This window comes from Vulpes vulpes, chromosome 10 (assembly GCF_048418805.1).
Source record: "Vulpes vulpes isolate BD-2025 chromosome 10, VulVul3, whole genome shotgun sequence".
Taxonomy (NCBI): domain Eukaryota; kingdom Metazoa; phylum Chordata; class Mammalia; order Carnivora; family Canidae; genus Vulpes; species Vulpes vulpes.
In genome coordinates, this window is record NC_132789.1 from 51,345,701 (window position 1) to 51,417,789 (window position 72,089).

Consider the following 72,089-nt stretch of genomic DNA (forward strand, 5'->3'; position numbering starts at 1 on the left):
GACTGGGTGGCGGGCACTGAGGGAGGCACTTGACGGGATGAGCCCTGGGTGTTATTCTGTATGTTGGCAAATTGATCACCAATAAAAAATAAATTTATTATTAAAAAAAAAAACAGAGGTGTAGAATTTAAAGTACAGGAGGAGAAAAATCAAGTGGCCCAAATGGTCAGTTATCAAAATCAACCAAAATCCTTCCAGCCCTCGGGAAAGGGAGAGGAGATCTAGAGCAAGCAGCTTGGTTTTAAAACTCTTGACATGATCCAAGAGTTGCACACATCAATTTTGCTCATATCCCATTGGCCTAAACAAACTAAGTCACACAGCCACACCTAACAGCAAGAAAATCTGAGAAATATAGTCTTATTGGGATAGGGTTGAGAATTTTTAACTGCGGTTTTCCTGTCTCTCCTCCATCATTAAGTCTTTAGAACTTAATGAGTTCTAAAGAACTTGTCTTTCAGTTCATAGAACCCTAGAATGCAAGAAGTCCCATCGAGGCCCGATGAAGAGAAATGAGCATTACTCAGAGATTTTAAATGCCCTGCAAAATAGGAATTTTATTGTCATCCTCACAGAGGGAGTAGATGCAGTCTGTATTGGAGAAGAAAATAAACCAAAGGGATAGACTGGCACAGGGAGGGGCGATATTTTTGTTCTTTCCTTTGGGGGTTTGTTGGTTACTATAGCTAGCTTGAACCTAACTAGTGTATTCCTTTATTCATTTACTTTTTTTTAAAAAAAGATTTTATTTATTTATTCATGAGAAACACAGAGAAAGAGGCAGAGACACAGGCAGAGCGAGAAGCAGTCTCCTCACAGGGAGCCTGACTGATGTGGGACTGAATCCCCAGACCCCAAGATTATGACCTGAGCTGAAGGCAGATGCTCAACCCCTCAGCCACCCAGGCGTCCTTATTCACTTACTTGTTAACTGTTTGAGGTCCCCTCTTGAATATAAGCTTCAAGAGGTCAGTCTTTGTCTGTTTATTCCTTACACCTGCTGCACAGGTGTTCCAAAAGTATCTATCTATGAGTGAAGAAGTGCAGATGGAATTATATCCCCTGTAGTGGGCAGGAGCTTTGCAAAGCCACACAAACATGGCTGATACCGACGTCATGATTGACCCAGAGCTGCAACATTTATTTTCTCTGAACATAAATAACTGTTGTCTAGGCAGTTGGTATAACAGCTGTGGCTAGAGGTCAGCTTGTGATCATAGTTCATTTGCTCACTCATCTGTCCATGAATTCATTCACTCATTAAACAGATATATCTGGAACGCCTACCATGTAGTAGGATATATGGAACAACCCAGTCAACCTGTGGGTACAGGTGGGGCCAATCTCCAGTCAGGCAGGTATAGCTCCGTAGTCCACAAACGAATGTCACTTATCTCAGGTGAGAAAAAGAGAGCGAGCCTGGGTGGTTCAGCACAACCATTCTGAGCTAGAAGGTGCACCTCGGAGCATCCCATATAACAATGGGTTATTGTGGGGGAGGAGTCAGGAAAAGGTCAGTGTCCTTATTAGATATTTCAAAGATTGCCAAGGAAGCCATACTGTCCCATTCAGGGGAGATACTTTGTTTTCTAAACGAATTTGCAGGGCTGAGGTCTATGTTATCACAAGTCCTCCAGAGATCAGAGAAAGAGAGCTCTGGACCCTTTTCTTCTGTGTTTACAGTTATTCTCAAGGAAGACTCTGGTTTCTGGAGTGTTGACTAAACTTGCATTCTGGCTTCCCCAAATACCACAGGAATCCCTACCTGAAGTGGTCTTGGATGCCAGAAGAAGAAGGCTTATAACATTTTGGGTTATTTTGTTCATTTCCAGGCATCGTGCTTTAAGAGAGATGTTGTCAAACTGGTTTGAGTTTGGATATGAGGATAGTGATGTGTTGAGGAAAAGTAGGCAGAGCTAGGGTCTGGATCTGGATCGCCATGCAAGGGGGATCAGATGAGCTGCTTCAAAGACTAGCCAGCAACTGCGTCATTGGCTGAGACCTGAGGGTGAGTGTAGTTCAGGCCTCCTCTTTGAGGAAAAAAGGACAATCAGGAGTTGGAGAGATAACCCAAAATGTATATATTGAGTCCAGAAACCAGAAGTGGAATTATAAATGAGAGAATCGAGATGCCAGAGCCTAAATAGGTACCAGACTGGAGTAGGGACAGAAGAAGGTTAATTCCAGGATGACTGCCATGAACACCATCAGTTCTCTGCAGCTCGACTCCATGGTGGTGGATGTTAGTGCAAAGGCGCATCTGATTTGCTAAAACTATAGAGCTGAAACACTGAGGACCTGGGAAGTCATGAGAACTAACTACTTAATGAATTGCCAAAGCGCCAGAGTTCTAGGTCTGCTACTCACTGACTGAGAGACCTTGGATGTGCCACTTGATCTTGCTGAACCTCCTTTTCCTCATTGGAACTGGGTTTGATAACATTCCATGCATATGTCACAAAGGGTGTGGTATAGATCTAATTACGTAATGGTGATAAAAGGACTGTGAAAACTATAAATTGATAAAGAAATTTTGAGCTGTATCAATGAGTGAATGTTATAAGAAAGAAGGCTTTGGTTCAGTATCCTGAAACACTGTTGTCAATGATAGCTGCCGGGGGATGCAATGACATGTCTCCTGAACTAATGGGTACCTTCATTACTAGATACAGCCACCTGCTAAGGTTCCTAAGGATATGAAGTCAGAGGAAGGGCTATCAGCTGGGTCCAGGCATAGGCTTGTGGAGTCCACCAAAGTCATGAAATCACAGACAAACCCTGCTGGTGCTTGGGGTACATATGCATTTCTGGAGATGATCCACAATTTTCTTTAGATTTGTAAAAAAGGCCAATGACTCCCAAAAGGTAAAGAATAAAAACATAATACTTGATATTACTTACAGCTCTGTTGAGTGTATTTTCCTTTGTAGACCTTAAGATTGGTGTTGAAGAAAGCAAGCACTTTTTTTTTTTTTTGCTTCTGTGTCATCTTCCAGTTGAGGGGACAAGAAAAGAGAGTCACAGTATTTCATCGGGGCTATGTAGCTCCTTCAAGATACTTGCCCACCCCATCCATTCCCGGCTTGAGAATATTTATAAATTTACCTGTATGGCCTATTGAATGCTGACTCTTGATTACTGTACTCTAAATGCTGTGACACCTTCATGGTTGGCACGATCCCTGATATCATTTCTATTTTAAAGGACCTGTTCTGACAAACATTATATGGTCTCATTCATTTGGGGAATATAAAAAATAGTGAAAGGGAATAAAGGGGAAAGGAGAAAAAATCAGTGGAAATATCAGAAAGGGAGACAGAACATGAAAGACTCCTAACTCTGGGAAACGAACTAAGGGTGGTGGAAGGGGAGGTGAGAGGGGGGGTGGGGGTGACTGGGTGACGGACACTGAGGGAGGCACTTGACGGGATGAGCACTGGGTGTTATTCTTTTTTTTTATTAAAGATTTATTTATTTATGATAGAGAGAGAGAGAGGCAGAGACACAGGAGAAGGGAGAAGCAGGCTCCACGCAGGGAGCCCCACGTGGGACTCGATCCCAGGACTCCAGGATCGCGCCCAGGGCCAAAGGCAGGCGCTAAACCGCTGAGCCACCCAGGGATCCCCTGGGTGTTATTCTATATGTTGGCAAATTGAACACCAATAAAAAATAAATTTATAAAAAAAAATAAAGGACCTGTTCTGGTCCGTGCTTAAATGATAGGCTGTTGCTGGCAGAGGTGACTCGGTGTCCTTTCAGCATCCCTCTTCTACTTCTACACAAATGGACGATTTAGCTGAGCACATGGTTGCCAGCTAAAGACCACCAGTTTCCTGTTCAGCTATAGGTGGGACTGGATTTTCCACAGAGCTGTGAGCAGAGTGATGAGTACAACTTGCAGCTAATATCCTAAAAAAGGAAATATTCCTGCCCTCCCATCCCCTTTCATCTCCTCCCTCTTGCTTTAAGGTAGGAGCTAGCAACTACCTTAGATCATTCATTGAAAGCCGAGTATTGAAGATGGAGGACAAGATATAAATAGTCTGGGTACCTGATGACCATGTAGTGCAAACTACCCTACTAGTTCTGGACCACCTACCTCCTCAAGCCTTTCATATGAGAGAAAAACACATTTTTTTTTCTTGTTTAAGCTCCTCTATTTGGGGATATTTTTGTTATGGTAAACTGTTACGGATGTGACCAGGACTTTATTTTCATTTCTATCCATCTAGAGGGGGGAGGAGGGCGGGTGTTGGAGGGGAATGGCATCTAGAGAGTCAAGATTAATATGCTTGTATTTGGCAAGGATGATAAACTTCTACTGTTTGTTTCAGAGCTATCAAAATAAATCTTTTAATTTGAGTATAGCTGACACACAAGGTTGCATTGGTTTCAGGTGTACAACATAGTGATTATATTGTACTATGCTCACCCCAAGTGTAACAACTACCTGTCACCATACAATGCTATTACAATATCATTGCCTATATTTGCTATGCTGTGCCTTTTATTCTCATGGTTTATTTGTTCTGTAACTCCCAGTGTTTCAAGGCTATTTTAAATTGTCCAGTGACTTGCCAAAATTTTGCCACTACGGGGCATCTGAGAAAGAATAGGAGTAGCTTCTAGACTTTGAGGTCTCAACTTACCTGTTCCTTTCTTAGAGAGGATTTTCTAGACAACCCGATCTAAAGCAAGTTCCCCTTCTTACTGTCTAGTACTGAAGGAACTAGTGCTTTCATGACACTTAGTGAAATCTGAAATTATTTGTCTGTTATCCATCTTAAGGATGCTTTAGGATACAAGCTCCATGAGGGCAAGGGTCATGTCTCTTCATTCACTGAATGCTTATCACAACAATATCTGGCATGTAGTGGACACACGAAAATCAAATCAGTAATGAATCTGGAAATAATAAAAACTATTATTTATTATTTGGTAATTATTAAAAAATTCCCACTCAGGCTTCACAAGCATTGTTGGCACCAGGAAACTATGTAGACTAGATAATATTCCAAATGAAGATTTTCTTATCCAAGACTTAACTCTCAGAAACCACAAAGTTTATTTATCTTCTTTTATGAAAATTTAGAAATTCTGTATGCTAACATTTAGCATACAGTTTTATAAAAGTAAAAAAAAATGGGAAAAATTATAAAGTTACAATCAAGGACTATTATCCACAATATTAAAGACCTCAAATAGAACTACATAGGAAAATAAGCATAAATGATGTATGAGTCACAGACAACAAAATAAAGATAAATACAAATGGCAAATAAGCATGTTTTTAAACTACAAATAAATTAAATATCCAATAATAAGAAAATAGCTCAATAAATTATAATACATCCACACTATAGAATATTATGAATCCATGATTAGGAATAAGATGCATTTTTTATTAATTGAAAAAAGCAAGAATAATACGGATATGATCCCACCTATAAGAATTCACACATACATACATATGTATATTTGAAATGTATAGGAAAAATTCTGAAAGAATGCACACCAAACTCTTCTGTTTTTAGGAAAATGAGTAAGATTGGTCAGGGCAGAGAGGTATAGAGTGTGTAAAGTGGGATTTTTACTTTTTACTCTACATGCTTTTGAATGTTGTAAATCTTTTACTGTGAGTATACACACACCTATTACTTGTGTAATTCCAAAAACTATTTTAAAAAGCAACAGAAAATATATGGAAGTCACTGAGCAAAATTCTTGGTATATAGCATTAATAGCAGCCAGAATCAAACAGGAATGATTGGAAAATCTCCCCAAATCATACAGAAATTGATCTAGGTGACACAGCGTATCACCTAGAAACGTTTCTGGATAATGTGCAGTTACACAGAGTTGCACAGATAATGTGCAGTTACATCCCACCTACCCCAACCCTCCCATCATATTTTGACTCCTCTTCATTTTCTTGCTCCAGTAGCTGTATTTAACTTTAAAACTAGATATACACACATATATATGTATATATAGTTTGGATATGTATACAATCATTGTACCCTGGGCTAGAAACATTAGGGGAGTTTCTTCAGGTGCAAGTGGACCCCGTTCTTGGGTTTGAGGACAATCTGGTGCAAGAAGACAAGAGGTCTGGTGGGGTCTGGAGACACCTTGAAGTGGAGCAGAATCAAGGCAATGGCCACCTTTAGCTTGACCATGGCAAAATGCTGTCCGATACAGTTCCTGCAGACACCAAGGGAAAGAAAGAGATACTTGAAGAAATGGTAGTTGTTTCTGACTCTTTCATAAGATGCTAGGATAATGAATCTGCCATTCACAGTAAAGCAGCATTGTCACACTAAATGCCATGGAAACTTTTGAACTTCTATTGTTCCCTGCTAGAAAGTGAACTGAAAGGCTGTAATGTGATCATGGCCTTTCGAAACATGGTGGCACTTGGAGTTGCATATAGAATTGTTTCTCCTGTGAGGACGCAGTGTAAAACATGGAGACTATAGTGGCTAACACTGTATTGTGCAACTGAAATTTGCTAATAAGATGGAGCGCAAATGTCCTCAGACACATACATGAAAAGATAAATTGGTGAGATGGAGGATGTGGTAATTAACAGGAGGGAGAAGAACCCTTTCACAATGTACGCAGATAGCAAATCACCATGATGTATGTTTCAAATATCTTACAATTGCATGTGTCAAAGATACCTCAATAAATCTGAACTTAAGAAAAAAAAAGGAATTATTTCTCCTTCATTGGAGGTGGGCTGCATGGCTTATGAGCAAGTTTGCATCACGGGATAACTGTCTGAGGCATAGCTGAATAGGATGTGACAGAGAAGGGCTTTGTCCTTTGTGGAACTAACTGGTCTTTTCGGGGGCTCAAAGAGGTACCAAGATCTACCTCATAATCTGGTGAGAAGATGGGGTTCCATGGAGCTGAGGTACCAAAGGGAGAGTGCTGTTTCCAAGTAAACATTTCTGTGCATTTTCAGCAACTTCAAATTGTCCTTACCTTGGTCCAGCCGAGAATGGTAAGAAGGAGTGGGTGTGTCTCTGATCAGAATTCTCCTGAGAAAACCTCAAGGGGTCAAAGACCTGAAATGACAGGGCAACGCCACCACCATCCCCAGTGAGCACACTTCTTAAGCTACTATTTAGCACTGATTGAGAAACATACGATGAGCTACGTATGTAATTCCAATGTTCTGGTAGCCACATTCTTAAAAGGTGAAAGTAATTTTGATAATATAATTTATTTTGCAGAAAATATTATCATTCTAACATGTCTCAATTTAACTGATCATTAAGCCAATAGTCCACTTTTTTTGTACTGTGTCTTCAAAATCCAGTGTGTATTTTACATTTCGAACATACCTTATTTCTGAGTAGCCACATTTCAAGTGCTCAGTAACCACATGTGACAAATAGCTACCACACTTGGCAGTGCGACTCTAGACCTGCAGCCCTTGTCTGGCCTCCCAGTGGACTAGTCTGCTACCCAGACTAAGTATGGAGAAAGCAGAAATGGTAGGGCCAGTGTTATTATTTTCACTTTGGAGGTAAGAATGCATCCATTTAATTTACCCAAAGAAAATGAAAACACTAATTAGAAAAGACATATGCATCCCTATGTTTATTGCAGCATTTCTTATAATAGCTAAGATTAAGGAAGCAACCTAAGTGTCCTTCAATAAATGAATGGATAAGGAAAATGTGGTGGATTAAATGGAATATTACACAGCCATAAAAAGGATGAGATGGTGCCATTTGAGACAACATGGATGGACCTAGAGGGTATTATGCTAAGTGAAATAAGTCAAGATTGAGAAAGACAATTACTATGATTCCACTCATAAGTGAAATCTAAACAAAACAAAACAAAACCAACCAAGTACATAAACAAACAAAAAGCAGAATTAAACCTTTATATACAGAGAAAAAACTGATGGTTGTGGGGGTTTTGGACAAAGTAGGTGAAGGGGAGAAGGAGATACAGGCTTCCAGTTATGGAATGAATAAGTCACAGGAGTAAACGGCACAGCATAGGGAATAATCAGTAATATTGTTCTAGTGGTGTAACAGGACAGATGGTGGCTACTTGTAGGGAGCATCGTGAATCAACTTGTCAAATCACTAAGTTGTGCACTTAAAACTAATGTAACATTGTGTGTCAACTCTACTCAATAAAATTAACTTGAACTTAAAAAAAAAAGAATGCTCTCACTTAGAAGTCTAGCCAAAATGATTATGCAATCAACTGTTAATGAGACTTGCAGTCCACCTCCCATTACACGTAAGAGGTCTTCAACCCTAGCCACTTATGTGAAAACAAGTGTCTGTAGGTGTTGTGAGTGTTCAGAGTTCAAGACGGTTGAATCAAGCACTATGGTTAGCTGTGTGTCTTCTTTTTGCCTCTCCAGATCTTTCTCCTCCCTTTCCTGCCCTGCTCTGGGCTCCAAGAAGCTGACCCACATGGTTTGCTCTTGGGTTTGGCTGATAAAAGACATTGATTGGCAATCTAGAGGGTGGACAGAGAGAGCTTTTGGATTATTTATTCCCTACACCCCACTCTACCAAGCTGCCTCCGGCTGGCTGCTCTACTGAAGGCCCAACTCCTGCCCAGGACTCTTCCCAGCACGACAGTCACTCTGGGCTTCGAAAGTCTCTCTCCCCTCTGGCCCAGAGGTGGGAAGCACTTCAGCATTTGTGCACTCCGTGTTGCTTTTCTAAACTCTACCAACGCCTTTGTAAATAGTTCCTTTATGAAATTCTCCTCTAAGTGCCCAACTTGAGGGTGTCATCAGTTTTCTGCCAGAATTCTGATTCTTTTTTATTTTTATTTATATTTATTTATTTATTTATGATAGTCACACAGAAAGAGAGAGAGAGGCAGAGACACAGGCAGAGGGAGAAGCAGGCTCCATGCACCGGGAGCCCGATGTGGGATTCGATCCCGGGTCCCCAGGATCGCACCCTGGGCCAAAGGCAGGCGCCAAACCGCTGCGCCACCCAGGGTTCCCCAGAATTCTGATTCTTACATCCAGCAGAAGAGTGAGTTGCCTGCATGGCAAAATGAATAGCCTGCAGTCCTGCAGATGGCTAAGTGAGTGCTTGGTGGAGCTCACTGAGTAAATGACTGCAGCACAGACTGCAACTTAGAGCAGACTGTGTGGTATTTTGTCAATCCATTCATTCAAAGCAAACACACAGTAGGAATAGGGGAACAGGACAGTTTTCTTTTAGGGGGAAAACTTTAACATTTTTGGTCTTTCTGTTTATTTGCTTTGTGCCATTTGCCACTTCCACATCGTGCTAACAAAAAGTGAGTTGTACTGCATTAGTTCTTTGAAGGATTTATAAGTAAACAATCATACCTTTGGGTTTTCCCAGATGGCAGAGTTATGGTGAAGGCCCCAAATACTGAGAACCACAGTTATTCCTGAGAAAGAAAAGAAAGAAAAAAGATTGCAGCAGATAGATCAAGTTGTGGGCTACTGTTATACTGCTCTTCTTGAAGGGAATGAGGTTGTTCCTGGCAGAGCTCTGTGTGCTGTAGCTGATGTCAGCAGTTAAGAACTCATGGAAAGTTGAGGCTTGGGTGACACCTTGGTTTTCTTTCTTTTTTTCTGACACCTTGGTTTTCAAAGCAATGACTTATTTATAATATCTGATTCTACCTTAAGGAGCTGTTGGTTTCATGTCAAAATGATATCTGTTAATGGACTGTACCCACCCACCAGAGACCATTTGGGTCCAGGGGAACAGAGCCATAATTCCATCATGCAGGTCCAATGATAAGTTTCTGTTGGTTCTTTTTTTTTTTTTTTAAGACACATTTATTCAGCGTCATGATCAGACTGTTACATTTAGCAATCAAGAGCATGGGTGCAAAAAAAAAAAAAAACTACATTAAAACACTTTGTTGGAATGCTTTACACTTTCCACAGAACAGAAACTAAAATAACCTGTTATACAATTAGTCACAAATACAGTCCTCGAGTTATTTGCCCATTCACATGAGTATGGTCTAAAACATGTCTTCTCTGTAGCAGCTAGGCCCTGTCACCACAGTGCTTGGCTGAGTTCACAAATCAGCTGTAACTCGTAGTTTCCCTGTCACTTCTCTGGCTCTCCTCTCCTGCTAAGTTTTGTTTCCTGGCAGTGATTAAAACCTTCTGCCACTGCCATAGCTGCTGCTGCTGCTGGAACTGCCATAGCCACCTTGGTTTCATGGTTTGACAAAGTATTGGCCTCCACCACTGTAGGGACCAGAGCTTCTGCCTCCAAAATTTCCTCCTTTCATGGGTCTAAAATTTGAGGATTGGTTCTTGTAATTGCCAAAGTCATTATAGCTTCCTCCACCTCTAAAGTAACTTCCATCATTACCAAATCCGTTCTAGCCACCCCCACTGCCACCATATCCACCACCACCTCGACTGCCACCAAAGCCACCTTGACCACTGAAGACCACTGAAGTTCCCTCCATGACCAAAGTTGTCATTCCCATCAAAATCCTCCACGACCACCAACAAAGTTTCCAAACCACTTCGTCCTCTTTGGCTGGATGAAGCACTAGCCGTCTCTTGCTTCAATAGGGCTTTCCTTACTTCACAGTTGTGGTCAGTCACAGTATGGTATTTTTGAATGACAATCTTGTCTACAGAGTCATGGTCATCAAATGTCACAAAAGCAAAACCTCTCTTTTTGCCACTGCCTCGGTCAGTCATGATCTCAATCACTTCAATTTTCCCATTCTGTTCAAAATAATCTCTTAGATGATGTTCTTCAGTGTCTTCTTTAATGCCACCAACAAAAGTCTTTTTCATAGTTAAGTGGGCACCAGGTCTTTGAGAATCTTCTCGTGAGACAGCCCTCTTTGGTTCCACAACTCTTCGATCCACCTTGTGTGGCCTTGCATTTGTGGCTGCATCCACCTCCTCCATGGTGGCATATGTGACGAACCCAAAGCCTCTGGAGCACTTGGTGTTTGGGTCTCTCATTACCACACAGTCCGTAAGGGCTCCCCATTGCTCAGGATGGCTCCTCAGACTCTCATTGGTTGTTTTGAAGCTCAAGCCTCTGATGAAGAGCTTCCGCAGCTGCTCAGGCTCTTTGGAAGACTCTGACTTAAACATGACGGCAGTGGGAGGGGAGACTTTAACGATGCTTACTCGGTGGCATCTAGGGGCCTTTCTGTTGGTTCTATTCATAAACGGAGGGGAGGAAATTTTGGCAAATATCCAAGTGGTTTGGGGATTAAAAAAAAGAGGAGAGAGATTTTGAGGATTATTTGATTACCATGAAAATTCTGGATCTGTCAACAAAGTCCCAGTGACAGGCCATTGGTAATTGCTACAAGCAATCCTGCCAGCTTGTTTCCAAGGACAAGAGTTAACAGGATACCCAAGCAGAGAGGTGAAGGGTGTATCCCATGACACCCTATGCTTCCCCCTTGCCCTGCTCAGAAACCTGTGCTCTGAAGAGCACTAGGTTCCAGTGTGGGGCCTCTGTGCAAGTTCTAGTTCTGCCAATCTGCACATTGGGATCGCTAGTGGGGTTTTTGGCTACACCAAGAGTATATGAAAGTGCTTTGTAAACCGAGAAGCACTATATAAGTGTCTGTTAAGATTATGTTCTGAGGGTGGGAAAATGAGCTAATGCTCTTGAAGGCTCTATGTAAACTATTACGTGCTGCACAGTTATAAGAATGATAGTATTACGATGATGAAGCCAAAGACCCTACCTTGGGTCTTCTAGATAAAGATAATGATGTTCATCTCCCATTAATGTGGGAAACAAAGGCAGAAGAAAAATTATTGAATTTCCTTGCTACCTACCGCCTTTTGACAAGTCCTTGAAACAGGCAGAGTGACATTCCTCTAGGAATGAGTCTAGGGGACTCTGAGTCTAGGGGACTCAGCTGTCTTAATGTTGACACTTTGCTAAGGGCAAAAGGCAATCACAGCCCAACCTTCAGGATCCTGTGAGTCTACTTCAACATACAAAAATTCCTTTAGAAATTTCCTTTATAACTAAACCCCCAACACATGTGTTGGCGATCATCCCCCAAGCATATGGCCCATTGATATACATCTGAAGGGAATCATGACTGAGGTTTTATTAGATAGTAATACACGACCTTTTCCTAATAATAGCTAGTCCCCTCAAGGTCCTGGAAACATTTTTTTCCAAAATTCCTTAGAGACTTACACTATCCCTAGCCCTCTCCCAACTTGAAGATATATAATCACCACCCCTCACAACCCCATTATAGCTCTTTCTGCCCATCATGGGTCCTGTCCATGTGCTTTAATAAAACTACCTTTTTGCACCAAAAGCTCAAGAATTCTTTCTTGGCTGTTGGCTTCGAACCCTAATGTCTTTTCCTACATCATCATGAAGTCTCACCCAGGTCTCAAACTAAGCTAAACAAGGATTATCTTAGAAGCAATGTCCTGCTAAGTGAAGAAACCCTGGGTTGGGATTCTGGCCACCTGGGTTCTGGGCACAGCTTCGCTGCAAATGGCTGTGTGCCTTTGGGAAAGTCTGGAAACCACATCTGATGAAGGAATTACCCACTGAGTTCTTATTAGGCACCCAACCCTAAGCCAGATGTTCTTTTGACTTCTCTAAGAGTCAAAAGAGAAAAAAAGCCAGTCTTTGTCACTGTGGTTGTCAGGATCCCCTGGTCTCTAGGACCTGCTTAGGAAAAGAATGCAAAGACCTGCAGGCAAGGAGCATCCATCTGGGAAGGTAATGGGCTTGCTGAGCTCTCTGGAAATGGATGGGATTGGAGGCGCCAGTCGGAGTGACTCCTTGATGCACATGGTGGTATATGACATCTCACCCAGCTGGTCCCTGTAAGGACAAGGGAAGGAGGGGCAGGAACTCAGACTCCATATCCAGTTGGTAAATATTAATGTTTTTTCCTCTTCATTATTTATTCTTGGTAAATATTATCTCTAGGTTAAAGTTATTTTGCAATTGATTTATGTAACAGAATGCTAAAATGAGACTCTTTCTGCCTGAGGGTCAGCTGAAGTTCCAGAGGAAGAGGAACCAAACAAGTGTCAGATATCCTCATTATAAAGTGAGATGCTAATCTACTGGTAAAAGATTTGCTAGGGAGGTTTCGGAAACCAGTTTTGCAACTCTTAGTCACCATATAAATCAAGAATGTAGAAAGTATGACTAAGGACTGAAGAGAGAGGGCTTCAGAGTTTTGAGAGAGGAAAAAATTCTTTAAAGATAATGTTGGAATGGCACAATGCTGCGGAATGCAGGAGGGCCCCCTCAAGCGTGTTAGGCAAAGGGGGGCTTCTTGGGTCACTTCTTGGTCACTTAGATGATCTGACATGTGTGCCTTGGGGTTTGAGGAGCAGAGGACTGAGAGGAAAATCTGTGACTCAGAACAAACAGGGAGTTGGGGGAGAGCAACAGAGACAAATAGGTAAGGAGTGCTCCAGTGTGTTCTATGGGCCAATGAACCAGCAAGAGGGAGAGCTTCGGAACCGTCTTGAAAGGAACTCTGAGGACAAGAATTCCCTTGTCTCATGAATTACCATGGCAAAGCTCCAGTGAGGGAATCTCCAAGATTCTCCTTGAAACTCAGATACGCCTACTGAGAGTAAAAGGAAGCACTGAATAGCCACCAAGCTCAGAAGGCAAGATCTTCATAGTACCAACCCGTTTCCCCTCGTTTCTCCTGGGACCACTTCTAAAAGTTTCAGAAACAGCAGCTAATGGGTTGGTGAGGAACCTGTCAGTAAAAAGAAGCCAATCAAGACCCCACCCACCACTGGCTTTCAGACCCAAAGAAATGCTCAGCTGGGATGGAGGGATATGCTCCAGATGGATACGAATTTGTATTTTTTGTTATTCCACTGGACTAGACAGCTTAATTACTGAAATGAGACTGCTCTTGTGACTTAAATGGATAGGAACTCTATGAGATTCACTCAGAATTTCACGTCAGAGATGAAAGAACTTGCCCCACACAAGTGTGAAGTATCAGAGGGAGAAGAATAAAAATTTTCATTTTCATCCTAGCCAGTCATAAGATGACTGCATATATTCAGTCTATTTGCCTTATTGTATTTCTATTTGCTTTTCTGATTACTTATTTTGAATGCAGGCTCTGGCCATTTGGCAGTGCAGATTTTCATTTTGAGCTCTTTCCTCCTCAAGCCCAGAATAAAAAGGGTAATTCTGCTTAGCCTGGCATTTTGCATATTTTAGAAACACAATATAGTCCATCTTAGCCCTGGTGCAAGAAGAGAGAAATTTTAACCCAATGCAGAAATGGCTGACGAGGAGCCAAAGGGATGTTGAACAACTTGCCAGCTTTTTCGGAAATTGCTCTTTGCAGTGTGGTTTTATTATCTGTCTAAAAGAATTATAAGTTTTCAGCATGCCATGTACAAATTTCATTAAATGTAAGTATAGGGCCATAGTATGGAATAAAAACATATTTTTCTTTATATTTTCATTTCTTTCATTAAAATGAATGGTAGTTAACAGATCCTTAGGACTTTGTTTTCTTACCTGGCCAAGATTTCTTTATTGTTTTCACATTTCACATAGGCCAAAAAAGAATAAGAAAGGCCAATATTGGGGTTGTATATATATCCACCCTAAACAGGTTAAGATATCCAATTAATGTTAAAGAATGAATAAAAAATGACTAATCGACATTATTTTGTGCTATACAGATTAAACCTTCAATTAATTTATTTTTTATTTTTTCTAAAGATTTTATTTATTTATTCATGAGTGACACACAAAAAGAGAGAGGCAGAGACACAGACAGAGGGAGAAGCAGGCTCCATGCAGGGAGCCTGACGTGGGACTCGATCCCAGATCTCCAGGATCATGCCCTAGGCCGAAGGCTGCGCTAAACCGCTAAGCCACTGGGGCTGCCCATAAACCTTTAATTTATGGTAGGAAATAACTACTGTTTCCTTATAAAAAGTAAGATCTCTACCATAGCTATATAAATCTAAATTTCCCCTTACAAAAGTTCTTACTGAGCTGACCTTTGCATTTGAAATGCAGTGTTTCCCCCCTAGTGCTAGGGTTGGATGACTCTTAGCATTTCCATCTTTCTGCCCTTTTGACTAGCAAAGCAATAATAAGTGAGATATCTAGCTAGGGTGAAGAATGTGTTTTTTTTAAATAAATTAATTTTTTATTGGTGTTCAATTTACCAACATACAGAATAACACCCAGTGCTCAGAATGTGGTTTAAATCAAGATGTGCTTGTTCGTTTTTCTTTCAGACAGCATGTCTTAGGGGTAAATCCATAACCTGGGCATCACTGAACAGTCAGATAAGCTCAAAGTCTTGCAAATGGTGTTGACATTTCTATCTAGCTAATCCATCCTATAAGAGGCAGCTTGGGTGTCAGATCTCCCAGAGAGTCCTCTTGAGTCCCCTCTTGAGTACCAGGTTAGGTGACTGTCTTCTAAGTCTCCGTAGTCGCCAGCACATCTCTCTCTTGCTATCCTTAGCAGATTATATAGCAATTATCCATACAGAAGCCTGTCTCCTCTCCTTGGGTATGAGCTCATTGAGGACAGGACCCACACCAAATCTTGCACATTTCTTAAGTGCCTCAGTACTGAGAATGTTTGTACTCAGTCCATAATCACTAGATTCAACTACAGTGTATATGATTTAGTACTGTGTTCAAAGTCTAAGCTAGTTCTGAGGAGTGAAAAGGAGATGGGAGGGAATGACTACAGTGGGGCTTAAATGATACGGATGCTTGCTGGGATCTCAGAGAGGAGACACACTTGAGCTCTACCATTTAAGCTCTCAGTGCAAGTCTAGGGATCAAGTCCCTATTTCCAGTGCACTGAGCCAGGTGAAAGAAAGAAATGGGACGTTACACACCACTGATTAGAAAAACAAAGAAACAGATAATTGTGGATGGATGAACTTCTTTTGCAAAGATATAATGATAATTTTGATCTCTCTAGAAAAAGAATAGTAGTCTACTTTTCTGTTTCTATAGGCACGTATCTTGAAGCGCAGTGGTGACTAAGGTACCAGAGGAGAAAATAAAGCAAAACCCATGAAGAGGAAGAAGGATGAAATGTTTAAGAATGCAGATCTTACCATGTGATAGAAGACCTGTCCCTCAGGATGCCCCTGATCTCCTGCCGGCATCTCTCCTGATGCTCAGGGTTCAGAGCCAGGTGGTAGAGGAGCCAGGAAATGCTCCCTGCCATGGTGTCATGCCCTGCCAACATGAATGTGTTCACCTCAGACTGTAGGTCAGTATCTGAGAAACTGTTGCCATTTTCAGCCTGGAAGGTATAGTGGAGATATGTTTATGCAATGTCAATTTATAGATGTCTGCAGCCATAATCAAGATAATGGCTTTAGGGCAAAAAAATTAGAGATTCATATGAGAGTTTCCATTTTAATTCTGTTCAACAAATATATAGTAGGAGCCACACTTTGACAAAGGAGAACCAACATTACATAAGAAATGTAGGCCTTGGGATCCCTGGGTGGCGCAGCGGTTTGGCGCCTGCCTTTGGCCCAGGGCGCGATCCTGGAGACCCGGGATCGAATCCCACGTCAGGCTCCCGGTGCATGGAGCCTGCTTCTCCCTCTGCCTGTGTCTCTGCCTCTCTCTCTCTCTCACACTGTGTGCCTATCATAAATAAATAAAAATTAAAAAAAAAAAAAAAAAAAAAAGAAATGTAGGCCTTGCAAAGAGTTCCTCCAATCATCCTGCCAGATTCATGCAGATTTTCCAGCACCTCCTCCTCATCATTTTACCAACTTACTTTGTGACCCATTTTCCCGTGTTTCCCTAAACTACCATGTATCTTTGCAGTAATCACCAAGTCCTGTCCAATTAGCAAAAAATTTAGTATTATCTGATTCCCTGTAGTGACAGAATTACAGACCTCTATCTTTACCTCAAACTGTATAGAGCTAACCCATCACCTCAAAAGTATTGTTAAATTTAGTTGATCAATTTTGCTCTTGTCTCCCCTCCACTCATCCATCTACCCACACAATTAATTGATACACGAGCTGCCTCAGACATTTAAAAGATTTACCTGGGCAGAAAGGATAATATCCAGATAATCCTGGTCCTTCCGTTTCTGAGTGTTGCCATGCTTCTTCTCATCTTTGAGTAATTTCTTTCTATCCTGGATTACCTTTTCTGGGACAGAATAGCAATTCCCCATTACCAAAGTGACAGCAAAGTTATTTAAGGAAAATAATTACAGAGCAAGCCATGGCTCATAAATAGCTTCAAATCTTAGCTAATTTACTGATCTCAGAATGGGTACTTGTATTTAAGTAGAATTAATTTTTGCGGATGTTTGTTCTCCCTCAAATGACAAACTTTGATCAAAGCTCCAAAGAAACACAATATACCTGAAATAGACTTTGTATAACTAGGTAGGCAATATAATAAAAATGGTTTCAAATGCAGGTGCAAGTCCCAATCATTCTTTTCTTTCTCAGTCTCTTTTTAATGGAAAAGTTATCAAATGAAATGGAAGACAAGCAAAGAAACACCAACATCTGTGTAACTGAAGGGTCTTAAAAGAAAACCCCAGGGATCCTTGAGTGGTGCAGCGGTTTGGCGCCTGCCTTTGGCCCAGGGCGCGATCCTGGAGATCTGGGATCGAATCCCACGTCGGGCTCCCGGTGCATGGAGCCTGCTTCTCCCTCTGACTATGTCTCTGCCTCTCTCTCTCCTCTCTCTGTGTGTGTGACTATCATAAATAAATAAAAAAAATTTTAAAAAAAGAAAACCCCAGAAAAATATGAAACAGAGTATCTAAAACTATAATTTAAGAAAACTTTCTGGAAGTGAGACAAAATTTAAATGTACATATTAAAAGGCCCATCCTATGCCTAGGAAAGTTGGAACAGAATAACCAATACCAATACATATGCTAATAAAACTATTTGACATTAAAGACAGAAAAGAAAATCCTCATAGACTCCAGACAAAAGAGCAAATAACTTTTAAGGGTAAGAAAATTAAGGTAGCATCATATTTTTCAAGAGCAATAAAGAAATCAAAGCAAGATTAGAGCATTTTCAGGGTGCCTAGGTGGCTCAGTCAGTTAAGCATCTGACTCTTGATTTTGGCTCAGGTCTTTATCTCAAGATTGTGAGATCAAGCCCTGCACTGGACAAAAGATCAGAACATTTTAAAGAAATTCAAGGACACAAACTAGGAAGAAAGTATTTCATATCCAGGAAAATTGTCAGTCAAGCAACTATCAAGTCTATAAAAAATAGGTATAAACTTGAATGAACTCAGAAAATATTATGCTCATGAGCCCATCCTGAGGAATCTAGAGTGGATGAGCTTCATCCAACCAAGAAATAAGTAGGAAAACTTCATTAAAGAACTGAGGTGGGCATTTCATAGATCTAATTCTAGATCTCAGACTAAAATAAGGATTGGCACATGGGAAGAAGCATATCACATAAACACTAAAAGTGAAAATAATTCAACTAAAAATAGGAGGAGAAGGGACAGAGAAAGGAGAAAGTAGAATAATCACTAATTGTTGGGAGCCTTGCACATTTTATCTTTTCTCCTTCTGGACCTGAGGCCTTTCCTGCAACCATGTTACACCAGATCCTCAGGCCAAAAAGCACCCGAGCTTGATCCTCCTCTTCATCTTTATTGGAGTGAGAGGTACTGGCGCAGTGTGGATGTCATTTGGGATAGGAAGAATAACCCAGAATCCTGGAACAAACTGGGTCTTCATGATTAATACAAGTTCTGCTCAGTGAATGTACATTACAGCAAACTGAAGAAAGGAGATCCAGACTTCAAATGAAATGTTTCACTATAAAGTTGCTCAGAAAGAAGGCCTTCCAGAAGCCATCCTCATGATTTTCTACTTATCCAGGAAATATTTCCTCTCTAAATGCATGAAATCATGTTGGTGTATTGTGTTAGGGTTTGCACTGATTAATAAGTATCTGAAACTTGGAAAAAAAAGATCACTAATAGACGTATATGTAATAAATGAAAACCAAAGGATATTATTAAATTATTATTAAAAACTGACAAAATATCAAATAACCAGTCACCAAAGGACAAATACTATATGGCTCCTATGGCTCCTCATATATATCTAGAATACCTAGTCAAATTTGTAGAGACAGAAAGTAGAATGGTGGTTTCCAGGGGCCGAGAAAGGAGTATAAAGAGGAATTATCATTTAATATGTATGGAGTTTCAATTTTGCAAGGTAAAATGAGTTTTGGAGATGGATGTTGGTGGTGGTTGCACAATAATGTAAATTTACTTAATAGCACTAAACTTTATACTTCAAAAAGATTAAGATGGTAAATGTTATCTATATCTACCACAGTAAATATGGCAAGCCAGATAGCAAAAGTTTAAATAGGGAAAGGGGAATTAAGGATTTATGAAGGACTAAACACTATGGTAGCCAGAGTAAAAATATAAACCTTCTAAAATATCAAAAGGTATATTTTTAAAAAGCAAAGAAAACATACCACATAGGAAAAGAAACACAGTGTGCTGAATTGAATAATGTAGCCTCTCCCCCCCCGCCCCAACATTCCTGTTTACCCAGAACCAATAAATGGTTATCTGTTATGGAAGTCTTTAGGAAACTAATAAACACAGTAACTATAACATAATACACATAGTAAAACATAATCATATGACAATGTTGAGTCCAAACATATCAGTAATTTCAACAAATAAGAATGGGAACGTCTTGTTTACTAAAATAAAAACATTTTCAAATTGACTCATAAAGCAAAACCCAACTATGTGCTGCCTGTAAGAAAAACACATAAAACAAAGTAATACAAAATGGCTACAAATAAAAGGATGGACAAAAATATACCAGACAAATGAAAATAATAAGAAAATTGGGGGTTGCAATCCTGATATCAAACAAAGTAGAGTTTGAACAAAAACTCTTTAAAGGAGATCAGTTTTTAATGTTAAAAGTCATGGTATCACAGGGTACCTGGCTGGCTCAGTTGCTGGAGCATGTGACTCTTGATCTCAGTTATAAGTTTGAGCCCCACATGGAGTGTAGAGATTACTTAGAATCCTATTTTAAAAAAGGTCATGATATCGCGAGATGAAATACTTAGGAACACATACACGCACCAAATAATAGCAATACCTATTTAAAGCAGAAACTAGAGGAAATGCAGGGAAAAATAGGCAGAATTGCACTGATAATAAGAGTCTTCGACGTAGCATTCCCATTGCAGGACAGGTCAAGTGGACAAAAATAAGATATAGAAGATCCAAACAGAATAATAAGGCAGAGCATATGGGGGAAAAATTTCACATGCCATACCTAATGACAGAGAATTTATCTTCTTCATAAGAGTAAATGTTTTTTTTTTTTTTACAAAAATTGATCATATATTGGACCAAAGAAAACATTACTGAGTTCTATAAAATGGAAATACTACAAATAATGCTTTCTAATTACAATGCAATAAAATTAGAAATTAAAAAAATAAAGAAGCTTTCCATTCAGAAATTTATAAATTTTCTATTAAACATCTTTTGAGTGGAAGGGAAATGCAAACTGAAATTAAAGAATTTCAGAAAAAATAGGGGTGCCTGGGTGGCTCAGTTGGTTATGTCTGCCTGCAGTTCAGGTCATGATCCCAGGGTCCTGGGATCTAGCCCTGCATCAGGCTCTCCACTTGCCCAGAAGTCTGCTTTTCCCTCTCCCTCTGTTTGTGCTCTTTCTCTCTGTGTCAAATAAATAAAATCTTTTAAAAAAAGAATTTATGAAAAAATGATAATAAAAACATTACTTATCAAAATACATGGGATGTATTTAATTGATAAACAAGAGAAAATTCATAGCCTTAAAAGCATAGAGCAATAAGAAATGTAAAAATCCATATTAAAATTCTTATAGAATCTCAAGGGACTGCAAAGAGCCAAAACTATCTTGGGAAAAAAACAAAACTGAAGGACTAACTAAACTATCTAAACTCCTAAAACACAACACCAAGAAACAAACAACTTGATTCAAAAATGGGCAAAGGACTTAAGTGGACATTTTTTCAAAGAAGATATATGAATGGCCAATTAGCACATAAAAGATGTTCAACATCACTGATCATTAGGAAAATGCAAAACAAAACTACAATAAGATACTACCTCATACTTATTAGGATTGCTATTATCAAAAACCCTGGAAAACCAGTGTTGGTAAGAATGTGGAGAAATCAGAACTACTTGTGAACCATTGGTGTGAATGCAAAATGGTACAGCTGCTATGGAAAACAGTATGGCAGGTCCTCAAATAATAAAAAAATAGAATTATCATATGATCCAGCAATTCCATTTCTCGAAAAACTTATGAACACACACACACACACACAAATAGATTAACAAAGCAATTAAAAAATAGTAATAAGAATGAAAGAATTAAATATAGTAGTCCTCTCTTATCTGCAGGAATACATACCACGACTTTCAATGGATGTCTGAAGCCACAGATAGTACCAAACCCTACATAATCTATGTTTTTTCTATACATACATACTCATGATAAAGTTTAATTTATAAATTAGGCACAGTAAGAGATTAACCACAACTAAAAATGAAATAAAATAATTATAAAATATGTTGTAATAAAATTTACGTGACTGTGGTCTCTTGCTTTCTTTCTCAAAATAGCTCATTGTACTATACTTTCACCGTGCTTCTTGTGATGATGTGAGATGATAAAATAGCTACATGATGAGATGAAGTGAGGGGAATGACACAGGCATGGTGACATAGAGTTAGGTTACTACTGACTTTGATGATACATCAAAAGGAGGATCATCTGCTTCCAAACCATGATAATTGAAACCGTGGAAAGCAAAACCATGAATGAGGGAGAACTACTGTAAATATATTAAATCCTAACTTAAAAATTAGAAAAAGAATAACAAAATAAACCAAAAGAGAGTACAAAAAATAATAAAGAAAATAATAAAAATTAGCATGGTAAAGAACAGAAACACAGTAGATCAAATTAATAAATAAAATTTTTTGAGTCTTTCAAAAAATCCATAATAGACATATACTGGCTAATTTAATTGGGAAATGAGGAAGAATGCACAAATATATGAAGTAAGAAAAGACAAAGGGAAAATAACTATTAATACAGATAAATTAAAAATTTTTTTATTCTATTTTATGTATTTTTAAAGATTTTATTTTTAAGTAATCTCTACACTCAACACGGGGCTCAAACTTACAACATTGAGATCAAGAGTTGCATATTCTGTTGACTGAACCAGCCAGGTGTCCCCAGAGAAATTTTTTAAAATCATGAGACTACTGCTTCTATCCAAATAAGTTTTAAAACCTATATGAAATGGAAAATTCAGTGTACCAGAGTTGACTCCAGAGGAGCTAGAAAACTTAGACTAATGTCCATAGAAGAAATAGAGAAGGTCATGAATAAATGATTCCCCACCAGAAAAGTGAAAAATAAAGGACCAAAGAGAAGAAAGAGAGAAAGGAATAGAAATTTTTGAAACAGTAAATGACTGAGAACTTTCCAAAATTAATGATAGACACCAAACCACAGATATAGGAAACTCAGGATACCAAGCAGGAAAACACCAAAATATCTACACGAAAAAATCAAGATGCACGTTTCATTCAAACTACCGAAGATCAAAGACAAAAAGGAAATCTTTTTTTAAATATTTTATTTATTTATTCATGAGAATACACAGGAGAGAGAGAGAGAGAGAGAGAGAGAGAGGGGCAGAGGTAGAAGCAGGCTCCACACAGGGAGCCCAATGTGGGACTGGATCCCGGGACTCCAGGATCACGCCCTGGGCTGAAGGCGGCGCTAAACCGCTGAGCCACCCGGGCTGCCCACAAAAGGGAAGTTTTGAAAGAAACCACAGGAAAAAAAACCTTAACCCATAGAACAGCAGTGACAAAAATTACATTGGACTTCTCTTCAGAAAACAGGCAAAGAAGAGAGTGAAGTAAAATATTTAAAGTGTTAAAAACAAAAAGCAGCCAACCTTGAATTCTTCCAAATTACCCTTAAAAATGAAAGAGAAATAAAGACTTTCTCGGACAAAAATTGAGGAAATTTGTCATCATTAGACATGTTTGCAAGAAATAGTGAAATCCGTTCTTTAGAAAGAGGGAAAATGATATAGGCCTGAAGCTCAGATCTACATAAAGAAAGAACATTAAGGAAGGAATAAATGAAGGTAAAATAAAACCTTTTGTTTTCCTATTTTTTTTGGAGTTTAAAAAAAATTTTTTATTGGTGTTCAATTTGCCAACATATAGAATAACATCCAGTGCTCATCCAGTCAAGTGCCCACCTCAGTGCCCATCACCCAGTCACCCCCACCCCCCTCCCACCTCCCCTTCCACCACCCCTAGTTCGTTTCCCAGAGTTAGGAGTCTCTCATGTTCTGTCTCCCTTTTTGATATTTCCCACTCATTTTTTCTCCTTTCCCCTTTATTCCCTTTCACTATTTTTTATATTCCCCAAATGAATGAGACCATATAGTGTTTTTCCTTCTCCGATTGACTTATTTCACTCAGCATAATACCCTCCAGTTCCATCCACGTCGAAGCAAATGATGGGTATTTGTCGTTTCTAATGGCTGAGTAATATTCCATTGTATACATAAATCACATCTACTTTATCCATTCATCTTTCAATTGTTTTCTTATTTTTAATTGATCCTACAGATAACAATCTGTTCAAAATAATAACAACAACATTCAGTTTATAGCTTATGAAGAAGTAAAATAAATAACAATGTTATAAGGGATAGGAGAAAAATTGGGAATTGCGAATACCCGTTATAAGTTGCTTGCAAGTATTATTTGAAAATGGGCTTGAGTTAGTTGCAAATACACATTATAGGGATGCCTGGGTGGCTCAGTGGTTGAGCATCTGCCTCTGGCTCAAGGAGTGATCCCAGGGTCCTGGGATCAAGTTCCGCATCAGGCTCCTGGCAGAGAGCCTACTTCTCCCTCTGCCTATGTCTCTGCCCCTCTCTGTGTTTAATGAATAAATAAATAAAACCTTTAAAAATACACATAAACTCAAGGACAGCCACTAAACAAGGTAAAAAGGAGTATAATTTATATGTTAAGAGAGGAGAAAAGTGGAATCATATTAAATGTTTAATTAAAACCAGAGAAAGCATAAAAAGAGTGGAAGACTAAAAAGAAAAAACAAAACAGTGAATAGTAAGAAGTAACAATTATGGTAGCTATCAATCCAAATATTCATATTAAGCATCAATGGTTTAAATAAACCAATTAAAAGATGGACTGTCAGAGTGAATTAAAAAACCAACTATATGTTGTCTACAAGAAACCCACTTTAGGTATATAAAGATACGTGTAGATTAAAAGTAAGGGAATAGAGAAAGATATACTAACTAACCAAAAGAAAGCTGGGATAGCTATATTAAGTTCAGATAGAACAGATTTCAAAACAAGGAAAATTATTAGGTTAAAAATTATTAGAGATTAAAAAAGGGCATTCCATAAAGATAAAGGGGCCAATTCTCCAAGAAAACAACAGTCTTTAGGGTAAATGCACCTAGGAACAGAGGGTCGAAATACATAAGGCAAAAAATAATAGGACTCAAGAAGGAATAAATGAATCTGTTCTTATAGTTGGAGACTACAAAACTCCCCTGTCAGTAATGGACAGATCCAACAGGCAGAGAACCAGCAAGGACATAGTTGAACTGAACAATATCATCAATCAACTGGATCTATTTGACATCTATAGAGTACATCATCCAATGCAGCAGAATACACTTCCTTTTCAAGCTCACAGAGAACATTCATCAAGATTGACAGCATTTGGGCCATAAAACACACCCTAAATTTTAAACAAACATAAATCATACAAAGTAGGCTCTCAGACCACAATGGAATAGAAATCAATAACAGAAAGATAGTTGGAAAACTCCAAAATAGTTGGAGAATAAACCACACATTTTAAAATAATGTATGGGTCAAAGCAGTCTCAAGGAAAATTTTAAAGATATTTTGAACTAAATAGAAAATTAAAATACAACTAATCAAAATTGTGGAACACAGTGAAGGCAGTACTTAGAGGGAACTTTATAGCATTGAATTAATATATTAGAAAAGAAGAAAGATCTAAAATCAGTAATCTAATCTTCTGCCTTAGGAAACTGTGAAGAGAACACATTAAATCCAAAGTAAGTAAAAGAAAGGAAATAAAAATTAGAACAGAAAGCAGTGAAATCGAAAATAAGAAACCAAGGGCTAAAAATCAATGAACCAAAAGTTGGTTCTCTGAGGAGTGCCTGGGTGGCTCAGTTGGTAAAGCATCTGACTTCAGCTCAGGTCATGGTCTCAGGGTCCTTCAGCTCAGGTCATGGTCTCAGGGTACTTTCTGCTTAATTTTTCTGTAAGCCTAAAACTCTCTGAAAAATAGTTTGTTAATTTTTAAACTTATTTTAGGGAGAGAGGGAGCATGGGTGTGGAGAGGGGCAGAGGGAGAGGGAAAGCGAATGTTAAGCAGACTCCATGCTGAGTGTGGAGATTAAGCAGGGCTCAATCTCACAACCCTGAGATCATGACCCGAGCCAAAATCAAGAGTCAGACACTTAACTGACTATGCCACCCAGACATGCCTAATTTGTTATTAAAAAGAAATACTACAGAGTCTCTTTAAATAAATCAGCATGGTCCCAGTACATGAATACATAGACCAATAGAATAGAAAAGAAAGTCCAGAAATAAGCTCAAGTATATATGTCAGTTTAGTATATGATAAAGGTAACGCAAATCACTGGAAGAAACTATGGAACTTTTAAATTAAATTAAATTTTTAATTGAAGTGTAATTAACATAGAGTATTATATTGATTTCAGGTGTACAGTATAATGACTCAATAATTCTGTATATTACTCAATGTTCATCATGATAAGTACACCCTTAATCCCCTTTATTTACATCATCCAATCTCTTACCCATCTGTCCTCTGGCAACCTCCAGTTTGCTCTCTGTATTTAAGAGCCTTTTTTTTTTTTGCCTCTTTTTTTCTTTGTTTTGTCTTTAAATAAAAAAAATCTGAGTGAGTTCATATGATATTTGTCTTTGACTTCACTTCCAGAATACCCTCCAGGTATGGATGTGTGTTGTTGCAAAAGGCAAGATCTCCATCTTTTTATGGCTGAATAATGTGTGTGTGTGTGTGTGTGTGTGTGTGTGTGTGTGACAGAAAAGATGGAACTTTGTAATACATGGCGATGGGACAACTGGATAACCATTTGGAAATGTAAGATCAACACTTCATAGCATATGTAAGAATAAACTCTAAATGGATCAGAGATCTAAATGCAAAAAGAACAAGACCACACAAGCACTGGAAGAAAAACATGAATGAATCTCTACAATTGGGGTATAGTTGCAGTAGTTCTCAGCTGGAGATACTTTTTTTAAAGGTTTTAATTTTATTTTTTGCTTTTTGAGAGAGAGAGCACTAGCAGGGGTGGGGTGAGCAGTGGGCAGAGGGAGAGAGAGAATCTTAAGCAGGTTCCACACCCAGTGCAGAGCCCAATGTGGGGCTCAGGACTCGATCTCAGGACCCTGAGGCATGACCTGAGCTGAAATCAAGAGTTGGGTGCTTCACTGACTTAGCCACCCAGGTACCCCAGCTGCAGATAATTTTGATCCCAGGGGACATTCATCAATGTCGAGACACGTTCAGTTGCTACAACTATCAGAGTCATACTGGCATCGAGTAGGTAGGTGTCAGGGATGCAGCTAAACATCCTACAAGACACAGGACAGATCCCCACACAACAAAGGCTTATGCAACCCAAACTGTCATTAGAGCAAGGGTTGGCATACCCTAGGAGAGGGGGAAGGCTATTAACTACTATTTAAAGTCCAGATGCAATAAAAAATTTCATAAATTTGATGACATAAAAATAAAAATTTTGAAAAAGTTTTATTTTGAACAAATTTAATTTTTCCCCAGTACTTTGCATTTTGTTTTTTTAATCATCATTATGTAATATAAAAAAATAGTAAAGAATTTTTTCACCAAGTACGTTGTAGATGCCCCCAGATACATTCTAATGAACCATACAAATTTAGCATTTTCTGTGTGGGCAATGATATGGACAAGTCTGGAACTACTGCTGTATATAATGCCAATCTATGTCTTAAATAGTTAAACTAACCTGCTTCTCTGAGTCTACTCCTTATAATATCTACATTCCTGTGTGTCTATGTGTGACTGTGCATGTGTCAGTGTGTGTTGCAAATTTCCTTGAGGCAAATATATTCTCTAAAGTAAATATATATATGTGTATATATATATTTTTTTTTTTTGAGAGAGAGAGAGAGCAAGCATGAGCAAGTAGGAAGGGCATAGGGAGAGGGAGAGGCACGCTCCCTTCAGAGCATGGAGCCCGAAGCAAGGCTCATGGGATCATGACCTGAGCTGAAGGCAGACACTTAACCGACTGAGCCACCCAAGTGTCCTAAAGTAACGATTTTTATGTTTAACACTTATTCAGTGCCAGGTATTGTCCTAAGCCCTTTATGTATCCCAACATATTTAATCATCACTGCAAACCTAGAAGATAGTTCCTTTTAATCCCCATTTTACAGATGACACTGAGACAAAGCAGTGAGTAACATGCCCAAAGTCACACTGCTAGTAAGTAGTAGAGCCAAGGAAGGTTCATTAACTACTTGATAAATATTCTCTATTATGATGTTGATGAAAAGTAATGTTGAATTGCTTAAAAATCTTAATCTATTTCAACTTTCATGTTTATGTTTTGCCAAACTCTCTTTGAATGAAGCTTCTTTTTTTTTTTTAAGATTTTATTTTTAAGTAATTTCTACAACCAACCGACATGGGGCTCAAACTCATAACACTAAGGCTGATTGAACTACTGACTGAATCAGCCAGGTGCCCCAAATGAAACTTCTTTTTTTAGTTTATTTTTTTATTGTAGTAAGATGAGATTGGGCACATTCAGGATGTTGTGGCCATGGACTGTTTTATTTATTTATTTTTTAATTGTAGTAAGAACTCTTAACCTGAGATCTGCCTACTTAACAAGCTTTTACATGCCAATACAGTACTGTTAACTTACAGGCAGATTTCTAGAACTTTTTATCCTGTGTAACTGAAAGTTTATCCCCACTGAAAAACTCTCCATTTCCCCCTTCTTTTGAATGCATATCCGTGCTCACTCTGTTCTGCTCCTACATTCATTTCTATATTGTGTGAGTGTTTTTAGTTTGTCATTATTCCTTTATTACTGCAAACACTGTGCAAAGAGCCACGTGCCCTGTGTACTTTGAGATATTAAATGTCCCCTTGTTATATTTGTATTGTTAACAATTGTACATAATGACCAAGGTGTGGCTAACTTCTGACAGGACTACTACTATGGATGTAGCAAATTCTTTTTTTTTTTGAAGATTTTATTTATTTGTGTATGGTGAAAGAGAGTGGTCTAGTTTCATTCTTCTGCATGTGGATGTCCAATTTTCCCAGCACCATTTATTGAAGAGACTATCTTTCTTCCAATGGATAGTCTTTTCTACACAAAGATAAACTCAAAATGGATGAAAGATCTAAATGTGAGAGAAGAGTCCATCAAAATCCTAGAGGAGAACACAGGCAACACTCTTTTTGAACTCAGCCACAGTAACTTCTTGCAAGATACATCCACAAAGGCAAAAGAAACAAAAGCAAAAATGAACTATTGGGACTTCATCAAGATAAGAAGCTTCTGCACAGCAAAGGATACGGTCAACAAAACTAAAAGACAACCTACAGAATGGGAGAAGATATTTGCAAATGATGTATCAGATAAAGGGCTAGTTTCCAAGATCTATAAAGAACTTATTAAACTCAACAGCAAAGAAACAAACAATCCAATCATGAAATGGGCAAAAGACATGAAGAGAAATCTCACAGAGGAAGACATGGACATGGCCAACATGCACATGAGAAAATGCTCTGCATCACTTGCCATCGGGGAAATACAAATCAAAATCACAATGAGATCCCACCTCACACCAGTGAGAATGGGGAAAATTAACAAGGCAGGAAACCACAAATGTTGGAGAGGATGCGGAGAAAAGGGAACCCTCTTGCACTGTTGGTGGGAATGTGAACTGGTGCAGCCACTCTGGAAAACTGTGTGGAGGTTCCTCAAAGAGTTAAAAATAGACCTGCCCTACGACCCAGCAATTGCACTGTTGGGGATTTACCCCAAAGATTCAGGCAATGAAACGCCGGGACACCTGCACCCCGATATTTCTAGCAGCAATGTCCACAATAGCCAAACTGTGGAAGGAGCTTTGGTGTCCATCAAAAGATGAATGGATAAATAAGATGTAGTTTATGTATACAATGGAATATTACTCAGCCATTAGAAATGACAAATACCCACCATTTGCTTCGACGTGGATGGAACTGAAGGGTATTATGCTGAGTGAAGTAAGTCAATCGGAGAAGGAAAAACATTATATGTTCTCATTCATTAGGGGAATATAAATAATAGTGAAAGGGAATATAAGGGAAGGGAGAAGAAGTGTGTGGGAAATATCAGAAAGGGAGACAGAACATAAAGACTCCTAACTCTGGGAAACAAACTAGGGGTGGTGGAAGGGGAGGAGGGCGGGGGGTGGGGGTGAATGGGTGACGGGCACTGAGGTGGGCACTTGACGGGATGAGCCCTGGGTGTTATTCTGTATGTTGGCAAATTGAACACCAATAAAAATAAATTTATTATAAAAAAGATTTTATTTATTTGTGTGTGTGTGTGTGTGTGTGTGTGTGCGTGTGTGAGCGAGAGAGAGAGAGAGAGAGAGACAGGCAGAGACACAGGCAGAGGGAGAAGCAGACTCCATGCAGGGAGCCTGACGTGGGACTCGATCCCGGGACTCCAGGATCATGCCCTGGACTGAAAGCAGTGCTAAACTACTGAGCCACCCGGGCTGCCCTAGCAAATTCTTCTAAAGCAGCATTGTCTCTATAGCTCCATTAAGAACAAGAATGTTTTCTTTGCTCACAATGAAGCCTATTCTTTTTTTTTTTTTAAGCCTATTCTTCTGGACAGACACAACACAATTATGACCGCATATGGATGTGGGCCACCCAAATGCAAGAAGTACCTGTGTACTGATGGAGAATTTTGACCAGCTCCTGTAAGCGATGGCCCTGAGGGCTGAATTTGAAAATTATGTCATGGTGATGTAAGAAACTGTACAAGCGGTAAAAGATTATTTTGCTGGCTTCAAACGTTGTTTTAACATAAAGATCATGGGTGCTAGGAGAGAAAGAAGGGACAATATGTCAATGAATGACTTAGAGGATAGCCAATAGGTGTCTTTCTTGCTTTCCTGTCACTGACCTGCTTATCTGGCAGTTGGTCTCCCGGCTGAAAGCGCATTTCATCAGTACATCCAAGGTCATCAGGTTGATGTGCTCAAAGACCTCCACAACTGTGTCCTGAGTGCCACAAATCTTCTCCCACTTACCCTGGCATAGGAGGTCAAGATCAACAACATCACCATCATCAAAATACCTTTACCTGAAAGCTCCTCTCTGACTCTGCTCTTAGGACATAAGGTAGACTGCCCTGACCTAGAAGGAGCCATCCGTTATATATGTAAATTAATCAAGTGGCATGAGGAGGGAAAAACTGCACCCAGCTGGGTGAGAAAGAGCATGGAGCAACCCGGGTTTCTGGAAAATGGCTGAGTTAAGTATCTTTGGCCTTTCAGTTATTGTCATAACTCTGCTTTACAGCAGATCAGAGTCCCAGTAAAACAGATCTATAATTACAGAGGGTCTCTCCAGGGCTTCTTCCATCTTCAGTCCCCAAATTGCTAGACAATCCACCCTATCACTACTGCCAACCACCATAGCCACATTTAAAATAAACTTGGAACATTGTAAAACACATTTTACATTTACCCGGGGGCTCCCGGGTGGCTCAATTGGTTAAGCATCTGACTCTTGATTTCAGCTAAACTCATGATCTCAGGGTTGTGAGATAGAGCCCCACATCGGGCTCCATGTTGGGTGTGGAGCCTGCTTAAGATTAGCTCTCTCCCTCTCCCTCTCCCCTGCCCCTCCCCCCCTTCTTACAGACCAAAAACAAAACCTAAAGACATTTTCAATTCAGAAGTGGAGGACAGAGAGAAGCTATGAAAGGAGCAGCTTCGGGGAGTGACTCCCAGTCAAGTGCTCCTTCTGTCCACTTCCCCCCCCCCCCCAAGTGACCTACTTACACTACATCCGAGATGTTTTGTGGCTGAAACTGCCATATATGAAAATATATTTGTCATAATAGGCATTCATTGTGTAAAACACAAATAAATCTGAATGGTTAAAGTCAGAGCAACCTACATTTGTTGAACACCTACGCCATAGCTAGGGGCTGCTATGGATTTGCAGGTCTGGATGGGGGTGGGGTGGAAGGCAGAGATTTTTTTTAAAAGCTTTTACTCAAATGTCAATTGTTTATTCAATTGTTTTCATCTTTAATTATATAAGTTTAACTGAGTAAAAAAAAGTAAATTTAGAAGAAATGGGAGCAAAGGGGAAGCTCAAGGCTGGAGGCACTTCTGCATAGTTCAGCAGAGGGAGGAACTATGGATGGGGTCTCAGGCACAGGCGGGACAGAGAAACAAGGAAGACAGAAGTGGTTTTATTGAAACAGAGTTAAACCCAGTACCATCACTGGCTAATTTGCAATTGTGCACAAAGCTGCACAGAATGGAAATAGCATGCTCCCTGCCGGGCCCCCTAGCCTGCCTCCTGGTTTGCTGCCAAGAATGAGATAGGGGTATTTTCACCTCAACAAGGGCAACTGATGTTAAATCCACTTCTGTGAGAACCCAGTTAATCAGCTGGTAACAGCAGGTCTCTCTTGGGAAAAGGGATGAGTTTACAGATGAAGGTGGAGGGAAACCTTGACTTTGTGGGGTTTGAAGTTTATAATAAAACTTCTATTAATGAGTTACTTGTCTGATTTTTAAACGAGTACAAATTTAAAAAATTTAAATATGTCATGTACAAGTGAAGTTTTGGAATGGAACTCATTTATAAATCATGCCCATGGGAATATTCTTCTGCCAGCATCATCCTGGCTCTTTGAAAAGGCTCAAATAAGCTCCTAATGATCCTCCTACTATCCACTAGAGGAAACTCACATCTGCGACTTTAATCTAGACACTTATCCTTTCTAGGGTCTTTGTAGCCATCAGGCAAGTTCATCCTAACTTCCACACCTTTGTTCATGCTAACTCACTCTGCCTAGAATTCCCTCATCTGTATTATCCACATAATCAAGTCTTGTTCATACGTCCTGGCAAATCTGAGTCCCCTCTGCATCTGAAGCTACTATAGCTGTTCCTGGTTCCATCACTTGTCAGTTATAGCACTTACCATCTGAATCTCACTACTTGGTACTTGGTTTACTGCCATAGGGTCTCAAAATATATCCAGGTCATATGACCAGATCTTCATCATTTTTTATCACCCAAAGAACCAAAGCAAAGGCTTACATAGACACCTCTTGCTCAGCTGGTAATTGTACATTGGCTAATTTCTAGGATCCATCCTCCTTTGACTTTCACTACCCACTACAGACGTGAAATACATTCCTTTTTGGAAACATTCTGGAACACATCAGAGCACTCTTTCCCTTCACTTACCAGCATTATATTCACAGAATGGGCCATCACCTTGATGTATGATTTCAAGATGTTAACATTGAACCCAGGAGTTAGTAGGCAGCGGTGCTGGAACCATTTGGATCCTTCCAGACTCACTAGTCCGTTTCCTTGAGAAATAAAAGGGATAAAACCTCATGCCACTTTATTAGATGAGATGACAAAGGAGAGGTGAGGGACACAACATCATGGGCTGACCATGGCACACAGGTAGTCATAACAGAGTGGAAATCAGAGCAGGGCTCATATATTAAGTTGGAAGTTAGTTTTGATGCTTACATCTGGGATGGATGTATTCAACACTGTGAGGAAGACACACCAAGTTTTGCAGCCTGATGAGTATGCCGATCCTGAAATCACCAGCTACTGTCTCTGTAGTAACTGAATAAGTTACCTAATCTTTCCAAGGTTTGGTTTTCTCAATGATGAAGTGTGATAATAAGCATCTACTTCACTGTGTTGCTGTGAAGATTAAATGAAAGTGTATATATGAGGCAACTAGCATGGCCTGTAACTTGATGTAGAAACACAACAAATATTCATCTCTCTTGACTCCAAACCAACCCATAAACTATGCTGTGAATACAAAATTTACAAGGAACTAGACCCGAGTATTTGCTCTGTCCCCAGATGTCTCGTCTTCGAGCCCTAGTCTGTGCTTTACACCCATAAATGATATGAAGTGGAAACTCTCAGGAAGGCCAATGCTTCACAACCTTTTGTTGCAAGAAAGGTCATTAAAGATTTGGTTTTAAAATGACTGTAAAGTTTATTAATATGTAATTTCCATCATTCATTGAGTGCTTACGTGTCAGGCTTGTGACACATAGTCCAGCACTGGTACAATGCCAGCCATTACACTAAGTGTGGGAAATATGGGCTTCACTTAATTCTCACAATGGCCCAGAGATGTAATGCTTATTGGATGATTTCCCCCAAATCACATTCAATTAGTCAGTGGGAGGCAGTGTTCAAATCCAAGTAGCTCTGAACCCCAAACCTACAATTTTTTCCATTTAATTCCTTCTTTGTCTAACATAAATACCAATTACATGACTAAAAGTCTTAATTTATCTGCTAATGGAATACTACAGACTATACTTCAGAGCAAAACTGCACTGGTTTTCAAATGGAAATAAAGGAACTCCAAAAAAAAAAAAGGGGAAGAATCAAGAAAACAAGAGGGAAGAAAGGATAAAATAAAGGATATAGATGTGAGGCTACAGTTTTAAAGACAGAGATGGGATGGATTCACACACATGTGCCTTAAGAATGAGACTTTGGGGAGAGAAATGGACAAAGAGGGCTCCTGAGAAGTTGTGCTGTGTTGGCTTAGCACTCACTCTTGATCTTCCCCCTAGAAAACTTGCAGTATGGATTTATCACTCTCTTAATGCTTTTGAGCATTCTGATTTGTTTCTTGGAATGCTCTGCTATAGCAAGGGGACCTCAGTGTGTCACCCTACTCTGTTGTACATACATACCAAGACATGGAATCAAGAACTTGTACAGGTACTTGGACTTGGGATCTGCAGAGTCAAGCAGAAGAAACAAATGACAGCATTAGAAATTACCAAAGTCGGTGAAGTTTCTTTAAATTTGCCTGCACTAACCATAAATAACAAAAAAGGAGCCCAGGACTCACCCCCTATAGCCTTGGTAGGCCTAGGAAAACTACAAGTCTCGGTTGAGAAACCAGAGAATAACAAACCCCAGGAGGCAGACAGGTACACATACCCAGATTTTCCCCTTGCTTATACTTTCTCCAACAGAAGTAGAGATTGCCTAAGGGTTACCAAGTTTCCAGAACAGGATTTCGGACAGTATATCCTTTTTGGAAAGTAGGTTAGTGATTAGAGCAGGGGCTGGCAAACCACAGAGAATGGGGGACAAATGCTTCTTGGGGTTCTCGTGAACTCTAACATGGAGGTATTTTACCGCTTTGTCCTTTAAAGGGTAAGCAGGAAACAAATTAGGGCTGGGGGCATGGGGAACATGGAGACTTTCAGGGAAAAGCTGTTTTCCTTTATCAGGTTTTACTGAAAGTAAGAGAGACAGTGGACAGGGAAAAAAGATTAGAATATAAGATTGTATTTAAAACTAAGTTAGTTAAAACATAGATGATGGAGCAAAAACCAGATATTTTAATTTTGTGCTATGAGATGATCCACCATGGATGCCTTGAAAAAGGCTTGGATGGGGGAATTAGATGACTTGTGCATGCCCTAAAATGAAACACAGTTGAGAAGTATGCAGAAAGCAAAAAATAAATAAATAAAATTTGGACCACAGTCAAGAGGTTATACTGGTAAATTAATGATCTAGCAGTCAGGTATATGTACTGAACCAACAGAGGCAGAGCTACTTCTGAATTCTTGAAAGACTTATGCTCAAACAGGGGGCTGGGGGTGGGAGGTATTGCTGACGTGAAGTCACAAAACCAAGAGGCAAAGGAAGTCCTTGGTGATCTGATGGTGCCAACTGGGCTTTAAGATATACCCTCAAGGGCCCATGGGAGTCTGACCTGGACAAAGGACTGGGTGGGGTGGAAGGAGTGGGAATCTCTTTCAGGGTTGGTCAGAAACTTCTCCTCACTTTCTCCAGGTCTCTCTCTCTCTCTCTTTTTAAAGATTTTATTTATTCATGAGAGACACAAAGAGAGAGGCAGAGACATAGGCAGAGGGAGAAGCAGGCTCCTCGCAAGAAGCCCGATGCAAGACTCGATCCTGGACCCCGGGATCAAGACCTGAGCCACTGAGCCACTCAGGTGTCCTCTTTTCTTTTCTTTCTTTTCTTTTCTTTTCTTTTCTTTTCTTTTCTTTTCTTTTCTTTTCTTTTCTTTTCTTTTCTTTTCTTTTCTTTCTCTTTTCTTTTCTTTTTTCTTTTCTTTCTTTTCTTTTCTTTCTTTCTTTCTTTTCCTTCCTTCCTTCCTCTTTCTTTCTTTCTTTCTTTCTTTCTTTCTTTTTTCTTTCTTTCTTCTTTTATTCCAGTATAGTGAACACAGTGTTATATTAGTTTCAGGTGTACAGTGTAGTGATTCAACACTACCATACATCACCCAGTGCTCATCACAAGTGGCCTCCTTCATTCCCATCACCTATTTCTCCCATCCCCCTCCCCTCTGGAAGTCATCAGTGTGTCTCTAGGTCTCTTAAAGGCCCAATACTAATATTTGCTTCAGGATTTCTTTAGGATCCTGCCTGTGAGTTTTGCATATCACTCTTAGGAGGATTAGGTTCATGAGATTCATCCCTTTTCTTACCTGTTCTGCCCAGAAATGTCTTTGCGTAGTCTGGGTCGTAGATATAGAAAAATGCCTGAAAAGGTCCAACCCAGTAAGGAAAGGCACAAGGGTATTTTTCAACAACCTCCTCAAGTTTCTCTATTTTACCATCCTGAAGTAACTGCAGTGAAAAAAGAGTGAAGGAAGTTAGAAGAACCAGACAGTCTGGACTCAACCCTCTTACAGAGGCAAGCTGATCTAGGGCCTGGATAAGGTCGCACAAACATGCATTCTTTGGCATTTCCAAGCTTGGAGTATAATTTTTAAATATATTAATTAATTAATTAATTAATTAATTAATGAGAGAACTGGGGGGAGAGGCAGAGGGGGAGGGAGAAGGAGAAAATCTCAAGCAGACTTCCCCTGTAGCATGGAGCCCAATGCAGGGCTTTTTCTCACAACCCTGACATCATGATCTGAATTAAAACCAAGAATCAGGGCAGCCCCGGTGGCGCAGCGGTTTAGCGCCGCCTGCAGCCCAGGGTGTGATCCTGGAGACCCTGGATGGAGTCCCACGTGGGGCTCTCTGCCTGTGTCTCTGCCTCTCTCTCTCTCTCTCTCTCTCTCTCTCTGTGTGTGTGTGTCTCTATGAATAAATAAATAAAATCTTAAAAAAAAAAACAAGAATCAGACACTTAGCTGACCATGACATCCCTGTGCCCCAGAATATACTTTTCTAATGAAGGTCAGGGCATTTATCTTCTCAATGTAAATGTATGTTGTATCTCCAGAACAAGCCCCTGTCAAATGTCAAATGACATCTATGGTGAACTATTTTCCCAACTGAGAAGGTGAAGAGAATCTCATCTGCTTCATCTGCCAACGTCTCACATTTTGATTAGGAGTGGAGTCAAAGCTGAGAAAGATTTTTTTCCTATGGGAAGCTAATTGGTGATAGGCTGAACATGACCCATGATCCAGTTCACAATTTCCTCTCCCTTTTCCTTTCTCTAATCATTGAGGAGTGATTTTTTTCTTGTGACTTCATAGTAAAAGCTCCTCCCTAAAAACCCACCCACTCCATCTATGAAGAAAATCTCATTCTCTTCCCTTACTACTTGGAGGCTCATTTTGAAGTTTGAAGCAATGTTTAAGTAAAAAACTCCCAGCTTCTAGCATTTATAAATCAGAGTACAAATGCCATAATCACAGATGAACTTTTTACTTGATAAGTAGTTTACTAATGGCTCATTTAAAAAATTCCTCTAAATCACTGACAAGAAGATTCATTTATATCCATTTATTATATAAAGTGGGAGTGTGTGTGCACCTGTATGTGTGTGTCTGTGCATGCTCAGCGACACATGATTGTGGGGGTCCTGACTTGCAAAGAAACCCTAAGGCTGGCAAACTCTTCTTTGTGTGACCAATCATACAGAGTTTGCCATGTGATTGCTTGTACCCTCAGAAAAGATGGAAAACTCTGGCTCCCAATTTCCTCTGTTATCAACCAGCATTTTTATCCCATGAAATGTTCCCTGGAAAGTTGAGGGCCCCTAGGAGGTTGAGATTCTTAAAATCTAGCTCCTGAAATGGTACAGACTCATTTTTGCTAACATTCCCACAATCAAGCCAGTGACAAGCACCCACTGACAATGCAAATGATGTTTCCCAACAAAGCAAAGGTTCCTTCATTAATTCATTTGTAAACAATAGACAAATGATTATTTATTAAGTGCCTAGTATATATGCCAGGCAATAGAGATGTAGGGAAATATAAGACAGTTAAGGTCTTTGCCCTCATGGAAATTATAGCCTAATATGAGGATTATTTATTTAGGTTGGAAATTGTCATGGACACCCTCAGCCACAAGCATGTGGTTACACTTTGAGTAACTCCTGTCTCGGCAAAAAGAAGAGAAAGCCATTGTGAGTCCCACAATATATGAATTTATATTTCTTCATCCACAGTAGTATCTTAATATATTTGAAAATATGTCTTATACATATTTAGGAAGTATTGTTTAGAAATATTCAGAAAGTGCTTAGTCCCCAGACAAATAATAATAGCTAACACTTACAAAGCACTATTATGAACTAGGTGCTGCCAAGATCATGCTTTCCATGATTTATATTGTTTAATCTTTATACCAGGAACCCTATGAAGCAGATATGATTAGAATTTACATTTTACAGATGAGGAAACTGAGTCTCAGGGAGGTTAAGGAAAATTGTTTCAGCTGTTCTTTGTGACTATCTGAGTGATGAATTGTCAAAAGAAACATAAAGGGTAGGGGCACGTGGGTGGCTCAGTTGGTTAAGTGTCTTTGGCTCAGGTCATGATCTCAGGATCCTGGGATTGTGCCCTGAATCAGACTCTGTGCTTAACATGGAGTCTGCTTGTCCCTCTCTGCCCCTCCAGCTGCCTGTTCATGCTTTTTTTTTCTCTCTCTCTCAAATAAATAAATAAATAAAATCTTTTAAAAAGAAACATAAAAAGTACAAAAAAAGATAAATAAGCAGGGTTGGTAATATTAGCCAGCTTGATATATCAGCCATCGCTCATCTGCAAAACTCTGATAGGGGGCTCTCTAAAATACACAAAAAATAATTTAGTGATAGTCAAGATGACTATGGACTTTAAAACATTATGAATGCAATAAACAGTCTGAATGAAAATATAACCATTCTGTTTACAACAATATCAGAAAGAACAAAACATTCAGAAACAAAAAGAGACAAATATAAGACTTATATTCTGAAAACTACAAAACATTGTTGAAAGAAATTTTTAAAAACCTTAAGTAAATGTAAAGATATCTCATGTTTATGAATCAGAAGACTTAATATTGCTAAAATGACAATAATTCCCAAATCGATCTACAAATTCAATGTAATCCTGCAGAATCACAGCTGGCTTCTTTGTAGATGACATTGACAAGCTGATCCTAAAATTTATATGGAAACCAGAGGTATCCAGAATAGCCTAAATAATCTTGAAAAAAAAAAAACAAAACAAAATAGGAGGATTCATGCTTTCTGATTTCAAAACTTACTATAAAGCAAAGTAAGACAGTGTGGTATTGGCATAAGGGTAGACATATAGATCAATAGAATAGAATTGAGAATCCAGAAATAAAGTTCATGTTTATAGTCAACTGATAGTAGTGTTTTTTGTTCCAATGAGGTGGTTCTTGGTGGGCCCTTGGGTGGGGGCTGGTCACCAGAAAGACCAAGCCATAATTAGAAACTTGGGATTTTCAACCCCATTTCCCATTCTCCAGAGATAGAGAGGGATTGGCAATGGGGTTAATGTTCAATCATGCCTATGTGAGGAAGACTTTGTAAGAATTCCAAAAGTACAGGGTTTGGAGACCTTCTAGTTTGGTGAACATGTGGAGGTACTGGTAGAGTGATGCATCTGGAGAGGGCATGGGCGCTCTGTGCCCCTTCCCAGATAACTTACCCTGTGCATCACTTCCAACTGCATGCTCATCTGTATCCTTTATCCTAACCACTTTTAATAAACTGGTAAACAGTAAATTAACTGTGTTCCTGAATTCTGTGAGCTAATCCCACATATTAACCAAACCCAAGGAGGAGGTTATGGGAATCTCCAACTTACAGGTGATTGAACATAGTAACAACTTGGACTTATCATTGGCACGTGAAGTGGGGAGGGGATAGTCCTGTGAGGCTGAATTCTTAATCTGTGGGATTTGATTATTTCTCTGGGTAGACAGTCAGAATTTCATTAAGTTGTAGGACACTCAGTACCACAAAATTGCTTGGTTGCAGGGGCACTCACCCAACATCTGGTGTCAAAAGTGTTTTGAGTATGGCCATAATGTGAGAGAAAAGGGGAAACACAGGAGGAAGAATGGGTTTTTCCCACTCAGGTGCCAAAACAACAATGGGGGGGAGGGAGTAGTCTTTTCAACGAATGGTGCTGGGATATAACTAGATATCCACAAAGAATAAAATAAAGTTAGACCCTTACTTTACGCAATATGCAACAATTAACTTAAAGAATCAAATATCTAAACAAAAGAGGTAAAAGTATAAAACTCTTAGAAGAAAACACAAGGAATTAACCTTAGACTCAATAGTCAGTTGCATTTCTACACTAAAATGTAGAAAATCTATATTTTCTACACAAAACCAGCTGCATTTCTAACAAACAATCTGAAAAGAAAATAATGAAAACAAGTCCATTTACCATACATGAAAAAGAATAAAATATTTAGGATGTGAAACCAAGTATTGGAAAACCAAGTATTCCCAACCAACAAGGTGAAAGACTTGCACAGTGAGAGCTAAACATTTCTAAAGAACTTTAAAAGGACATAAATAAATGGAAACACATCTCATATTCATGGATTGGGAGATTTATTATTTTTTAAAAGATTTTATTTATTTATTTATTCATGAGAGACACACAGAGAGAGGCAGAGACATAGGCAGAGGGAGGGGCAGGCTCCCAGGGAGCCTGAGGCAGGCCCAGTCCTAGGACCCCAAGATCACAACCTAAGCCAAAGGCACACGCTCAACCACTGAGCCACCCAGGCGTCCTTGGAAGATTTATTATTGTTAAGATGTAAGTACTACCCTAAGTGATCTACAATTCAATGTAATCCTTACCAAAATCTCACTGATGTTTTCTGTAGAAATAGAAAAATCATCCTAAAATTTATATAGAATATCAAGGGACCTTGAATAGCCAAAACAGTCTTAAATCACAAGAACAAAACTGAAAGACTCACATTTCTTGATTTCAAAACTTATTACAGAGCTACAGTAATCAAAACAGTGTGATTCTGGCCCAGAAATATATATATATATATATATATATATATATATATATATATATATATAGGCTAATGGAATAAAATAGAAAGCCTAGAAATAAATCCTCAAATATCTGGTCAAGTGATGTTCGACAAAGGTGCCAGGACCATTCAATGGGAAAATGATAGTTTTTCAACAAATGTTGCTGGGAAAACTGGATATTCACATGCCACAGAATAAAGTTGGGCCCTTCCTTACCAAAACGCCACATACAAAAATTAACTGAAACTGGTTCAAAGACCTAAATATAAGACCTAAACCTGTAAAACTCTTAGAAGAAAACATAGGGCATAGGATGCCTGGGTGGCTCAGTGGTTAAGTGTCTGCCTTCGGCTCAGGGAGTGATCGTGGAGTCCTGGGATCAAGTCCCACATTGGGCTCCCTGCATGGAGCCTGCTTCTCCCTCTGCATGTGTCCCTGCCTCTCTCTCTCTGTGTGTCTCTCATAAATAAATAAACAAAATCTTAAAAAACAAAAAAGGAAAACACAAGGCAAATTCTCCACAGCATTGGATCTGGCAATGACTTCTTCAATATGACACAAAAGGCACAGGAAAAAAAATATACAAATTGGACATTATGAAAATCAAAAATTTTTGTTCATGAAAAGACAGTATAACAGAATAAAAAGTGAAAAACACAGAATGGGAGAAATATTTGCAAATAATATATCTGATAAGTGAGATTCCACTTATCCAGAACAAATAGAGATCTTAAACTCAACAACAAAAAACAAACAACCTGATCCAAAATGAGTAGAAGACTTAACTAGACACTTCTCCAAAAAAGATATACAAATGGCATTGAGCAGATGAAAAGACGCTTAAGGGATGCCTCAGTGGCTCAATGGTTGAGTGTCTGTCTGCCGTAGGCTTGAGTTGTGATCCAGGGGTCCTGGGACCAAGTCCAGCATCAGGCTCCCCACAGGGAGCCTTTTCTTCCTCTGCCTATGTTTCTATCTCTCTCTGTGTCTCTCATGAATGAATGAATGAATGAATGAATGAATGAATGAATGAATAATTAAATAAATAAATAAAATCTTAAAAAAAGAGAAAAGATGCTTAACATCACTAATCATTAGGGAAATGCAAATCACACCCATTAGGATAACTACCGTCAGGAAAAAAAAAAAACCCAAAACAGAAAACAAATGTTAGTAAGAACATGGAGAGATTGGAATCTCTGTGCACTTCTGGTGGAAGTGTAAAATGGTACTGCCACTATGGAAAACAGTGTGGCTGTTCCTCAAAAAATTAAAAATGGAATTACTATATGATCCAGCAATTCCATTTCTGGGTACTTATCCAAAAGAATTGAAAGTAGGGCATTGTACACCCATGTTCACAATAGCTAAAATGTAGAAACCACCCATGTATCCACTGATGGATGAATAGATAAATAAAATGAGGTATATAGGGCCAGTGAAATATTATTCAGTTTTTAAAAGAAAGGAAATTCTGACATATGCTACAGAATGGATGAACCCTGAGGACATTACATTAAGTGAAATAAGCTAGTCACAAAAAAGATAAATACTACACGATTCCACTTATACAAAATACTAGTAGTCAAAATTGTAGAGTAGTCAAAATTACAGAGACAGAAAATAGAGTGGTGGTTCCTGGGGGCTGGGGAGATAAAGAAATGGGGGACTATTGTTTACTGGGTATAGAGTTTCAGTTTTGCAAGCTGAAAAGAGTTATGGAGTTGGATGGTGTTGATGACTGCACAACATTATGAATGTATGTAACATCACTGACTTGTACACTTTTAAAAATGTTTAAGATGGTAAATTTTATGTTATGGGCATTTTACTACAGTAATGATGTTGGGAAAAAAATCAGAAATGTGTCAGAATTTTCAACAGTCACCTTGAAAGCTAGAAGATGATGGAATGTTGTCTTCATTCAAAATTCTGAGAGAAAATTATTTCCAAAGTCTAATTCTATACCCAGCCAAACTATCAACTAAGTTATGAATTTTAACAGACAATTTCAGCCATTTGAGAGCTCAAAGAATTCACCCAAGATTCCTTCACTCAATCTCAAGAAGCTACCCATAAAAATAATAAAATAAATCAGAAAAAAAGATATACTATCCAGGAAACAGAAGATATGACACAGAATAGCACATTGTCTGTGTACCAGGCCTAGAGAGCAACCAGTCCAGGTTAGAATGGGAGGAGAAGTCTTTGGGAGAAATGCCTCCAGAAAAGTATATGGACTGATAGATTGTTTGATATCTTTCAGTATTTGAAAATGTTGTTGAGATGTGTTTGACAGATCTATTAAAAACATTTGGGAAAAAAATAGTGATAGATTTTGAAAAACTAAGCATACGAGAAAATGACATTAATAACAACATGAGAGAAGAAAGTTCTATGAGAGAAGGAACAAAATCAACCATTGGATCAGTGGTAAGTAAGCATTTACATAATCAAAATAATATAAGTACTAATTTTTCTCTTTAACCAAAAAATACCATGTAACTATATTGGGACAGTAAAAGATGAGGTATAAGTGATTATGCATCATAAAGTAGTTAATAAAAGGATATCTAAAATTATTAAATTAAGAAATGCAACATAGTAATATTTTACCAATAAGGATAGAAAGAAACATGTAAAACAGTTGAGAGTGGTTGCTTTTGGAAAGAAGGATTAAGGGGAGGTGGGCGGGGGGTGGGGGTGACTAGGTGACGGGTACTGAGGTGGGCACTTGACAGGATGAGCACTGGGTGTTATTTTATATGTTGGCAAATTGAACACCAATAAAAAATAAATTTATATTAAAAAAAAGAGTGGAGCTGAAAGATCATGCAACAGCTCTGAGGGGGACACCCTCCCCACCTCAACCATCCTTTAAAATTCTGCCCAGACTTTCACAGACTTTCCTTCCTCCCCTAGATAGAGACACCCACTTCCTTCTAAGATCCCCTTGTCCCTAGGTCTCTATCAAAGCCCTCATTACCCTGTATTTGTATCTTCTCTTTGTAGTCTAAGTAGGCATCTGCCTTGGGCTTCTGAAAGTAGGTACTAGTCTGCTCTCTGCAATTCCAGCATCCACCACACAATTCCACTCAAAGCTGGCTGAACGAATAAAACAAGTAATCAGGGGTGAGCGTGGATGTGGAGAACAGGAGGAACAGAAGGTAAAGGTCTCCCTCTTACACGTTGCAATTTGCCATCATTTTTTGAGTGAGTGGTGGGGGCTGCTCTCTACTTCACAAGAATCTTGGGAAAAGTTCATTTTCTCTGGTGGTAACACACTAAGGGTGGCAACTAATTGTGTTCGATTTTGCATATTTTCTGCAAGTAATAAGCATCATTTAGAATAACGTAACTATCTTTTAGCGATCCGTGTGGAAGGCTTTTCAAGATGCAGTACACAAATGCAAGAGCTCGGTGAAGCAGCTAGACCCAGCCCTGAGTTACAGCACGCTCTTTTTCTGTGCTCAGACTCTGCATAGGCCCTCCCAGCCCCCCAGCTTCCACTCCAGAGGCTCCGGGCTTGTTGCCTTTTCCCTGCAGCGCTGTGAAGGAGCAAGCCCAGAGTTCATGGAAAGATGCCCAGAGCCCCAGGCTGGGCCAGAGAGGTCAGTGCAGGATGCAACGCTGAGAGGGAAGGGAGGAGACAGCCCGCCCCACTGCCCGCCCGCCCGCCGGTCTCCTCGGCAGCATCCTTCTCCGCCCCTCCCTTCCGGTACCTTCTGGTGCCCGTAGAACCAGTGGGTGGGGGGCGCGGGGAAGGGGCACAGGTCTCGCAGCAGCCGCAGCCTCCGCAGGTAGAGCTTGATGGCCTGCAGCAGCCCCAGGGCCAGGCAGAAGGCGAAGGCCAGGTACAAGGGCCGCGCCCAGCGCGTCTCGAGCCAGGACGACTCCATCCCTGTGCACCAGGCGGGGCGCGCGCGGACTCGGGGCCGGGGAGGGGGGAGCCCTCTGCGCGCGCCGCCGGGAGAGGTCCCCAGCCCACCGCGACTCGGTGCCCTCAACAAGCTCCTTCCTCCCCGGGAGGAGGGAGAGCGCTGGGAGGGACAGCTCAGGCTTGGCCAGCGGAGGCAGGCGAGAGTTCTCGGGTTTCTAACCCTTTATCTTAAAAAAAAAAAATTTTTTTTTAAAATTTCTTTTTATTGGAGTTCAATTTGCCAACATATAGCATAACACCCAGTGCTCATCCCATCTAACCCTTTATCAATAGAGAGCAATCTTCATTCAGGGCGACTTCTTAATGCCCCTCTGGAATGTCACACTTCAGCTGTGACAGTTTTCAATCATGGGAAGTCAGAATTTAGGTGTTGAAATAATTCCAAGGCCGAGGCCATTGTCTTTCTTCGTTGCCACAAATAAATGGTATACTGCTATGTTTTTTTTTTTTTTAAAAAAGACCAATAAAAAATAAATTTATTATTAAAAAAGAACAAAATAAAACACCCCCAAACTAAAAATCTTCTTCCCTGCTCTGAAATTTTGTCAAAACTCACGGGGGTCTTGGGGCTGGGGATGGATATGTGTAATTATTATACTCATAATATGGCTTGTCCGGTGGTGTGCTGGTAAAGGTTCAACAATTGGTCCTCACTTGGATTTCTAGCATTTGCCAATGTCCATCATGTACTATTTTAAACTGCAGAAGACACTACAGATACAATCAGGGCCCACTACATAATTTGGATCCCAGTGCAAGAAAAAATGTGGGATCCCTTGTTAAAAAGTTATTAACAATTTCAAGGTGATGACGGTAGAGCATTAAACCAAGCATATGCCCTTCTGAGTATGGGGCCTTGTTCCGGGCCCATGAAGCCATTCCTGGATACAAGGGACATAAATAGCCTTGAGAACATAGATAATAGGAAAATGTAGTAAGATAATTAGAAAGTAATGTGGTTTAGGTATTTATTACCTACGAGGTGGTGAACTAGGATCCAACATACCTGACTTCCCAAGCTGCTATTCCCCATTCCCAGCCTTCTTTATAGGCATTCCCCAAATTAATTAATTAATTAATTAATTCATTCATTCATTCATTCATTTATGCTAAGAAAGGCACATGTTAGATGTTGGATTTACAGCCTTGAACAATAAACTCAATCTCTGCTACAACTCCCTATTTTCTTCCCTGTCACTGCCCCCAATACTCAAGCCCCCACCCCAGTCTTCATTGCCAGGTTTTTTGCTAAGTTAATAATTAAGACAGACTTCATTGGTGATAACTTCATATGGACTAAGTACCAACCCCTGGGATGTTCCACTATGTCCCACACATTAAATGTTACAGCTCCCTCTTCCCCAGACCTTGCCTTCTCCTGCCTATCTCCATTCCTCAAGTAGAAGTTGTTATTTGATGGTGTCTCAGAATCTTCTGGTTTATACAGTCTCCTCTGGGTGACTCATAGCATTTTAGTTTCTTCAGATTCTTCCTCTGTACCCTGCCCCTTCCCCAAATCATGATAAATATATAATGGCTTTCACATAACCACATCATGGTGACCAGGCTGAGGACCTCAGACTCATGTTCTGCCTTGGGTCTAGCCAAGCTATTCTTGGCTTCATGACATCTAGTCTGCTCTGGTCCTGGGGTCCTCTGGGCTGACTGACAAATAGTAGAGTGGAGTTCATGAACTTCCAGTTAGTTGTCTCAGCAGGGTCGGGACCTGGGGACTCCTTAGCTGACCTAGTCTTATTCAGACTCTTGCTAAAGATGTAAATCCCTTCTGAGACGTGGCTGGTCCAGCCACTGTATTCTGTATACTTCCTTGGAAAACAAACAATTTTGACACTTTTTGTACTATACCCAAGAGCTTAAGAGAGGCTTAAGGGTGCTAGCTCAAGTCTTCTCTCTGCTTCACTGCCATTTTCACTCTGGTTCCTCTCCAAAAGGAAGCAAAGCAAAATCTATCTAAATTTCTACTTCCAGAATTTTAGCCTAGAGGGAGAAAATCAGATGCTTTCCTGACCTCGGGCTTTACCACTTCTGCTATAATTTACCCTAGTCCACCAGGCTGGAAGAGGTGGGCTTTTTCACAACTTCCACTCATAAGGTAGAAACTTCCTTATGATACAGTCTGTGTCCTCTCTACCCCTGATTGAGACTTAAAATCTACAGCCTACTCCAATAGGACATGCTAATGGGACATACAGGAAGTTAGAAAATTATTCTGGCCAAAGACTGGCTTTCAATACTAATTGCAACATGAAAATCCCACTTTGGAGACCAATAGCAGAACATGTATCCCTTCCTTCTTTTTGCAGACCTGTGCAAATGTCCATTGACTTGAATTTCCTTGGCTGGAGGACCGGGGAAAGGGACACTGAAAAAGCCTAGCAACATGGTCAGCTCAGGTTAAGGAGTTCAGACTTTACAAAAAGTGCTGGGAATCCACCAAAGGGATTTAAGATGGAAAGTGACATAGGTAGTAGATCACAGCTATTTGGGAGATAATAATAGGCAAATATTTATTGGGTGCTTACTTAGTGTCAACTACTATTTTAAAATGATTTACATGTAGTAACTCATTTAGTACTCCTAATAAAAATTTGAGGTAGCTATTACCATTATCCCTATTGTATATATATGGAAACTGACACACACAGAGATTATGAAGTTTGCCCAAGACATCAGAGGGTGAGAATGGGGATCAGGATTTAAATCTGTCCATTCTCAAGAATCCAGGTCCTAGGATCTTAACAAGTACAGGAATAAAGGATATGTGTATGGAGTGGGTGAACGACTAGCACTAGAAGACCACTTCTGATACTTTTGCAATATTCAGATAAGGTGTGATAGTGGCCTGGCAAGGGGGAGTGCCATGGAACAGAGAGGCAGAATGAGTGGGAGAATATTGGAGAGTGTTTTTGATGGAGTTGGTAATCAGATGTGCACCCAGTAGGGAAGAAATCCAGGATGATCTCTGTGTTTCTCCACATTGAGATAGAGCAAGAAGAATCACTCTTTTCTCTTGCTCTGCCTCCAGCCCCCTTCCATGTGTCTTCTGTTCTTCTTGAACCTGCCCTTAGGACTTACCTCCTCAGGAATGCTTCTCTAACCACCCAGCCCTTTGGGAATCTATCCTATGAACAATTGAAGCACTCATTTTCATACCTCTCTCATTTGATACTTCATTTATTCATATTTTCATTTATGACTCATTCCATAGTTAGCAATTCTTTTTTTCTTTTTTTAATAAATTAATTTTTATTGGTGTTCAATTTACCAACATACAGAATAACACCCAGTGCTCATCCCGTCAAGTGTCCCCCTCAGTGCCCGTCACTAATTCACCCCCACCCCCCGCCGTCCTCCCCTTCCACCACCCCTACTTCATTTCCCAGAGTTAGGAGTCTTTATGTTCTGTCTCCCTTCCTGATATTTCCCACACATTTCTTCTCCCTTCCCTTCTATTCCCTTTCACTATTATTTATATTCCCCAAATGAATGAGAACATACACTGTTTGTCCTTCTCCGATTGACTTATTTCACTCAGCATAATACCCTCCAGTTCCATCCACGTTGAAGCAAATGGTGGGTATTTGTCATTTCTAATTGCTGAGTAATATTCCATTGTATACATAAACCACATCTTCTTTATCCATTGATCTTTCGATGGACACCGAGGCTCCTTCCACAGTTTGGCTATTGTGACCATTGCTGCTAGAAACATCGGGGTGCAGGTGTCCCGACGTTTCATTGCATCTGAATCTTTGGGGTAAATCCCCAACAGTGCAATTGCTGGGTCGTAGGGCAGGTCTATTTTTAACTCTTTCAGGAACCTCCACACAGTTTTCCAGAGTGGCTGCACCAGTTCACATTCCCACCAACAGTGTAAGAGGGTTCCCTTTTCTCCGCATCCTCTCCAACATTTGTGGTTTCCTGCCTTGTTAATTTTCCCCATTCTCACTGGTGTGAGGTGGTATCTCATTGTGGTTTTGATTTGTATTTCTCTGATGGCAAGTGATGCAGAGCATTTTCTCATGTGCTTGTGGGCCATGTCCATGTCTTCCTCTGTGAGATTTCTCTTCATGTCTTTGGCCCATTTCATGATTGGATTGTTTGTTTCTTTGGTGTTGAGTTTAATAAGTTCTTTTTTTTTAATTAATTTTTATTGGTGTTCAATTTACCAACATACAGAAAAACACCCAGTGCTCATCCCGTCAAGTGTCCACCTCAGTGCCCATCACCCATTCTCCTCCAACACCCGCCCTCCTCCCCTTCCACCACCCCTAGTTCGTTTCCCCGAGTTAGGAGTCTTTATGTTCTGTCTCCCTTCCTGATATTTCCCAACATTTCTTTTCCCTTCCTTTATATTCCCTTTCACTATTATTCATATTCCCCAAATGAATGAGAACATACACTGTTTGTCCCTCTCCGATTGACTTATTTCACTCAGCATAATACCCTCCAGTTCCATCCACGTTGAAGCAAATGGTGGGTATTTGTCATTTCTAATTGCTGAGTAATATTCCATTGTATACATAAACCACATCTTCTTTATCCATTCATCTTTCGATGGACACCGAGGCTCCTTCCACAGTTTGGCTATTGTGGCCATTGCTGATAGAAACATCGGGGTGCAGGTGTCCCGACGTTTCATTGCATCTGAATCTTTGGGGTAAATCCCCAACAGTGCAATTGCTGGGTCGTAGGGCAGGTCTATTTTTAACTCTTTGAGGAACCTCCACACAGTTTTCCAGAGTGGCTGCACCAGTTCACATTCCCACCAACAGTGTAAGAAGGTTCCCTTTTCTCCGCATCCTCTCCAACATTTGTGGTTTCCTGCCTTGTTAATTTTCACCATTCTCACTGGTGTGAGGTGGTATCTCATTGTGGTTTTGATTTGTATTTCCCTGATGGCAAGTGATGCAGAGCATTTTCTCATGTGCATGTTGGCCATGTCTATGTCTTCCTCTGTGAGATTTCTCTTCATGTCTTTTGCCCATTTCATGATTGGATTGTTTGTTTCTTTGGTGTTGAGTTTAATAAGTTCTTTATAGATTTTGGAAACTAGCCCTTTATCTGATATGTCATTTGCAAATATCTTCTCCCATTCTGTAGGTTGTCTTTTAGTTTTGTTGACTGTATCCTTTGCTGTGCAGAAGCTTCTTATCTTGATGAAGTCCCAATAGTTCATTTTTGCTTTTGTTTCTTTTGCCTTTGTGGATGTATCTTGCAAGAAGTTACTGTGGCCGAGTTCAAAATGGGTGTTGCCTGTGTTCTCTTCTATGATTTTGACGGACTCTTGTCTCACATTTAGATCTCTCATCCATTTTGAGTTTATCTTTGTGTATGGTGAAAGAGAGTGGTCCAGTTTCATTCTTCCACATGTGGATGTCCAATTTTCCCAGCACCATTTATTGAAGAGACTGTCTTTTTTCCAGTGGATAGTCTTTCCTACTTTGTTGAATATTGGTTGACCATAAAGTTGAGGGTCCACTTCTGGATTCTCTATTCTGTTCCATTGATCTATGTGTCTGTTTTTGTGCCAGTACCACACTGTCTTGATGACCACAGCTTTGTAGTACAACCTGAAATCTGGCATTGTGATGCCCCCAGCTATGGTTTTCTTTTTTAAAATTCCCCTGGCTATTCAGGGTCTTTTCTGATTCCACACAAATCTTAAAATAATTTGTTCTAACTCTCTGAAGAAAGTCCATGGTATTTTGATAGGGATTGCATTAAACGTGTAAATTGCCCTGGGTAACATTGACATTTTCACAATATTAATTCTGCCAATCCATGAGCATGGAATATCTTTCCATCTCTTTGTGTCTTCCTCAATTTCTTTCAGAAGTGTTCTATAGTTTTTAGGGTATAGATCCTTCACCTCCTTGGTAAGGTTTATTCCTAGGTATCTTATGCTTTTGGGTGCAATTGTAAATGGGATTGACTCCTTAATTTCTCTTTCTTCAGTCTCCTTGTTAGTGTATAGAAATGCCATTGATTTCTGGGCATTGATTTTGTATCCTGCCACGCTACCAAATTGCTGTATGAGTTCTAGCAATCTTGGGGTGGAGGCTTTTGGGTTTCCTATGTAGAGTATCATGTCATCGGCGAAGAGGGAGAGTTTGACTTCTTCTTTGCCAATTTGAATGCCTTTAATGTCTTTTTGTTGTCTGATTGCTGAGGCTAGGACTTCCAGTACTATGTTGAATAGCAGTGGTGAGAGTGGACATCCCTGTCTTGTTCCTGATCTTAGGGGAAAGGCTACCAGTGCTTCCCCATTGAGAATGATGTTTGCTGTGGGCTTTTCATTGATGGCTTTTAAGATGTCGAGGAAAGTTCCCTCTATCCCAACACTCTGAAGGGTTTTGATCAGGAATGGATGCTGTATTTTGTCAAATGCTTTCTCTGCATCTAATGAGAGTATCATATGGTTCTTGGTTTTTCTCTTGCTGATATGATGAATCACATTGATGGTTTTACGAGTGTTGAACCAGCCTTGTGTCCCGGGGATAAATCCTACTTGGTCATGGTGAATAATTTTCTTAATGTGTTGTTGGATCCTATTGGCTAGTATCTTGTTGAGAATTTTTGCATCCATATTCATCAGGGATATTGGTCTGTAATTCTCCTTTTTTGGTGGGGTCTTTGTCTGGTTTCAGAATTAAGGTGATGCTGGCCTCATAGAACGAATTTGGAAGTACTCCATCTCTTTCTATCTTTCCAAACAGCTTTAGCAGAATAGGTATGATTTCTTCTTTAAACTTTTGATAGAATTCGCCTGGGAAGCCATCTGGCCCTGGACTCTTGTGTCTTGGGAGGTTTTTGATGACTGCTTCAATTTCCTCCCTGGTTATTGGCCTGTTCAGGTTTTCTATTTCTTCCTGCTCCAGTTTTGGTAGTTTGTGGCTTTCCAGGAATGCGTCCATTTCTTCTAGATTGCCTAATTTATTGGCTTAGAGCTGTTCATAATATGTTTTTAAAATCGTTTGTATTTCCTTGGTGTTGGTAGTGATCTCTCCTTTCTCATTCATGATTTTATTAATTTGAGTCTTCTCTCTCTTCTTTTTAATAAGGTTGGCTAATGGTTTATCTATCTTATTAATTCTTTCAAAGAACCAACTCCTGGTTCTGTTGATCTGTTCAACAGTTCGGTCTGGATTTCATTGAGTTCTGCTCGAATTTTAATTAACTCTCTTCTGGTCTGGATTTCATTGAGTTCTGCTCGAATTTTAATTAAGTCTCTTCTTCTGCTGGGCCTGGGGTCCATTTGCTGTTTTTTCTCTAGCTCCTTTATGTGTAAGGTGAGCTTTTGTATTTGAGTTCTTTCCAGTTTTTGAATGGATGCTTGTATTGCGATGTATTTCCCCTTCAGGACTGCTTTTGCTGCATCCCAAAGATTTTGAAGGGTTGTATCTTCATTCTCATTAGTTTCCATGAATCCTTTTAATTCTTCCTTAATTTCCTGGTTGACCCTTTCATCTTTTAGCAGGATGGTACTTAACCTCCACGTGTTTGAGGTCCTTCCAAACTTATTGTTGTGATTTAGTTCTAATTTCAAGGCATTATGGTCTGAGAATATACAGGGGACTATCCCGATCTTTTGGTATCGGTTCAGACCCGATTTGTGACCCAGTATGTGGTCTATTCTGGAGAAAGTTCCATGTGCACTTGAGAAGAATGTGTATTCAGTTGAGTTTGGATGTAAAGTTCTGTAGATATCTGTGAAATCCATCTGGTCCAGTGTATCATTTAAAGCTCTTGTTTCTTTGGAGATGTTGTGCTTAGAAGACCTATCGAGGGTAGAAAAAGCTAGATTGAATTCACCAAGTATAAGTGTATTATTATCTAAGTGTTTCTTCAGTTTGGTTATTAATTGGTTTAAATATTTGGCAGCTCCCACATTCGGGGCATATATATTGAGGATTGTTAAGTCATCTTGTTGGATATGTCCTTTAAGTATGATATAGTGTCCCTCTTCATCTGTCACTATAGTTTTCGGGGTAAATTTTAGTTTATCTGATATAAGGATGGCTACCCCTGCTTTCTTTTGAGGACCATTTGAATGGTAAATGGTTCTCCAACCTTTTATTTTCAGGTTGTAGGTGTCCTTCTGTCTAAAATGGGTCTCTTGTAGACAGCAAATAGATGGGTCCTGCTTTTTTATCCAGTCTGAAACCCTGCGCCTTTTGATGGGGTCATTAAGCCCGTTCATGTTCAGAGTTACTATTGAGAGATATGAGTTTAGTGTCATCATATCTATTCAGTCCTTGTTTTTGTGGATTGTTCCACTGAACTTCTTCTTAAAGGGGAATTTTAAGAGTCCCCCTTAAAATTTCTTACAGAGCTGGTTTGGAGGTCACATATTCTTTCAGTGCCTGCCTGTCTTGGAAGCTCTTTATCTCTCCTTCCATTTTGAATGAGAGCCTTGCTGGATAAAGTATTCTTGGTTGCATGCTCTTCTCATTTAGGACCCTGAATATATCCTGCCAGCCCTTTCTGGCCTGCCAGGTCTCTGTGGAGAGGTCTGCTGTTACCCTAATACTCCTCCCCATAAAAGTCAGGGACTTTTTGTCTCTTGCTGCTTTAAGGATCTTCTCTTTATCTTTGGAATTTGCAAGCTTCACTATTAAATGTCGAGGTGTTGAACGGTTTTTATTGATTTTAGGGGAGGATCTATTTCCTGGATCTGAATGCCTGTTTCCCTTCCCAGATTAGGATAGTTTTCAGCAAGTATTTGTTTAAATACATATTCTGGCCCTCTGTCCCTTTCGGCGCCCTTGGGAACCCCAATTAAACGTAGGTTTTTCTTCCTCAGGCTGTCGTTTATTTCCCTTAATCTATCCTCATGGTCTTTTAATTGTTTGTCTCTCTTTTCCTCAGTTTCCCTCTTTGCCATCAACTTGTCTTCTATGTCACTCACTCATTCTTCCACCTCGTTAACCCTCGTTGTTAGGACTTCTAGTTTGGAATGCATCTCATTCAATTGATTTTTAATTTCTGCCTGATTGGATCTAAATTCTGCAGTCATGAAGTCTCTTGAGTCCTTTATGGTTTTTTCTAGAGCCACCAGTAGCTGTATAATAGTGCTTCTGAATTGGCTTTCTGACCTTGAATTGTAATCCAGAGTTTGTAACTCTGTGGGAGAGAGGACTGTTTCTGATTCTTTCTTTCGAGGTGAGGTTTTCCTTCTAGTCATTTTGCTCAGTGCGGAGTGGCCAAAAGCAAGTTGTATTGGGAAACGGAGAAAAAGAGAGAGAGAGAAGTAAAGAAAAGAGAAAAAGTAAAAAGAGAAAGAAGAAAAAAAAGGGAAAAAAGAGAAGAAAAAGAGAAAGAAAAAGAAAGAAAGGTGAAAAAAAAAAGGGGGTGGGGGAAGCTATCAGAAATCAAAAAGAAATAAAAAAATACAAAACAAAACAAAAAAACAAAAAACACGGGGGAGTATCTTCCGATTCTGTATACTTTAAGTCCCTTGACTTCCCCTGGACCTGGTCCGTCTCGCTGGTCTTCTGGGGGAGGGGCCTGTTGTGCTGATTTTCAGGTGTTAGCACTTGGGGGAGCTGCTCTGCCCCTGCCTGGTGCAGGGCTCAGTGGGGGTTGTTTACCCCGTGAGGCCCCGGGAGGAACAGCCACAGTGGCTACGGCAGCTCTGGAGCCCTGGATTCAGCCCCTGCAGTAACTCCGGGGCTCTCCGTCTGCAGGGCCTGGAGGCTCCGGGGCGGGGCCACTGATCTGCTCACCTCAGGGCAGGAGCGTCCTTCCTGTCCTGGGCCCTCCGGGCCTCTGCCTGTCCCGGGGGAGGCCGGATCCTGGGCTGTGTCCCGGCGCCCTGTGCTCTGGGGCCTGCGCTGTTGGATTCGCGCTCCCGCCCCGCAGCCCCCTCCGCGGAGCCGCCGCCCGAGCCCCTCCGAGGTGCTCCGGACCCCGCCGTGCGCGCTGCAGCCCTTAGGGAGCTCCGCGCACTCTCCTGGGCGCGCAGGTGCCTGTTAGTGTCCCAGGGAGCCCGAGGGCATCCCCGCCCTCCTGGGTCCTGCTCTGACTCCCTGCAGGCCCCTTTCCGCCCGGGAAGGTTGGTGCAGCTCCTGCTCCTCCGGGTCGGGGCTCTCCTGTCCTGGGGACACTCGCCCCGGCCTCAGCCCGGCTCCTCGCGGGGCCCCTCCCCCTTGGAGGCCTTTTGTTTATTTTTCCCCGTCTTCCTACCTTGATAGAAGCGCGAACTCTTCTCACTGTAGCGTTCCAGCTGTTCTCTCTTTAAATCTCAGGCCGAATTCGTAGATTTTCAGGATGATTTGAATGTTATCTAGGTAATCTGGTGGGGACAGGTGATTTGGGGACCCTACTCTTCAACCATCTTGCCCCTCCCTCCCCATAGCTAGCAATTCTATGCACCTTCATTATATATCTCTTTTCATGTTTGACTTATCTTCCTGGAAACTCCATGATGGTGCAAACATTTCCTCTCCTCATTTCGTAGATTCCTTTGGAGCCCAGCTCTGAGCTAGGCACATAGTAGATGCTTTACTAATAGTTATTTAATATGCTTTAGAAATAGCTATTCACTTGAACTGGAGAAACTTTTTGAGGGCTTTTAGGAACGAGCGGAATGAGGAATGTAAAATGCAGGTATATGACCTACACAAGAGGACAACAAAGAAACGGAGACATCCTAGGTCAGGGGATTTGTCTACTAAGACGATAACCATCAGGCAGGGTGTGGGAAGGGAGGTGAAGAGAAGAAGAATGAAGTAAAATGACAGCTGTTTTCATAGTGGGGAAAACACTCCCTTAGTGTTCCTAAGGGAGATAGTGCTGATAAAGAGGAAGAATGGAAGGTGCTGAGAGAGGGACATTGAGAGAAAAAATAGGGCCAGGGATGAGTAAGTTGTTGAATAGAAGGAATGAGCTGGATGGGGTAGGGCATAGAAACCTCAGAGATGTCCAGTCCCAGACAGCTTTATGAAAAATTTGAGACTATGCAGTGATCTCTTCAGTCTGTTTTTGACAGCACGTGAGTTACAATTTTGAAGGCATCCAGCTGGGAAGACCAACGCATTAGAGGCATAGGAGGCAGGATGGGGGGGCGGGGCATGGGCAGCTTACATCTCTGATGCCAGATAACCTCAATTTTCTCAGAGTATTCTGAGGCATCTTCTGCCCTGGTAGGGGCAGAGAGGACTGAGTGCCTGAGCAGGGCAGGGATTTGGAGCAGCTGCTGTGGTGATGCTGAGGGCATCGGCAAGCAGTTGTTAAGTGGAATTTACATAGCAGGTTCATGCAGAGGGCCCAGGGCACATGATTCCATTATGTATTTTCTCCCACAACAGTCCAGAATAAGAGAATGAAAATATTCAGAAAGGAAGCATAGAGCGAGTCTCTACCTTCATTGCTGCATCCTGTACATCAGCCAGTGCTGGGCAATGCCAGGATACAAAGATGGATCGAGTGTACACCTCTTCCTGGGATAGCTCACAGCCTGGGGGAGAGGACAGATATAGTACAATGGATAGCTGATATGACTGGAAGGATCTTTATGGATTATCTCGACCTCATCTAGTCTTATGAATAAAGAAATTAAGTAAAAAAAAAAAAAAGCAGCTTTTCCTGAGCCCCCTTCTCCAGACTGAGAATTCCAAGATTTTCTCTCCTTTCATCTTTGCTGCCTGTGTGCCACACCAGTTGTGCTGATCTCTCCACCTCTCCACCCCTTAGATGACACAACCAGTGAGTCAGGACCCATTGATTGTGTCTAGCAGTGTTGGTCTGTTACCTTAAGTGATTTGAATATTTTAAAAACTGGGTCTAGAGCTGTGAGTTTCCAGAGGAGGAAAAGGAGCAAGCAGAGAAATTCGGAGGGACATGAGGAGCACCAGGTGTTGTGGGATACAAGGAGACAATGCTGAAACACTTTAAGTGATAGCCAGATGTTGAGTGGTCTTGAGACAAGGATCGAGTTTGAAATGTGTTTCTTGGAATCAGTGACATTGAAGTCAGCTATAACCATAGAAAGAGTTGTTAACGTGATGGATATACATTGGAAGAAAGACAGTCTCTTCAATAAATGGTGCTGGTAAAATTGGACATCCACATGCAGAAGAATGAAACTAGACCACTCTCTTTCACCATACACAAAGATAAACTCAAAATGGATGAAAGATCTAAATGTGAGATAAGATTCCATCAAAATCCTAGAGGAGAACACAGGCAACACCCTTTTTGAACTCGGCCACAGTAACTTCTTGCAAGATACATCCACAAAGGCAAAAGAAACAAAAGCAAAAATGAACTATTGGGACTTCATCAAGATAAGAAGCTTCTGCACAGCAAAGGATACAGTCAACAAAACTAAAAGACAACCTACAGAATGGGAGAAGATATTTGCAAATGATGTATCAGATAAAGGGCTAGTTTCCAAGATCTATAAAGAACTTATTAAACTCAACAGCAAAGAAACAAACAATCCAATCATGAAATGGGCAAAAGACATGAAGAGAAATCTCACAGAGGAAGACATAGACATGGCCAACATACACATGAGAAAATGCTCTGCATCACTTGCCATCAGGGAAATACAAATCAAAACCACAATGAGATCCCACCTCACACCAGTGAGAATGGGGAAAATTAACAAGGCAGGAAACAACAAATGTTGGAGGTGATGCGTAGAAAAGGGAACCCTCTTACACTGTTGGTGGGAATGTGAACTGGCGCAGCCACTCTGGAACAGTGTGGAGGTTCCTCAAAGAGTTAAAAATAGACCTGCCCTACGACCCAGCAATTGCACTGTTGGGGATTTACCCCAAAGATACAGATGCAATGAAATGCCGGGACACCTGCATGTTTCTAGCAGCAATGTCCACAATAGCCAAACTGTGGAAGGAGCCTCGGTGTCTATCGAAAGATGAATGGATAAAGAAGATGTGGTTTATGTATACAATGGAATATTACTCAGCCATTAGAAATGACAAATACCCACCATTTGCTTCGACGTGGATGGAACTGGAGGGTATTATGCTGAGTGCAGGAAGTCAATCGGAGAAGAACAAACATTATATGTTCTCATTCATTTGGGGAATATAAATAATAGTGAAAGGGAATATAAGGGAAGGGAGAAGAAATGTGTGGAAAATATCAGAAAGGGAGACAGAACATAAAGACTCTTAACTCTGAAAATTAAAAAAAAAAATAATAATAATAATGGGATCCCTGAGTGGCGCAGCGGTTTGGCGCCTGCCTTTGGCCCAGGGCGCGATCCTGGAGACCCGGGATCGAATCCCATGTCAGGCTCCCGGTGCATGGAGCCTGCTTCTCCCTCTGCCTGTGTCTCTGCCTCTCTCTCTCCTTCTCTCTGTGTGTGTGACTATCATAAATAAATAAAAAATTAAAAAAAAAAAGACTCTTAACTCTGGGAAACGATCTAGGGGTGGTGGAAGGGGAGGAGGGCGGGGGGTGGGGGTGACTGGGTGGCGGGCACTGAGGTGGGCACTTGACGGGATGAGCACTGGGTGTTTTTCTGTATGTTGGCAAATTGAACACCAATAAAAAATAAAGTTATTATTAAAAAAAAGAAATAGTGAAAGGGATTATAGAAGATGGAAGGAAAATGAGAGGGAAGAATTAGAAAGGGAGAGAAAATATGAGAGACTCCTAACTCTGGGAAACAAACAAGGGGTAGTGGAAGGCGAAGTGGGCAAGGGGATGGGGTGACTGAGTTTCAGGCACTGAGGAGGGCACTTGACAGGAGGAGCAGTGGGTGTCATATGTTGGCAAGTAGAGCTTCATTAAAAAGATAAAATAAAATGTGCGTCCTGAGGACGTGAGCTCATGATTGGCCCTTGGGACCTGGTCCCCACAGAAGCCCCTGTTGGGGTGCTGGCATATGGTCCCATCCTGGGAGGTTCTTCCGTGAGTATGCTGGTTCTTGGCCTACCCAGGAGGTCCTGCTGCCCTCAGAGAGGGCCAGGCCCTGAATACCTCGCTTGGACCAGAAAGTGGGACCTTCGTGACATCTGAGGACCCCCACCCTACAGGTTTACCTGCTGGCTGTCCTTTCACTCTGGGCACTGTGCTGGCCCCTAAAACAGCCTGCCCAAGGGACCCCCGTAATGCACAGACCCAGCCTGCTCCCCCGTGCCGGGGGGCTGTGACGACTCCAACTTGGGAGGTCTCTGCGGAGCAGCTGGGGGTGGAGATGCGGACCTGTGGGGCTGGCTCAGGCCCCAGCCAGCGTTTCCCCAGTTGATGGTGTCTCATTTGGAAGCACTGGACAAAGAGTGTATTTTAATAACTGCCAACTAACTGTTCTGTTCGAAAACTTCTTATCTGGATAAAGTTGTCTTTTGAGATTCAAAAAAAATAAAATAAATTTTATTTTATAAAATAAAATAAATGGGAGTTCCCCTTTGTACCTAGTGAGAATATTCTCTATCTGTTCATTCTCCACATAACATGAATATGTGTCTCGATTCTTAGATGTCGAAGGAATAGACATTCCTAAGTTCTCTCCTTATCCACGACAAACATTCAAACCCCAAGGGTTCCATCATTTATGATGCTATATTATTCCCATCGATGGCACTGACATTTTGTAATTTTAAGCTATATACTCCTATTCCCAACTCCAGGAACACAACTCCTGCAGGATTTCTGTCTTTATTGATACTCCTTTTGGATATCATCCAGATTTGATGTAATGATAAGATAACTCCTTGTTGACAACTGCAATATAGGTAAAACTATATACCTGCCAGTGAAAATAATGACTCAGGGGCCCTAAGTGGCTCAGCACTGGTGTGCATGTCTTGGTTTAGGTCATGATCCTGGAATCCTGGGATGGGGCCCCCAGCTCAGTGGAGAATCTGCTTTTCTGTCTGACACTCCCCTGGTCAGGGTCTCTCTCACTCTCTCAAGTAAATACAGAAATATTTTATATAAAAATAGTGATGACTCAGTACATTGCACCTTCTCTACAAGGAGATGCTGGCTTCAGGAAGAGGCTCAGAAATAGCATACAATTCTAATTCCCAAGATTTGATAGCTAGAGAGGGAGAGCTCTGGGGCAGGGAGAGTTCTTCTTTCACCCTTACGGGGTTGAGTACATCAAGCATATCAGGAAACCCACTCTCATTCTTCAGATGGCCCACTCCCAGGGAGCCCTCAGGTTGCTGGAGAGAGCAGCTGGTGACCACATCTGAGGTCCTTGAATGGTCTAGTCTACCTTTTAGCTTACCTCTGCTCTGAATCTCAGCCCTGCCACATCCCAACTGGGTGGTCATAGGCAAGTTGCTCAGCCTCTCTGAGGCTTAGGTGCTCACGTGAACAATGGGGATTGGGCCTTCCTTGGAGGGTTGTTGTGAGATGGATTAGTCAATGCATATTCCCCAAGGGCTCATGGATGGTACTTGGTAAACGTGAGTTGTCCCTTGAGCTGCTCTCTAACATATGCCTCCAGTTTTTTCTGCTTCTCACCCTGGTCTGGGTCTGCTAATCTGGGCACATGTGCTGTGCCATGTCTGCCCCACCTCTCCTGCTACACTATCATTCCCCTCAGAGTGATGAGAAGTGACTCTCATAGCAGCTGCCAAGCTGTGTGAGCTAGCACCTGGCCCCCCAGGCAGGTATGGCCATTCTTCCCTCTTCTGCCCCACAGGATTCTTAGTCTCGCTCTCCTTTTATGCCCTTTACCACAACCCGAATGTGTGGCCAAACCCAGAGGTACAATGGCCTTGGGAGGATGGTATGGGGAATCTCTGCATGCCAATCCTTCCTCCCATTCCATTTCTGGGTGTGTCATGAGGTTGAGAGGAAGAAGGAGCTGGCCATACCTATCCTGAACCTGGTGTTGCTGTACAGGTGTTTGACCCTTCCTGCTTTGCACCAGATGCGTTTCGACACAGCCATGCTTTCCTGCCCTTCTCAGGAGGATAAAGTTGAGGCACTTGTACTGGGATGGGAGGAGAGGGCTGTTTACTAGGAACATTCCTGTTGTTTGTTGCTTCCTACATTTACATGGGTGTTGCAGATATGCCCTGACATGTTGGTGTGCTGGGAAAGAGGTGTGTGTCTCTATGCACGAAAGAAATTTGGTAATCACTGCAGGCTATGGAAACTTTGACCCATTTGTCTCACTCGTCTCCAGCCACAGTTCAGTGTCAGTGGCTATTCAATGGTTCGAGGCATTCTTGTGATTTCTTCACTTTATGAGAGTGACTTTAGTACTGGACATTGTCACATGTAGTTTTCAAGTGTTGTCAAAGTCAAATCAGGGTATAATAAAAATATTTCTTTTGTACACATTCTCAAACCAGCCCCTCTCGCCACTCAACCCTCACACTGCACTGATGCCTAGGTGCATGTGTTTCCATCCTCAGCTGCGTCACGTCTGAGATATTTAAGCCTACAGAGGAAAATATCCTGCGATCTCTTAAGGGCCTCAGAAGTATTCAACTTGTGTCTCCAGTATTTTTGCCTCTATTCAAAAGAATTTTGGACTGCATGGAAATGATCATGAATACTTGACAGTTTTCTCCGTTGTGAAATCAGTACATACTGGGCTCTACATACCTGAATATTACACTTTGAGTCCAATTATCCAATAAGCAAGTATATAAAATGAGGATATTAAATGGCTTTTGAGAGAAAATCCACGGTTTTGTATATGTACATGACAAGTGGCATTTGAAAGTTCATGGCATATGAAATAGAAAGGACACTTGAAATGGCTGTTCAGCTGCATGACTATTCTCCTGAGTGAAATCCTCCTGGGCTGCTGAAATTGTCCTATAAATCATATATAGTAACTTCTGTAAACTTTTTAAGTAGTTATTAGAAAAATGCATTTTAGCAAATATATGAATCTTCAGTCCTTCTGAACTAAGTGAATCTACTCTCCAGAATAGGCTTTAAGCAAACTATTCTCCAGATACTGGGCCAGGATTTGGTTTCCTCCTGGGATTACCTCCTTCCTCCTAGACATTGGTGCAAGTCATGTGGTTGTCACTAGAGATAGGAGAGGGGTAGACAGCTCAATTCCTAGCTCAGAACTAATGGAGACTTCTGTTTATTCCTTTCTGCTTTCCTATTCAATTCGGTAAACCTCATTCAATATCTAAGAATAATTATTAAGCCGGACTCTGTGCCAAGCCTATGCTATAAGATGGGAAACTGCCCTGGCCTCCAGGAGTTCTCAGCCAAGAAATAAATGCCTCTACTCAAAAGAGACATCATCCATTCATTCTTTCTTGTCCACACTCATTTACTAATTGACCCTACAGCAGGACGTTCCGTGTTTCTGGCACTGTCCTGTACTGGAAAGTGACGTGTCCTTGAATAAAATACCATGTCATTCAGGGTCCAGGAATGAAGAGGCACAGCCAATGGTGGGTGGGTTGTGTGTGTGTGGGGGGGCTGAAGACAGAGTGGCATTGCCCTTAGCCTTGCGCATTTGGCGGGCAGAGGTGGAGAGAGGGCATTCTCTTGGATATCCTCAACAGGTTCTGGGCTGGGAGACAGAACTGGATAGGTGACAGGTGAATGTGCCAACAACCCAGAGAGGGCTTTGATGCTCGCTGAGCCCTATGGGCATGCTTACCTGTGATGGAGGACATGGGGGCTTCTGAGTATAGGAGGGTGGGGTATCAGGAGAGGGATCAGAGGCAGGAGACAGAAAAGTCCAGTTGAGCAGCAGCTGAAGGATGATAGGCAGGACACTTCTGCACTAGAATTGGAAGGCAACAGCAGCTGGTTGAATGAGGGGCTGATGGGGAGGTAGGAGTCTGGACCCAAACTGGGAGGCAGATGGTGCAGCAGCTTGAGCATCCCTAAGGCTCTACCCCTGCAGGGAGCTTCCCTGTTGGCATCCTGACTTCCTTACCCAACTCCATCTTGTCATTTCTATGAGGATCTGGATCCCTGTGTGCCCGCGGGATATGGTTAGGATCTGAAGTGTGGTCCAGCCCACCCCCTCTAGTGCCCTGGCCTGGCCTCCACATTGTGAAACTAGTAATGGCTGATTCAGAGAGCAAAGAACCTAATGATTAATGTTGTAGTGATCACTTGACTTGGCTCTGAGGCTCAAAGTGTTGACCCTCCTGTAACAGGGTTTCAGGGCTGCTGAGAGCAGGGGTAAAATGAGGAGCTGATCCTGGAGGAGTGTAGGCTTTTGTCAGAGGTCAAGGGGAGAGTGTTAACAAAGCAAGGCTTGGGGTAGAGATGTGCATGTGTCCAGGGAAGGGGATCAGGGCTGGGCCCATGCAGGCTGGCCCTGAATGGACTGTTCCTGGCAGGGGCTTTGAGGCCACTCGTCGTTTCCTTTTCCCTCCCGGGCCCAGGAACTGCATCGGGCAGCACTTTGCCGTGAACGAGTTGAAGTTGGCAGTGGCCCTGGCCCTGCTCCGCTTTGAGCTGGCACCAGATCCCTTCAGGATCCCTGTTCCTACTCCAAGGATTGTGTTGATGTCCAAGAATGGGATCTACCTGCATCTCAGGAAGCTCCTCTAACCCTTGTGGGGACAAGGATGAGCCCCGAGGGCCTCCTGCCTGCCATTCTGTCTTCCTGTCAGTCTCTCCTGTCTGCTGGCTTCTGCTCACTTCCTGCTTTCCTCTGCTCACCTGCCAGCCTTCCTGCTCTCCTGCTCTCCTGCTCTTGCACATGAGATTGTGTTTCTGTGTCTCACCCTTTTCCATGATTCCTTCTTGTTTGTCTGTTGCCTTTCTCCTAAGGAGCTGTCGCTCTGACTGTCCACATAAATCATCATGGCTGATTATTTTTCAGGCTCTGAAAGTGTGTCCTCTCTCCCTGTCGTTGTTTCTGGCTGCTGCTCCCCTGTCCCTATAATGTTTTCTCTTACTGCTTTACTGTATTACACAAACTTAGTTCTTTCAAAGAGCACAAATGGATAATCTTGTGTTTTAGGAGTCATAAATCTGAAATGAGTCTCACTGGATCGCAACGAAGGCATGTAGATAATCTAAGGCATAATCTCTTCTCTTGTATTTTCCACCTTCTCAGAATCCACTCTTAAGGCTATTCAATGAGGGGACTAGGCCTCCTGATTTCTCATGGAAATATCCTTATCTTCAATTCAGCTGAGTCAGATGTTAACCATACCTGTCAAATTTTTAGTGCAACATCTAGACTTTTGTTTAATTGAACAAGGGTACTCCAGCCAATCCAAGTACACCTGTAAAGCGAGACATGTCAGTCGCCCTTTTGTCCACTTGGCATTCACACTTTCCCTTACACCATACTTTGTCTCTAACCAAGTAAAATAAAGTCATGCTCTACCAACTCAGCTGCCTATGACTGAACCTGTGTAGTCCCTTTTCCCCAAAAACAAAGCCCGTTTTTGGAAGGTCTTCTCTCTTCTCCCCAAAATGCTGTAACCTAAATGCTATGACAAAAAGTTAACTACTAGTTTTTCATGTTACATTTGATGTGCAGATTATAAGACAAGGAAGGAAAAAATCAGACCCACATACCTACACATGCATAATTATACTCATAACAAGTAAGGGAAAATGCTAGAAAGCATTACACTCCTTATTTCTATAACATGTGACATGGCCATCATTAGCATTAAAAAATTTTTTTATTGCAGTTCAATTTGCCAACATATAACATAACACCCAGGGCTCATCCTACAGAGTGCCCCTTTCAGTGCCAATCACCCAGTCACCACAACTCCCTGCCCACCTCCCTTCCACTACCACTTATTCATTTCCCAGGGATAGGTGTCTCTCATGTTCTGTCTCCTTCACTGATATTTTCACTCATTTTCCCTTTTTTTCCCTTTATTCCCTTTCACTATTTTTTATATTTCCAAAATGAATGAGACCATATAATGTTTGTCCTTCTCCGATTGACTTATTTCACTCAGCATAATACCCTCCAGTTTTCATTTGAAAATGAAAACAACGACAGTCCAAAACTTTGGGATGCAGTGAAGGTGGTCATAAGAGGGGAAGTATATAGCAACCCAGGCCTTCCTTGAGAAACAAAAAGTGTCTCAAATACACAATTAACCTTATACCCAAAGGAGTTGCAGAATAAACAGCAAATAAAGCCCAAAACCAGCAGAAGAAGGGAAATGATACAGATTAAAGCAGAAATAAATGATACAGAAATATTTTTTTTAAAAACACAGTAGAACAGATCAATGAAACTGGGAACTGGTTCTTTTAAAGAATTAACAAAACTGATGAACTGCTACCCAGACCTAACAAACAGAAAAGAGAAAGGACCTGGATAAATAAAATCACAAATGAAAGAAGAGAGATGCTAACCAATACCACAGGAATACATTTATCAGGGAAGATTATGAGCAACTCTATGCCAGCAATTTGGGCAATGTGGAAGAAATGGATAAATGACTAGAAGCATACTAGCACATATACATATAAATTACCACAACTGAAAGAGGAAGAAACAGATAATTTGAACAGACCTATAACCAGTGAAGAAATTGAACCAGTAATCAAAAATCTTCCAATACACAAGCGCTCGTGGCCAGAGAGCTTCCCAGGGCAATTCTACCAACATGTAAAGTAGAGGGAACACCTATTCTTCTGAAACTGTTCCATAAAACAGAAACAGAAGGAAAATCTCCAACCCATTCTCTGAGGCCAACATTACTTTGATTCCAAAGCCAGACAAAGACCCAATAGAAAGGAGAATTACAAGACCACTATCCCTGACGAACACAACTACAAAAATTCTCAACAAGTTACTAGCAAATCAAATTAACAGTACATTAAAAGAATTATTGACATGATCCAGTTGGTTTTATTCCTGGACTCCAGGGTGCTTCAATATCCACGGATCAATCAACGTGATACACCACATTAATTAAAGAAAGGATAAGAACCATATAATCCTCTCAACGGATGCAGAAAAAGTATTTGACAAAAACATGGATAGAAGGAACATAGCTCAACATCATAAAGGCCATATACCAAAGACCCACAACTAATATCATCCTCAATGGGGAAAAACTGAGAGCTTTTCCCCAAAGGTCAGGAACATGCAGGGATGTTGACTCTCACCACTATTGTTCAATATAATACGGGAATTCCTGGCCTCAGGCATCAGACAATAAAAAGAAATAAAAGGCATCCACATCGGTAAGGAAGAAGTGAAACTTTTACTCTTTGTAGATGACATGATGCTCTCCACCAAAAAATTATGAGAACTTGTACATGAATTCGGCAAAGTTGCAAGATATAAAATCAACATACAGAAATCAGTTGCATTTCTATACACCAATAATGAAGCTGCAGGAAGAGAAATCAAGGAATTGATCCCATTTACAATTGCACCAAAAATTCTAAGATCCCTAGGAATAAACCTAACCAAAGAGGTAAAAGGTCCGTGCTGAAAACTATAGAACACTTATGAAAGAAATTGAAGAAGACACAAAGAAATCGAGCACAATCTCTATAAAAATACCACCAGAATTTTTCACATAGCTAGAAAAAACAACACTAAAATTTATATCGAATCAGAAAAGGCCAAGGTAATGTTGAAAAAGAGAGCAAAGCAGGGGGCATCACAATCCCAGACTTCAAGCTGTATTACAAAGCTATAATCATCAACAGGATAGGACATGGCACAAAAGCAGACACAGAGGCCAATGGAACAGAATAAAGAACCCAGAAATGAACCCACACAATATGGCCAACTAATCTTTGACAAAGCAGGAAAGAACATCAGTGGGAAAGAGACAATCTCTTCAACAAAGATATTATACCAGTTATACCATGGTGTTGGCATAACTGGACAGTGACATGCAGAAGAAAGAAACTGGACCACTTTCTTACACCATACAGAGAAAGAAATTCAAAATGGTTGAAAGACTTAAATGGAAGACATGGAACCACAAAAGAAGAGAAAACAGGCAGCAACCCTTTGGACCTCAGACACAGGTACCTCTTTTTAGACATGTCTCCAGATGCAACTATCTATTGGGACCTCATCAAGATCAGAAAGAAATTCAAAATGGTTGAAAGACTTAAATGGAAGACATGGAACCACAAAAGAAGAGAAAACAGGCAGCAACCCTTTGGACCTCAGACACAGGTACCTCTTTTTAGACATGTCTCCAGATGCAACTATCTATTGGGACCTCATCAAGATCAGAAAGCTTCTGCACAGTACAGGACATGATCAACAAAACTAAAAGGCATCTGATGGAATGAGAGAAGGTATTAGCTTATGTCTTATCAGATAAAGGGCTACTATCCAAAATCTATTTTTAAAAAACCACATTATGTTTTTTTCTGGCAAATAAAAGTTAAAAAAAGACATATCAAACTCAATACCCTAAAAACAAAAAATCAGGTCAAGGAAGAGGCAGAAGGCACGAGCAGACATTTCTCCAAAGAAGACATACAAATGACCAACAGACCATGAAAAAATGCTCAACATCACTCGGCATCAGGGAAACACAAGTCAAAACCACCTTGCACCAGTCAGCATGGCTCAAATTAACAACTCAGAAAACAATAGATGCTGGTGAGGATGTAGAAAGAGGCTCACTGTTTCACACTGTTGGTGGGAATGCAAACTGGTGCAGCCGCTGTGGAAACAGTATAGAAGTTCCTCAGAAAGTGAAAATGGAGCTACCTACAATTCAGCAATTGCACTACTAGGTTTTTACACAAAGGAAACCAGCACAGTGATTTGAAGGGGCACATGCATTCATTCCAATGTTTATAGCAACAATGTCCACAATCACCAAAATATACAAAGAGCCCAGATGTCCATTGACAGATACATAAAGAAGTGGTACAAATTCACCCAACGGAATGTTGCTCATCCATCCAAAAGAATGAAGTCTTGTCCTTTGTGAGGAAATGGATGGAACTAGTGGGCATTATGCTAAGTGAAGTGGGTCAGTCAGGGAAAGATTAAAAAAAACATGTGATTTCACTCATATATATGTTTTTTGTTAAGAAACAAAACAGATGAGCATAGGGAAGGGAAGGAAAATAAAAAGAAGATAAAAACAAAGAGGGAGGCAAACCTTAAGAGCCTAACTATAGGAAACAAACAGAGGGTACCTGGAGGGGAGGTGTGTGAGGATGGGAATATTGGGTGATGGGCATGAAGAAGGTGCACTTGATGTAATGAGGACTGGGTGTTAATGTAGTTGATAAATCACTAAATTGTACTCTGGAAAACATATACACTAGATGTTAACTAACAACAATTTAAAGTAAAAAATGTCAAATAAAAAACAAAGAAACCTGTATTCTAAGTGGCAAAAGCAAAGCAGAAAGTGCTTAGCTGCCTGCTCAGGGCCACTCTACTGGCAAGAGGTGGAGACAGCATTCAGACTCAGGCGGTTTGGCCCCAGAGGCATTACTGTGAACCATTTGCTCAAAATCAGGCTCCAGTGCACACATGCTATCTCCCATAGTTGCGGGGCATTTTATGTTTCCTCTGTTTGATCCACTGATTCCGTGGTGCAGAAGCATGCTTTGGGGATGAATCCCACATATCAGCATAAATGCAAGCCTCACGATGCAGGGCATTTTTTGTGAGCCAGTGTGGAGCATACCATGTAGCTAGATTTCACAGTCATTGAAATTTTGTATGATGTGAGTAGAGCTTACAATGAAGTGATGAAAGCAGAATGCAGAACTGTCTGTAGAGTCTGAGCTTAAGTCCTACTAAGTTGTGCCTGCATGGTCAACATTTTTTTTTCCTGAGGCCAGGAGGCTATTTCTTTCTCTTTTTTTTCTTTCTTTTTCTTCTTCTTCTTTCTTTCTTTCTTTTTTTTTTTTTTGGAGTTCAATTTGCCAACATATAGCATAACACCCAGTGCTCATCCTTCCAAGTGCCCCCCTAGTGCCCATCACCCAGTCACCCCAACCCCCCGCCCACGCACTTTCCACTACCCCTTGTTCATTTCCCAGAGTTAGGTGTCTCTCATATTTTGCCAACCTCACTGATATATTCACTCTTTCCTCTCCTTTTCCTTTATTCTGTTTCATTAATTTTTATATTCCCCAAATGAATGAGACCATATAATGTTTGTTGTTCTCTGATTGGCTTATTTCACTCTACATAATACCCTCCAGTTTCATCCACGTCGAAGCAAATGGTGGGTATTTGTCATTTTTAATGGCTAATTTTCCATTGTATACATAGACCACATCTTCTTGATCTATTCATCCTTCGATGGACACCGAGGCTCCTTCCACAGTTTGGCTATACTGGACACGGCTGCTATAAGCATCGGGGTGCAGGTGTTCTGGCATTTCACTGCATCTGTATCTTTGGGGTAAATCCCCAGCAGTGCAATTGTGGGTCGTAGGGCAGATCTATTTCCAACTTTTTGAGGAACCTCCACACATAATTCCAGAGTGGCTGCACCAGTTCACATTCCCACCAACAGTGCAAGAGGGTTCCCCTTCCTCCACATCCTCTCCAACTGGCATGGTCAACATTGATTAATCAGTCAACATCTTTCCCATTCATCTGGTATCCAGACAGCCCAACCAAAGAGCCGTTGAAGGTTCTAACCGGGCAACCTGTACCCTTATGCATCTAAAGCATGTGACATGGGGCTGTGCCGATTTGTGGCACCCGGTGCAGTCTTACTGATTGACAAACAAATGGAGGAGAGAAACAGGATCACATTGGGCCCATTGACCACCATCTCAGAGAGATAGGTTCAGTTTGAGTTGCCTCATTTTAAAGGGAAATAGGTATTTTTATTCCTGGATGCTTCTTGGTACCATTAATGGGCCACAAGATGTTCACGTTCATGTTTCTTAATTGTTTAGTTGTATTGATCTTCCCCATAGAATAAAGGGTAGGATCAGGTCTGTCTCATGACCTGATACATCTAGACAATGTCCTGCATATAGAAGGTCCTCAAAACCATCCAATGACATAACAGGGGCCCAACTGAGCATATTTCTACATTGCACGGCAAGCTGATGTTCTCTCTCTCTCTCTCTCTCTCTCTCTCTCTCTCAGGAAAACAGCTTTACAGGATAGACATATCTCTGTGAGGGCAGGATAGATTGAGGGTTGATGACAGGAGCCTGTAGAAGCAGGTTATCGAGCTCACGTAGGTGCAAGAAGAGGGTGGCTTGGGCTTAGATTGGTAGCTCTGGGACTGGACAGGAGACTAAGACCATGACTGTCTAGGACGGGCTGGAAGAGGAGAGGAGGACTTTGCGAGGATCTATCTGGGTAGCCCCTTCTATCCCGGGCCCAGAGACTGATACAGCGGGCTCCGGAGGGGCCTGGCATTCACTCACATTTCTGAGGCAGTAGACAGGGAGCATGGACAAATCTGGGTCCTGGGCCACCAGTTCCATTATGCCACCCACTCTGGTTTGGCCTGTTCCTCAGCTTCCTGAACACCTGTGAGCTTGACTTCTCTAAATTTTGGTACAGCTGAGGGTGTCAACATTCCCAGGAGAGGTTAGGGCTTCGGGAGAGCAAAGAGCTCAGGCACCATGTGGGAAGGAGTCCTGGGGCCTACAACTCGAGCTTGGGGAGCTGAAGTCCATGCATGTCCTATCTATACGCCAGCCTCTCTCAGAACCTCCCACTGTGTGCATGACCTGATAATCTATCCTCTACAAATCCCATGACCCCAAGTGTGTTTAATTTCTTCCTCCCGTGGATTGCTGAGTGGACACCGACTTACCTTGCCCGACACTTCCCAGACCATTGGTGCTGCCTGAACATGACCCTTCCCTGCCCTTTCCTTCCCTGCTGTGCCCTCACTCAGTCAGGTATCCCATCAACTGCACTGCCTGGTCCGCTTGTCCCCTTTCTTACTTAAGCTGCTCAGTGAGATCACAGAGAGAACATAAGAAAGCTATTGGGTGGTCAGAAACTAGAGCTCAGATACATTGTATTTCTGGGTTTGTCCCATTGTTCTTTTTTTCTTTTCTTTTTTTCTTTTTCTTTTTCGTTTTTTTCTGACCTCGGAAGCTCCTTTTCGAATTGTTTTCTTTTTCGGTCGAACCCTGACTAAGATAAATTATGATACCAATAATGGTTCTAAGAGAGGCAGAATGTTAATGAGTTCCCTGAATTGACTCTGGGTTTCTTGAATTGGTGGTTCAAGAGGATTAGTAGGAAAGACACTGATGCGTCTAACTGCCAAGTTAAAGAGGACACTGGTAGCCTAGGACACTAAGCCTGGTGTTGCAATACAAAGGACATCACCAGTGATACTGGCAATCAGAGGCTTGTTAAAGGGAAAGTACTGGTCAGTATGTATTTGATGCCTTAAAACATTTTAGTCAAACTAAGGAGCATAAGAAGAGTGACTGGATATCCATGTTGTACTGGGGAGAGTGGGAAAAGGAAAGAGTAATGTGGAGGATTAAAATTCTCAGACCGAGGGTCACATGGGTGGCTCAGTGGGTGAGCGTCTGCCTTCAGCTCAGAGCGTGATCTTGGAGTCCCAGGATCCAGTCACACATCGGTCTCCCTGCATGGAGCCTGGTTCTCCCCTGTCTATGTCTCTGCCTCTCTGTGAGTCTTTCATAAATAAATAAAAATAATCTGAAAAAAAACCCCAGGTCTCTGACCAAAGAAAGAAATCACTGATTCAAGCTTCTATGTCTGCATTGAAGATCATCCTGACATACAGCCACAGGCTTTAGGTAGGGCTCAGATTTATGAAACGAAATCCAGGGATCATCCTGCCTGTGTATGAACTAAAAGGAAAGTGAATTCCATAAGTTACAGCCTATTACCTTTACAATGAGAACACTGAGAAATGGGAGCCTGACCATTGGAATAGGGACATATGGGAAGATCCCCATGGAGCCGGTGCCATCAAACCCCTCTATGCTACCGAGTCTTTGTAGTCAGTTTGGGATGGTATATCCGTCACAGTTATGCATTCCAGATCCAGAGAAATAACCTCAGAGTAGGTTTGGGTATACGCCAGCAGCGAGGTGGCAATAACTTACAGGGTTGAAGGAAGGCTCTCCAGGATGCTGTATATGCTTAAATCAATGTACAATATATGGTGCTTTTTGTCCATAGCCAGGGTTCACCCATCCAGGATTCAGGGATGGAAATGGGAATGGCACCACTCATGATTACTTCTATCAATCTGATTACAAAAATTTGGGGGAATTTTTACTGCAACCTTATGCTCCATTGTCCGAGTGGTCTTACTTCCAAAGGCAGGAGTGCTTTCACCAGGAGACACAAGAATGACTACATGAATAAACTTGCTGGCCACATTGGGCTCCTCATGGCTCTGAATCAGGAGGAATGACCGTACTAGACTGATCATGATTACCAATGGGGAAAGTGGCAGTTTCTAGGCAACAAAGGCAACAAAAACAAGAGTTACTTGGAGTGA

The 72,089-nt window shown here is 41.0% G+C and overlaps 1 protein-coding gene across 1 annotated transcript; it reads right to left on the reverse strand.

The window, feature by feature from the left end:
* Positions 1–4,904: 4,904 nt before the first annotated feature.
* Positions 4,905–44,830, reverse strand: LOC112914748 (cytochrome P450 4X1-like). Its single transcript, XM_025991885.2, has 12 exons — positions 44,516–44,830; positions 36,003–36,144; positions 34,225–34,269; positions 32,723–32,850; positions 30,412–30,539; positions 30,173–30,327; positions 17,058–17,164; positions 16,099–16,289; positions 12,703–12,836; positions 9,353–9,417; positions 6,991–7,073; positions 4,905–6,204 (listed from the first exon to the last, which is right to left on the reverse strand). Exons 1-12 carry the CDS (start codon positions 44,690–44,692, stop codon positions 6,036–6,038), a joined length of 1,524 nt encoding a protein of 507 aa, XP_025847670.2. The 5' UTR covers positions 44,693–44,830; the 3' UTR covers positions 4,905–6,035.
* Positions 44,831–72,089: the final 27,259 nt, after the last annotated feature.

Excerpts from the sequence above, each read along its gene's own strand:
- LOC112914748 (XM_025991885.2), bottom strand. The coding sequence starts at position 44,692 with ATGGAGTCGTCCTGGCTCGAGACGCGCTGGGCGCGGCCCTTGTACCTG. Across the intron at positions 16,290-17,057 it reads ATATTATCCTTTCTGCCCAG|GCTGAAAATGGCAACAGTTT; the intron begins GTAAATCTTTTA and ends TATACCTTCCAG. Across the intron at positions 9,418-12,702 it reads TGGATGCTCCTTGCCTGCAG|GAATAACTGTGGTTCTCAGT; the intron begins GTCTTTGCATTC and ends TTTCTTTCTCAG.